The sequence below is a fragment of the Manduca sexta genome, chromosome 22 (assembly GCF_014839805.1).
Source record: "Manduca sexta isolate Smith_Timp_Sample1 chromosome 22, JHU_Msex_v1.0, whole genome shotgun sequence".
NCBI classification, from domain to species: Eukaryota; Metazoa; Arthropoda; class Insecta; order Lepidoptera; family Sphingidae; genus Manduca; species Manduca sexta.
In genome coordinates, this window is record NC_051136.1 from 13,279,281 (window position 1) to 13,351,369 (window position 72,089).

General features: G+C 36.0%; 2 protein-coding genes across 3 annotated transcripts; one reads left to right on the plus strand and one right to left on the minus strand.

The window, feature by feature from the left end:
• Nucleotides 1-12,826: 12,826 nt before the first annotated feature.
• LOC115442013 (fork head domain transcription factor slp1) lies at nt 12,827-23,572 on the plus strand. Its single transcript, XM_030166963.2, has 4 exons — nt 12,827-13,175; nt 18,712-18,940; nt 19,470-19,545; nt 22,220-23,572. Exons 1-4 carry the CDS (start codon nt 12,898-12,900, stop codon nt 22,282-22,284), a joined length of 648 nt encoding a protein of 215 aa, XP_030022823.1. The 5' UTR covers nt 12,827-12,897; the 3' UTR covers nt 22,285-23,572.
• Nucleotides 23,573-28,422: 4,850 nt separating this feature from the next.
• Nucleotides 28,423-30,857, minus strand: LOC115442008 (solute carrier family 22 member 3). 2 transcript variants are annotated; one of them, XM_030166954.2, is made up of 3 exons: nt 30,449-30,857; nt 29,795-30,202; nt 28,423-29,373 (listed from the first exon to the last, which is right to left on the minus strand). In XM_030166954.2, exons 1-3 carry the CDS (start codon nt 30,799-30,801, stop codon nt 28,653-28,655), a joined length of 1,482 nt encoding a protein of 493 aa, XP_030022814.2. In that variant the 5' UTR covers nt 30,802-30,857; the 3' UTR covers nt 28,423-28,652. The 2 variants fall into 2 exon arrangements, with proteins under 2 accessions (XP_030022814.2, XP_037297120.1); XM_037441223.1 differs by having other exon boundaries at nt 29,254-29,341.
• Between the last annotated feature and the right edge of the window lie 41,232 nt (nt 30,858-72,089).

Consider the following 72,089-nt stretch of genomic DNA (forward strand, 5'->3'; position numbering starts at 1 on the left):
CTTTTCTAAAGTTAAGTTAGGTCTTTTTAATTAATCGCTTGCTTTATCGGTGAAGGAAAACTTCGTCAGAAAACCTGCATCTCTGGGAAATTGTCTATAAGAATTTTGAGGGTATGTGAAGTCTCTCAATCCGCACAAGGCCAGCGTGGTAGACTAATGCCAAATCCCTCTCATTAGTGGAGGAGGCCCGTGCCCAGCAGTGGAACAGTATATAATACAGGGCTGACATTATAATCCCGTGTTTAGTGTTGCGATAATTGTACTTGGTGCGACACACCAGGGGCTATTGTTTCGATATAAGTTAACAACGACGCCAAAGGCCTTATTGTCTATGACATTGTAAACTTATAACATGGCCGACATGGATTACATAGAAATGAACTAAAATTTTGATTAATGAGAGGCAAGCGCGGCGTTGGACGTCCACCTACAATGTGGAAAGATGATCTGATAAGGTCGCGTAACTTGCTGGATCTAGGTCGCACTTTACTCGTAAATCTTATTTTTTTATTGCTTTAAATGACGAGACGAGTTTGCCGTTCGCCCGATGGTAAGCTATACGACCGCCCATTTTATCAACCTATGTTGTAATAAGATTTAATTTAAATGATCAAATTGTAAAAGAATATTATATAAAATTAAATCGAAATAATAATTTAACATCATCTGATGTATTGGAAGACATTGTATTATTCTTTTTTTTTAGCTTATATAACATGAATTTCCTCGCGTATTTACATAAGTCCCAAATACATGACCCAACATCAGCTCCATCTATTATATTTAAAAGTATTATTAAAAAAAATACATGATTTACCTCGGGAGGACACTACCAGGATAAAAAGAAGCCTATGTGATAATCCGGGACATGGTTTTCCTCTATGACAAATTTCATCAAAATATGTTCAGTTGTTTCTGCCTTTATTTTAAACATGCTTTAAGGCTGTGTATATTCACTTCCAACAGGCCGGCATAATTGTGTCGACTGCCATGTCGTGCACTTTTATAATATTTGTAAAAGTAAAGTATAAAATACATAAATATAAAAATGTATGTGTGAATAGCGTAAAAGCATAGTAATCGAGAATAAAATTGTCGTTGAGTAACACACCATGGGCCTATTACGTTCTAGAATACTCTAAAGGGTTCGCGCCTCGCAGGACCGAATTTAGGGTAGAAATGTCCTGTTGATAGACAGTTATTTTGAACCCTAAAACTAATGTTTGGTATGCTATAACTTTTTTAATAAAAACTTATGGGGTTAAAAAAATCCTAACGCCGGAACTAATAAAGGTAGATAAATATATTATTATGGGTTTTATACAATTCACTTTTCTTTGCTGAAGTTAAGATAACGGATCGAAAAAAATTTGGTGAGCATAAAAAAGATATTTCTAAAATTAAAAATGCTCCTAAATCCAGGCCCTTTTGTATCGTCGCGGGGCCCATGAGCCGAATTCGCTTACTCCGCTCATGGCCCTGTGGATGCCCAACAGGCCTATATAATTATCCAGTGCCAGGTCAGGGATTCCGATCAGTGCTGTCCAATCTCGGAATACCAATTCGAATAGTATGTTTATTCCCTCTGCGGTGATTTGTACTGACCGACCAAGTTAGCTTTAGGTTCAAAGGATCTGGTTTACAGAGAACAAGTTTCTAATTTCTATGAAATGTTTGCTAATCAAACATTAAATAACAGTTTGAGCTGTCTGAGTTGGAAACAGTTTCCTACCTTCTTATGAAAAAAAATTATAACCAAACGCACATGATACGTTTAAACGCAATGGGGTTGATAAAAGTGCAACCAGGGCACCTAGTTTTTGCTTAGTGTTTTCCATCCCATGGTGTGATAGGGGCGAGCCTATCGCCTATCGCGCACAAATTTCAGATCACAGTAGTTAGCAGAAAACCCCAATATCATTTTTCCCGACCGGGAATTCGAACCTAGGCCTAGAGCGGTACCACACCCTGCTCACATATACTTAATAAATAGTTATCTTAAAAGAAAAAGATAAATGAAATATCACTACGGATGCAATCAAGGAAATACATCAAGTCTCACCGATGACTTTATCATTTGATAAGTAAGTTTATTGTTATCTGTTAAAATGCGTTTTGATGGAATGCCGAGTTATCAACTGCGTTTATTTGCAGTAGAAATAAGTAGGCATAGAAGTCGGTGAGAGTCTTTGAAGTCTCTCGGAGCCGCGTGATCTTATCATAATGTTATGGTTTTACGCAATAGTAATATTGATATGAGAGTCCAACTCCCGTATTCACAAACAATATTATGAGGTCGCACAGTGCACCTGAACACATAGTTTCGGCAACTTTATAGATTTATTTGGCTTTGTTCAGCTTTGTTTTTTTGACAGCTAACTGGCGTAAAATTGTATATTATATATAAATTTATTTATCCAAAACGGTGACTGAGTTTTTCCATCTTAAAAAATTACTCAGTCGCAGCTTGGAGTCAGGAAATTGGCGGTGTGATACCCCCGTGCCTCGGAAAGCGCCTGATTTCTCTCCGGTCATGTCGGATTGCCGTCTCACCGAACTATGAGAGTGAAGGAACAGAGAGTGCACCTGTGTACAGCGCACACACTTTTGCACTATAATATATATCCTGCGTGGCTGATCTCCGTTGAGATTGGCCGCCGTGGTCGAAATTCGGCTAGGAGGAGGTTAAATTTATTTATATAGTTTGTAATTTATTTTTCTTTTTCTCTTATTTAAGTTAAGTCCACAAAACTGGTTATAAACTAAAAACTGTTTAGTTCTTACTTAATTTAACTTGTTATTTAGTTATAGTTGTGTATACTTGTAATGGGCATATATATAAGCCACTAATGATTACAAGTGTTTACTAATAAAAGTCGCAGAAGGTCGCTGGGTGCAGGCCGCTTCCAAATTCCAATAGGTCAATCTGGAAATCTGGAATTGCACGCGGGCGTATACAAAAAATTTCGCCACAAAATAGACATACTTAAATAATACAAACATCCTTTAGAAACGCATCCTTTTTGAAAGTCGGTTAATAACTCAGAATTGTACCGAATATCGTCGTGACGCTGCATTCAGTTTACTTAATTATAGACAAGAACAAATTATGGACCTTAGGAACCACTTAAATTCCAATAACTATTTGCGGGATTATTCTGAAACTTGAATTCCTTTATATTACCGGCAGAACTATTCCGACTCTCTATTTACTTACTACCCGGCATACTTGAGCTGTAAATCGAGAGGTTCTGAATGCGATTACCAGATAGAGCAATAAAGTTTATTAGTTATTTAAATGATTTTATTGTAATTTGTTCCCAAGATATGCTTTCATCACTGTCACAGAACGCATATATGCTCGGAAAAATAAGGATGAACTCTAGTTGATCTTATATCTAACGTATAAATCCCATTAAATAGTGACAAAAATTAACAACCAATAGCAATTATTAAAAGAAATAATCACTACTGGACACCACTACACAGTGCACACATAAGATATTTTAGTGACTGGTGCAGGGTGATGAATTTCAAAAAAAATCGAGGAAATACCCAAATCCACATTGTTAATAACTTGACATACACGCACCTTTACAGCGGTTTCAATAATCGATCCCGATCTCAATTTTCAATCTGATTCCGAGAATGAACCTATCATAACTCATTTGTAAGCATGTCAAAATATCTTTGTTCTGATTGGTAAATTTATGAGATAAACCAAAATACTATGAGGATCGTTTATTTAAAATGGGGGTTAGTACATATAACCATGATCGTCTACAAAGCTAAGTTAGAAGTCAACGTTCAAAATTCCAACTCGATACGAATGAACACTCGAAACTTCTGAAATGCAGAATAAGGCATTCTCACCTTGTGGTTTGGCTAGTCCGACCCTCGTCAGGCACCTATCAATATTGAGGAACTAGCAAATATTAACTTGAAACATGCCGTACACCTGAAGTGTTGAGGATTTTGACCGGGTTAAGCTAACTTATTTATGACTTACTAAACGACATGTCTGTCATTGTATAGGTTTTTTGGCGTACTATGTTATATTTTTTTTATATAGAAAATTTATTCAACTAATTATGTGAGGAGGCAAGGAGTATCGTTTTATGTGATTAGTTATGAAAGGCAAGGAGCATCATCTTATAGGGGGGGCAAGTTTGCTGGTAGGATATATTTTATATCCGACCGGATAACGACTACAGTACACAAGGTGTTAAAACCCACTATAGTGGGTTACGTCACTGTGACGCGTTGCGGGATCAGCCTGTGTATATCCTATTCCAACAGGGCTCTTATTCTGTATGATAGTGTAAATGTGTGTGGAATGGTATTCTGTAAGCCAAATTTCTATAGTCCTAAACATGACACGTTGTGTTACGTGCTTGTTACACACTGTCAAAATAACGTGCGGGATAGAGAATAAGGCCCCAGGACGGTATTATTGTGTCGACTGCCGAGGGGTAATCATCTCTCGTCAGTCGACATTCTATTGGACCCCACTCCACTTACCATCAGGTGCAGTGAAGTCATAATGTCGTTCCCGTATAAAAAAAGGAAAGATTGTCCAGCAGTAAGCAGCAAATTAAAACTCGAAAACCCACCGTAATTGCGATAGTGTAGCAAGAGGGTATGATACGAAGTTAGCAGTTATAGACGAAGTGAAGTTTGTTGAGTTTAACAATTTAATATCTCTGGTGACTAGCGTAGTTGATGAAACTGCAGTTTACAATGTCATTTTGAAAAAGCGTTAGTAAATGAAACCACATTCACGTGGTAGACGTGCTAACATTATGTCAAAAATCATCTATGAATAAGGAATATTTTAACCGAATATCCCAGTTTTAATAATAATAATAATAATATCAGCCCTGTATTATATACTTGCCCACTGCTGAGCACTGGCCTCCTCTACTTCTGAGAGGGATTAGGCCTTAGTCCACCACGCTGGCCTAGTGCGGATTGGTAGACTTCACACACCTTCGAAATTCCTATAGTGAACTTCTCAGATGTGCAGGTTTCCTCACGATGTTTTCCTTCACCGTTAAAGCGAACGACAAATTCACAAAGAATACACACATGATTTTAGAAAAGTCAGAGGTGTGTGCCCTTGGGATTTGAACCTGCGGACATTCGTCTCAGCAGTCCGTTCCACACCCAACTAGGCTATCGCCGCTTTCGCTTTCCCAGTTTTACCTAAATCCTAATTTTTATAATTTTGTGGTTTAGTATGAGTATGGCGAGTGCGAGAGTATATTTCTAACTGAAAGTATTATGTTGCAAATGCGATGAATTCTGTAAGAGTAGCAAAAAATGTATTGAAATTTATTTTGTTCTAAAAACACGTTTTTTATTTCATATCTAGGGAACAAATAACTATCATCATCATCATCATCTACAACCTATAGAATCCTACTGCTGAGTATAGGCCTCTCTCATACCGTGGCAATTTTTTAGTTTCCGAGCCAATCGCATCCAGATTCGACCCGCGATCCTTACAATGTCGTCGACCCATCTTGCCGCTGGACAACCTACTCTGCACTTGCCTTGTCTTATCACCAATCAGATAGCGCCTTACTCCACCTGTCATCACTTCATCTAACTACAAGTTACCTTTACTCCTCATAAACAAAAAATTTATCCGAGCAAGATTCCTCATTGGGTGTACAAATTGCCGTCGTAACTATGGTACCTATATATATTTATATATCAATAGCAAAGCAAAGCGACAATGGGTTATTCCGCTCAATATCAATTGAATTTGTGCCTGATATAAAGATAGGCTCGCCTATTTCACGTCCTTTATTTTTTTCTTTTTATATAATATACTGATACACACGTTTTATAAAATCAATCATTATTTTTTTACTGATGTCAAGTGTATAAAATAAAAGTCAAGTGTATAAAAAAAGATACATTTAAAAATTTTATAATCAGCCAATCACAACAAATTTTATTGCATTGGAAAATGTTATAATTCTATTTTGTATTGATTAAAACTATTTAAAAAGTCCATATTTATTTAAACAGTCAATATAAATAACTGATGTAATAAATCTTAAAGAATTATCTGCTTAATCTTTCTTTACTTCAATTAAAGAGAAAAGGAATCCACAACTTAGTTAAACTAAATAAAATATTAATAATGTTTAAACGGTATTCCAATGTAATTCATATTTAAACGCAACCTAACACAAGTGCATTATGAAAGCCGCATGTCTATTTCTGTAGATGGAATACTGGGGGATCTAAGATCCGAAGGATTAGTGCATTCGAGCGAGCACTACGTACCGATGTCTAGCACACGCGCTCAGGATGTTTCGGAATAATCTAGCACTAAATGCATCCGAATTTCTAAGCTGATTTTGTAATATTTGTTTAGTAGCACTACTGAACTACTAACTAGATTATTGTAGGCAAATGTAATGTCTATTTCTGACGCCAGGCGCTGTTGTGGTCCTGTTTGTAGCCATCGACCTGTTGTATTAAATATTTCCACTTACTATCATTCCGATTTCTGGAATAATGCCCAGTAGATTTATATTCCCTTCCATGCAAACTAATATCGGTAACTGCATTAGTAGCGTAGTTGTATTATAGTATGACTGCAGTGCTGAGGTACCCATCGGCTTCGATTCCCGGGCTAAAGTGATATTTGTTTTTTCTGTCACACTTTCACAATCTAAAATAAGTGCCCGATATAATGACAGGCTTGCCGGCTATCACGTCATGAGACGTAATACGCACGAAGGAAAATCGGTGTACCAGATGTGCTTCAGCCTACCTCTTCAGGTATTAAGGAGTCTGTGTGCAAACTAACAAAACTGCCGAAATATTGGTGAGATTCTTATCCCATCACATGTCACAACTTTTCCCTTTTCAGCAGAGAAACATTTCTGCTTACGTAAAAAGAGAATAGCCACAACATAACATATTATGTAACTGAATTTGTACAATAAGAGAATAGAAAACTAAATTACAAAGCGGTATTACGCGAACACTTACTCTTAGCGCTGTGTAAATGGAAATCTGACTGAAGCCTGCGAGGATATTATGTTTGCAGCGACTACTCGCACTAATGAACTAGATATCTTCTGCGATTGCATTCAAATACCTCAATTTTGAAGTGATGACTATATTATAAGGAATAGCAATTGTATTAAATTGATTTTAGCTTTATTTTTGCATGCCATCTGGCAGAATGTACGGGAATATATTAATTATATTATCTTACTATATTTTGTAGCTACTTTCAAATCATATAAAATATAATGTTTATGAAATAAATTGTCTCACACCCGTATACAAACATGGGTACACAAACAATATTATGAGGACTCCGTCGTTCCAACACATAGTGCTAGATTTTCATAATTTCCTTCGTCCTAGTTCATCTTTTAACAGATAATTAAAATAAAGATGTATCTCAATATTAACTAATCACAGCGCCCTTATACCTACGCACAGCGAAAGCTTAGCTAAATATTTGTGTAAATTAAATTATTATAATCATTGCTACGCTTTTATAGCAGGTTTTTCGGGGTAGACAGCAGCTTGGCTGCCCCCTAAATTTTCCGATGTAAATTGGCGACGGTGACCACATACCACCAATTAAGTTTTTATCATGTCTATCTTTATAGGTTATTAAATCGACAAACTAGCAAACGGGCCACTTAATATTTAGTAACTTCTAAACCTACTATACCAGAGGAATCGTGGATGCGCTACCGACCTTAAATTAATACTTAGAAAGGGTTTTTGAGCCTGCAGACTAAGGGATAGTGTAGTTTTCTATCAACTCATTTTCCCTATATTAATGTATTTATTCCTTGGGACTTTACAAGTACGATTTAATATCATCTTTTCATAGAAACATTGCTTTCCAGTTCTATGTCTGTTTCACCCACGTTCTACTAAACTTTAATAAATTCCTCCTATCTGGTAATCTGTAATTCTTACTTTTTTCGGCCTCCATTCCGCGGTCACCGTCCATCTTTTCTTTGAATTGTTAGTACCTTAGACCAGCAATTTGCTACCGTTAATAACATAGCCGCTATAATCGCAGTCGCGTTGTTCGTAATAAGCCAGTGGTCAATTGAATTATGTTGCACTTCAGCGCGTTCCTGGTATTCGCTTTGTGAATGCGGACGGAGATTCATCATAATTATAAATGGACAGCACGACTCCGATGGAACTTGCTTGCTAATGATCGTTGGCCACTTGTGCTTCAAGATGTTTCCTAACTTATAGATTAATGAGGGTAATTCGAATTTAAGATTTTGTATTCGAAAAAACGTTTTTTATTAAATTTTATTGAATTGGATCGTAAAATGCACCCTATATTTATTGAAGATTATAAATAATTTTAAAACTGTAGGTATAAATGTTGACGAGACCGCAGTATGAGAATTGATTGCATAGATGCATCTTAAGAACTCAATAGAGAAATAAATGATATAGGAATATTAGAAGTTACGTAAAATCAAGCCGTGTTAGACTAATGTGGCTCACGAAAATCCAAAACTTTCTATCGTAGCCTCCAACACAATAGAATGCAGGGCTGTCCCTACCGTCAGTCATTGATATCAGTCGTTCAATACGATTATTCTTATTTATAGGTGTAAGGAACTGTAACCCGACGCGAACTCAGGCCACTCGCGATTAATTCTGCTTACTTAGTATCTGTTCCTAATGGATTCGTGCAGTCTAAAGCCACTTGACGACACTCAAGCGAACTCGTCTTGTGCCGCGTTTGTGTTGAGTTACTGGGAGGGCGAGTTGGAGTTGATATTTTACGGGTTTTGACACAGTAGAGTAGAATGGGTTGTATATGTTTACTTCGCGTTTTGATGCAACAGTGGCTTAATTGGTTGATAGTTACAATATGATTTTTAAGCAGTGAAATGTAGGAACACAGAAGAGTAACTATAATTTGTTATATTACTTTGACCAACAAGAGAGCTATCAATTTTAATAATGTTGCCGGTCTGCCTAATCTGAATGCGGTCTAAGTGAAGTGGCCAGCAAAAGCCAAAGTCGCAGTGATCCCTATATTTATGTCAGCCTATGACAGGTTTGCCTTGCCACGCAAACTTCATGTGTTTAATGAATGCAAGATAGTGAATTTACTGAATACTGGTAGATTATTTGCATCCGACTGGATAGCTACCACAGTACCCAAGGTGTAAAACCCGTAATAGTGATCCATGTAATTATGTCGCGCCTCGGGATCAGCCGATGTCGAAGACGACTGACGATGGCAATCCACACTATCTAGACGTCATTCCTATGAGGTTACTGCTGCTAACACCGTGCCCATGTAAAAAAAGAACTATTAATCAAAACAAAATTCTTTCATATGTCGATCATTCCTCTGATTCGTTTCTTTCCAGTTCCACTATTATAACTCGAAACTAAGATCGGCAGTGGCAATAGGAGAGTTAATCTTACACAAAGCTCAGCGAGTCTCAGGAAAACTAAGTCTGGAATGGCTTTGCTTTATGATTGCTTCATATTACCCGATTTAGATTTATTACTATTTTTCCATAAGGAAATATACTAGGAATGGTATCAATTTGAGGACAATAAGTTGGTCCATTTGTTAAACCTACCTACCGCCAGCCTGTATTATATGCCCACTGCTGAACATGGGCTTCCTCAACTATAGAGAAAAAAAAAATATAAAGCTTTTGTCCTCCACCCTAGCCTAGTGTGGGTTGACAGACTTCACATACGTTGGAAATACTTACTATACGTTACTAATGGATTTCTAAGGTACATAGATTTGTTAACGATGTTTTCCTTCAGCGTTACTCCGAAGAATAAGTGACAAACAATACACACTTTAAAAGATTACGTATGTTGAATGAGAAGAATATTGTATTGTGTCGTGGTTGCCTGACTTCTACGAATTAGTGATAGGACTCTCAAAAACGTTTTGTTCTAAATAAAAATCCGTTTATTTCGTTATTGTCTATTATTATCTCCTTTTTTTACAGTTACTTTTTTTACATTTAACCTATGTTTTTTTTAATAAAATAATGCATATGAAAATATTAAAAAAATAATTCCCCTCTGATGGTGAAGTTCAAGACCCAAGCCACCGACCGTTAGGCAATCAAAGAGGAATTTCCTCACAATGCACGCTGTCTCCAGCAATACTGTCTTCTGTATCTGGCGTTTGTCCCAACGACCAATAAGGAGCTTCTGAAGACTTAAATCTATTACTATTAAACATAGCTACAATGTAAAATTATAAAGGAAAAGGAGGCGGCTCAGTTCATGCTGACCGAGACAGTAGTTTCGAGCAGCGCTGGTTTTAAACTTCTCCTTACTTACTGAGGTGTTATGTGGAACGTTTATAGAGCTAGCCTACCATGCGACAAGTAATTTTCTTTGGTAAAGTAAGAAAAATTATAAATTTTAATTGTAATCAATCATAAAAATATATCTCTGATGCCTAAAAGAATTTACATATTGTTATGATTGAAAAAACATTACAGTTCTGTTAATGTTTTTGAGTATTAGCATTATTTATAAACCTTTCAAGCGTGTTTTAGAAGCATAGACGTCATCAGGTATGGATACAAAAATTAAATATTAAACGAGGCATCCGTGCCGGCATCGGCCGCCAAATGGCAAATAATTTGCAACGCGCAATAATTGCTACCGGATACGAGTCGCGGCATCAATTAAATTAAAACTCTTTTAGAACTTAATCGAATTGCTTCGATTCAATGCATCGAATTAAAATCGAATGCCGTTAACTGACTCTGTTTATCGTTTAAATCGATATGGCTTTGGAGGTGTTGGTGTATTTCACAGATGTAAAATGACCGTGTATATTTTCTTTAATTGTTGATGTTTTGATGGCGTACATTAAGCATACATGCTTGATATATAGGCGATTTTTATTAAATTTGCAGCGAAATACTTACAGGAAATACAGCCATAGTTCCTTGATTCCGTAATCGCGTTTCGAGGTTGGCCAGACAGGCAGCAGCCAAACCATAATTCTGCCACTTTTGAGGGATACAACGAGTTTGGTAAGTCGATTATTTTGAAATGGCAATATTATTTATCAGTTTCTTTCATGGTGTTGAGGTTTTTGATGCACGGCAATAAAAAAGCTAAAAATATAAGCTCACGTCTTCCATCCACAAATTTTAGAGAGACAAAGAACTCAGTGAATTTACAATACACCGACCTTTTATGTCCATCCTATGTGTGATAAAATTCTTGCTTATTGATATCGAGCACAATTTCGGGAAATCAACATTCAAACGAAAATTTACAAAATGATTTATGTTTGCGTAAATGTTAGACATTAAAAAAAAACAATTTATCCGGATTTTATTGCGGTTTTTTATATTATATTCTTCTGGCGTTTCGAAGACTTCGCATGGTCACGGAGGGGACGGCGATAAAATCCTGAAAAATAGTTTTATTTCAATATCTTACAAATTTCGATTGATCAATTCAAGATATTGCCACTACACCAATGTTATATATTGCCGTACACAAAAATGGTAAAACTACACAACATATTCACATAAAAATCAATCTGGATCAATTTATTAGCGTGCGTACCGTCCGCGATGGTAAATTGCATACGTAATTGAATTTAAAATATGCACGCGTTGGCACCAGTTACTTGCGGCCGAAAATATCAATCATCGAATGAGCGATGAATTTTGGGTATAAATCCCTGGTATTAACTTTACGTGGCGTTTACACACACATACACGGTTTATATCCTTGAAGCGGTAAGCAGAGTTGTTACTAGTGCTATGTTCTTGTCCGTGTGTGTATCATGCGTCCCATGATGTGATCCACGAGGTTTCTATTACCTGATCACAAATTCCGGGCAGAGCCTTATTTTTTCATTGATTTGAATGACGAGATGAGCTTGCCATTCGCCTGATGGTAAGCGATACGACCGCCCATAAATAGTAGAAACACCATCCAACACCTTGAATTACAATGCATTGTTTGGTATTCCAATATGCTCACCATCCCGAGACATGAGATGTTAAGTCTTATTATGTCCAGTAGTCACACTGGCTACAATGTCTTTCAAACCGGAACACAACAATGACTCCACACCAGTGTTCCGAACTTGACGGATTCTTAAATATGAGAGACCTACCACCAGTAAACCCTAATATCACTAAGCCCGAACGGGGATTCGAACCCCGGACCTCAGCCCCGTAATCGTACTCGTACCGCGTACACATTACATCTACGCCAACGAGGCAGTCCACTCCCTATTTTATCATAGTTAAGGTTACAGACCAACTCATATCCGTAGTATTGTAATGCTCTTTGCGAACTCACCATAACACGAGGTCTGTTCGAATGCCTATAAAATAATTTGCTAGCCATGATCATAGTATTATAATTAATTTTGGATACCTATGTGAATGCAACCTGTTCCTAAAGTGAATTGGGACTCCTAATCAGCTTGCCTGATACAAAATTGCGTGGGTAATATAAAATATGAATAAAATAACTATGAAACATAATATTTTTTTTACAAATATTTAAATCTGCTCGTGGTAATAAGTATATTGTAAAATTTTGAAATTTTATTTAAATTGATTGGCATGATTAGTGATAGTTTAAAAATATAAACGCAAAAACATTAACACGGAACAATTGTATCTGTAATACAATATACAAAATTAAAATAACACGTTTACCCGATAATAAACACTTAAATCACATAAAAAAGGTTAAATAACAATATCACCTTATTAAAAAATCACAAAGCGCAAACTCTTTGGTGCGCCCCATCGGAGATAGCGCGGACTGGCACAACGAAGCCACGAGCGTTCCAAATTCAAAACCGTTCAGTACGGCCGCGGCACGCCACGCTGCTCTGTCACCATGTCAGCCAAAAACAACGACAGGACAAGATGGAGAAGGAAAAAGTCCCCCAAGAAAATAGAAGAGGACAATGACTGCGCAAGCCTTGCGTGGCTCCTGAACTTCAGGCTGGATGAGATTGTGAACGTCAAAGTTCCTGATGATGAAGTCGAGGAGCCGAAGGAGGTTCCTGAGGTGTCGGTGTCGAAGAAACCGCCTTACACCTACCCAGAGCTCATCGAGAGGGCGTTGAGAGAAAAGGGAGAGTTGACCGTGTCGGCCATATACCAATGGATCTCGTGAGTTATTTTCTTTTATATACGCAATATAAAAAAAATATAATTTTTATTCATACTTAATTTTTTAGGTTATAGTTTTTTTAAACTCGATATCTAGTAGGCTCTGCACCGTGCGCTGCCATCCATAATAATATAAGCACAACAATTATAGTTTTTGGTTCGTTTTTCCAGCAACTAAACAAATCAATAAATCGACATAGTTTTTTTCAAGGACTGAAGAAAATACGATCTCATTAAGTAAATATTACAACGGGATAGCTTCATACGGATGAAGCCAGTGTAAATCATACTTAATTTTACTTTTCGACAGACATTCGTATCCGGCGCCACGCTGGTAATAATACAGTATTTAAAAATTACTTTAATATATTTTTAGCCATTCCAGTATCAGTGTACGATTTTCAAAATTTATTTAGGATAACAAACAGCTGCGCAAAAAAATTAATTATCGTATCAACATATGTACAGGCCATAACTTTACCCATAGTATTTCATTTAATTACATTTTAAAATATGCTATAACAAAATTAAAATTATTTTATCACATAAGGGCATACATGATTATCGCTATGTAAGCGGATCATGCCTCAGTAATTAACATACATAACATATTATGTCTGTACCTCAAAGGAGCAGACATAGACTCTTCTAGATCACACACTTTGTTCAAGATCACACCGTAACAGGCGCGAACCTATATTCATGTCAAGTTCCAATCTCGATTCAATAAAAGACCTTATGTTATTTCCTAGTCTACTACCAAACCAATGATACAATAGTATCTTCAACAATAGCGAGACGATTAATCAAATAGTTGCTTAAAAAACGTGGAAATAATGGATGTCACGTCGAATTATGACAACAAAGTGTAAGCCTCGTGGCTGTAATGCCGTTTGGACCTGTATCATTGTTCCGCCTAATGACATTTCCATTTGTAATGTGACGAGACATTTTTACGTTATTAGTTGGCGCTTTGTTAAATTATTTGAAGGAAATTCGGTTTAAATTGCTGAGTAGTTAATGGTGGTTATTTTTAATAATAGAACAGCAAGACACTCTCTGATTGAGTTATTGCCACCAGCATGTCCGATAGGCGTTTTTTTATACGTTCATACCAACGTGACCCAACTGCACCTGATGGTAATTGGATTTAGGTCCAATAAAATGCCGACTAACAAGAGATTACCCTCGGCGATCGACACAACTATGCCAGCCTGTTGGAACCGGATAAACACAGGCTGATCCCGGAACGCGACACACATACGTGGGCAACTATAGCGGGTTTTAACACCTTGTATACGGTGGTCGATATCTGGGTAGATGTAAAATATATTCCACCACCAGCACCTTTATATCCTAGCATCAGCGTTTAAGTACTATGTGATGTAATCGTGATTATTAGATATCAACAGACCTGATATCTTAGGTCTTAGGATGATGATCACAGCGTAGTGAAACGTAGTGCAAGACATGCTAATTCTGGTTATTCTACTGTTTACTAATAGTCATGAAACTAATCATCAGAAGAGCGAGTTGTGCGTCTTATCATTCAGTTTTATACAAGATATCTTTTTCATAGAAAAAGTTGGTTAGCTATATCGGGTACAGTAATTTATTCCTCAATTTGGTTCCTAAACATTGGCGATGAGTTTCACGGTTACTTTGTAAAATGTAGGTAGATATTGTAACTTTGACTTTTCGCACGACCAACACCTCACTCCACCTCGTGAACATGAAAGCTGCAGTCTTCAAAACGTCGGGAATAAACTGAATTACAAAAACCACGAAAAAATTCGAAAACTAGTTAGGTATATTTCGATTAGAAGTAAATTTTGAATTTCCATTTAGTTGAGCAGGTATTGACATAACACTCCTCATAACACGAAGGACTAGTGACTCAGATACATGTACTTGTCTATTTATCTAGAGTTACGAGTCAAAAGCGCTCTAGCCTTGATCGCTGTAGCGTGACTTCATGGGGCTTAAGTCGGAACTTGCAATCTCGAGGACTTATTTGTTATTCGCTAACTTTGAGAGATTGATAGCTTGCGTTGAAGTATCATGTTTTTTATTCCATCGAATTCACGTTTTCTGTCTGTAATCTAAACACCATTAAACGTAATTATTTTTTACTCTAAACAGCTGCTCCATTCATTGCTAAAATACTTGGTATTGAAACAAACACTTAATATACTAACCATATCGTTTAATTATTACTTTATCATTCATTGATTCTAATCAATGAATTAATTAATTGTAAATTATTTCAATGAACGCGACAAATTGTCGTTAGAATAAAATCCGCGCTGCACGCGTCGCTTCCCGCGCAAACATTTGTTTTGATAATAATTTAATAACGCTGCACCCTCGGTCACACGGCGATAAACATGATGCTAATATTGGCTTTGTAAATCGATAGTTATTAGTTTGTTTTGTAGTGTGTCTTTCTAATCGTGACATGTCAGGTTATTTTACTACTGTTTGACGAGACGAGTAAAGTCGTTGGTAAACGTCACGATAAGAACAGCAATATCTTATACCACTTGAACTTTAAATTGCAAAGGTATTTTTGCGAGCACGGTAAAGTAACTCCATTTCACATTATGCTAAGTTGTGTAGTCCAGATAGAATGTCGACTTACGAGAAATTATAGCTCTAGCCAGTCGACACAATTATGCCGGCCCGGTCGAGATATACCTACCACTGCATCGTCACCCTGAGGTCTGTCTTAAGGCCGTCTTAAAATAAATCTCAAATTTAAGTATCTCAAGTAGACATTAAATGTATTGAACTATAAAGCAAATCATGCTAAAGCTGTCATTGAAGACCTTGTACCAAGGTCTACCGGCATTGTCACATAAATAAAACCCAGCTGTCAAAACACATTACAAAAAAATTTAGTAAAGATGTCACTTGAGCTGATGTTAATATTTCTTTATTAAATACAGACTATCTTAAGAATCTGACCTTAATATGGCAGCACCTCAGCTGATACCATACTTCAGAGCGAAACTGAGTTGCATATTAATAAGACCCTTAGAATGTCCGGAAATACACTGCATGTAATGTATTTCTCTAATAATAATGTCCCTCAAATTGGAGCATAGCAAGTGCTTGTAGAATTCTGCTTGGCGTCAGAAATAACATTGCTGTGATACTTCCCGAACGAACTGTGCGTACAAGTAATCAAGCATTAGGTTACTCAAGATACGACCCCTATTACATGAGGCGGTCAATCGTGGGAGATTGGTCCCACACCATTAGGGGACGAATAAACTTGGATGATCTAGTTGCACCTCTACAGAGATAAAGATTTATGTAGTGATTGATGATGCAATGTCGTCTGTTTGCTCTGATGGATGGAGATTGGTTGATTGTGTTGTTAAAAATGCGTAATTGATGGAATGCGTTGGTCTTTTGGGATTCCTTTGCGTAGCTTAAGATGTTAAGAAAATGTTTTTCTGAATGAGACTGCAATGTGACTTTTGTGTCAACGTGTTTTTTAATAGATAGTTTATTTGTCCTTTAAAGGTCTAAAAATATAAAAATACGTCTCTAAGGGTTGTCTTAAAAGCCATTTAAGGTTGTAACGTGTCCTGATTCTACTGTCATTGTGATTTATTGCGGATATCGCATGATATCTAATTCTTGTTTACCGGTATATAGTTTAAAGGAAATCCAAGTGTTAAGCCATTTGGCATGAACATCAAATTCCAGAAACACCGAATTCTAAAACGATAACACGATATACTTCACCGAGGCTATAGGCAGGTGCAATATTTTGTCCGCAAATCTCAATTTTGTTTACCTCGTAATATATACCATGACGCAGCGGCGCGGCGCGGCGGTTGGGGCGCTCGTCCCGGCACTGCCCGGTACGGATATCGATTTCGGCGGTGCACGCTTCAGTTACAATACTGTTTATTGATATACTTCTCGCGATAGGACAGTTTTATTAAGGCAAGTGTAGGTTGTGTGGCAAAACTTTTTGTTTGGGTTTATAATATGATTTTAAATGGCTTTATTAAAAATTACGAATCGGGATGGTTTGTATTTATAATCCATTGAACTCTATTGTTTTAGTAAAACATTATGAAATTGACTAACCTTCTTTTCATTTTCTCAAGACTACAACCACTAATGCATTATCCGCAGACACAGTTGCATAAGAAATACATGAAGATATTGTAGTAAATAATAAATTAAATAATACCTTACACAATTTTGTCTCGTCACTGATAAAGGCACTCAACACATAACATCTACACTCAAAGAATCTAATGCACGATCCCCTCACACGAGTTATTAGCCAACTACAACTCATTAACTCCGCGTCCGGTGTAAAACGAGCCATTGCAACCGTCGATTGTTGTTCCATTACACCTGTTTAGGGTGGCCGTTAGGGTTGCCAAGCGTTCGAGAAAACCCATACGCGATCTTTTCGGACAAAAAATTTTTATTCTGCTTCAGATTTTTGGCTAATTTGTTATGTTTATATTCACACGGTTCGATGTCATTGCTGGCTTACCTGTGCAATGAGTACCTATAGCTATTATTCAAAAGAAAGAGAGAAAACAATTTTAAAGTCAATAAGACGTTGTTTAAAATAGTGTGGGTAAGTCAAGGTGATATTGCATTCGTTTCAATTCTAATTTCTTCATGTCAATCATAACGAATCAAAATAAAGGCGTCTACCAGATAGTACAATGTGTGGCAATTTTCCCGTTAATAGCCGATTTCGATAAATAATATCAATCTTAAAATTCGATCCGATTACCAGAATAAACCAATCAATATGTTATTTGTAAGCATGTCAAAAAGACTTTATTCTGATAGGTTCATTGTTGCGACGGATCAAAGAAAGGGTTTTAGATAATTTATTAAAAATTGCAGCAAGTCATGGTACCAATCTAGTTGAAGAAAAATAACACACATTGCAAGAAAGTTTTGCAATAAGGTTTCCGTTCAAATTAATTCGGCTCTGTGATTTAAAATTAAGACGTACCAACCCTGAGCGACGATTTGTTTTGTTTGTTATTGTCCCCGTTTAGTTATCACTTTAACTGTGTTAATATAATGCAAATTGGAGAGCTGTTACGCTGTAACTACAGCAATTACTTAGAGGATCGCATTGATGTCTGGATTTTTAAGTGTTGTATTATCTTCTTAAATGCGATAATAAATTTTGGGCCTGTTGTGTTTACTTTTAGGTCTTATACAATTGTGTGGTCTATTTTCATTATGTAATTAGTTTTAAAGTCTAAATGGGAGATGTTTTTTTTTACAAGAAATGAGTCTAATAGATTCGACTAATTCTACGACAAATTTCGGGCTTTGAGATCTGAAAATCTTATCTGCACACTCCATACAAACATGCATTATAACTTTACCAAGCTATAACTAACTAAATTTTAACGATACATCAATCTACGTTAGACTATGATAGGCAATTCGAAGGTATTTCAAAACTCAACGCATTTATTACCCCTGAAAAGGGAAAAGACATGATTCGACGTATGTTCGTTATATACTGCAGAGACCGCTTCCCCTTCTACAAAGCGAATGACGAGCGCTGGAAGAACTCTGTCCGACACAACCTGTCCATCAACCCTCACTTCCGCAAGGGTGCCAGGGCTCCCCAGGGCGCCGGCCACCTGTGGTCCCTGGCCGCTAATGCCATTGATCTGTTACCACTGAGGAACATCCCCGTCCAGGAGAACGTGGTCGAAATCAACCACGGCACGAAGATCCTCGGGTTTCCTAAAGTGAGTGTTAATTTGTTATATATTAAATTATGTTTCATATTAAGAACAATTATTAATAATAGGTAATTTGCGTAACTACGTTCTCTAATTATATGTACGTATATAAAATTTTTGCATACAATTGAAACGGTGAAACATGTTGCACATTTAACAACATAATTGTTACCTACGCTAATTACCATGTTTTATGCAAAATAAATTGATTTGATTTGATAAAAATGTATCAGTATCTAGCAAAAATCTGTGCATTTTGATTTGAAGTTTTGTAGCGTTAACAGGTTTACTTAAGGGTATTGCCGTCTCTCTTCTTTAGCCCCTTATGGGTTTGTGACGCACCCATGTTTTTTTTGATTCTTTGTATTCCTAGATTGTGGTATCAATTTATTATTTAATCATTTGTTACTTTACAAATAAAGAGAATCGATTTATATTTTTAGACACAATAAGGAATCAATTCTGATAAACATACATGTAAGATATTGTAACGACTCTGTCTTCTCAAAATTTATTTTTATATTTCAATTTTTAGGTCATCGTCTTGGATGAGGCGGCCATCGCGGCTGCCAGCATCATACCAGATCAAGACTTGTTCAGCGGTAGTACAAGTGAGTATTTCATTTATTATGCAACGTAACCTTACGTAATGTGTCCCACTGCTTAGTGGAAGGAATAAACAAAATGGTATTTATTACACAGACAGACTCAGGCATATGAAATATCCAACACCTAGTATCATCTCGTATTTTGGATATTTACTTATAATCGTACTCGTTTACTAGGGATCTTTCTTTTGATTATCATTATCATCATCAACCCATTGAAGTCCATTGCTGACCATAGGCTTCCCCTAAGGTACGCCACAGAGCCCGGTCTGCTGCTTTATGCATCCAGTCGCTGCCGACCTTTTTGTTGCGCCATCTGGCCAGAGGACGTCCCACTCTGCGTTTATATGATTTTCTCTAAATGGGGAGACGAGCATGCCGCTCACCTGATAATAAAAGATACAATCGCCCATAAAGAGTAGCAGCATCGTACAATACTTATAATTGCAAGTACTGTGTGGCACTCCACCACGCTTGTCAACCTGACACAACATGTTAAGCCTCATAATGGCCAGTAATTATTTTTTTTCTTTTATATTCGTATGCTTTTGGTAACATTTTAAGCAGCCCCATCGTAGCCTAAATATTATCTTCTTATCCTAAATGACTAATGTAATAAGATATACCTATAGCGGCTCCAGACAGAGGTTTCAACAAAATATCCTGATAGGCACCAACGTCTAGCCAATTAATATTAAAAACAATATTCAAAGCCTCTCACATAGACTTCGTCCTGACACATTCTACTAATGCCCAGTAATTACGCTGGCTACAATGTCTTTCATACAGGAATAGTGCATGCATACTGCTGCTTGGTGGTAAAAGTAAACATTGTGATGGTAACTACCTACCCGATGATTCCTCGAATCGGAGAGATCTAAACCAGTGAACTATGTATTCATGCTTATTAATATAAAAATTCATATTAAACTACAAGCTAATATAATGCATAGCATTTTGCGAAGTCCGTCATTCATCTTTGATAGACGTGTTGATTTAGCTGTCGTAACTAATTTTATAAACCATTTTTCTTCATGAATAGATTTGATATCGTAGATTTTATATGACCGTGTAATATTTTACGCTGTTATTATAGAAACTTTGTTTTATTCTAAAAATTACTGTTGAGACGTGACCCTATGTATATATATATTACATTTATTCTATAATAAGCATTTTTCATACAGTGACTGACACGATTTAAAAAAAATGGATGATGAAAATAGTTTATTTTAGAAACAGTAGCAAGTGGATAATATTAAATTTAAGTGATCACAATAACTTCACTAGTATTGTGTCGCAATTGTTAGGCTTAAATTGATGAAATGTATTATAATAAATGTACTTATAAACAGTTCAGTTAAAAATAATATATAAAACAGAAATAATAACAGATAATTAAATATATACACATAAATAGAAAAAAAAACTATGAGTAATTGACTGCAGTTAGTACACTTTAATGTATTATTATCTAATTTAAGTGGCTGAAAAATTGGAAATTGAATGCAATATCTACAAGGGTCCTCCTAATGGTTGATTAAAGCTTTTCTAGACCCATGCTAATACATAAATTCTCAAAACAATGACCGTATACACGCGGTAATATAATGAAATTTCTAGATTGTTTGCAATTGCTAATATGCTATCAACATGCCGTCAAGGAAACTAAACGATCACCACATCATTCAATCGCATAAAAAACAAATAAAGAACCTAAAATTCCTTTCGTCAGAATATTTGTTGAGTGGTTTTTTAACTTCATCCACCAATTGAAGAGTTTTAACAAATTCATTACTCCTTTGTGTTTCACAACAATGATGCCGTTTAAGATGCACCGCTAATATGGCGGACGCTTGAATGAACCTCCGCTAAGCTGTTTGTAAAGAAAACTCCGTTTGACCCCTGGCTGTTTAAGTAGTTTCTTCTGTTTAAAAAATTCACTTGATTTTTTGCACTCAGAAAGGGCAAGCAATTTAATTGTTGGATCTTGTTTTCTTTGTAGCAGATCATTCGTTTTTATTGTTATTTACATGTAAAACTATAGCTTAAACTGAATTATTAATTAGAGATACATTCGAATTGTTCGCACTCATACTTCCATATTTCTATAAAACAGTATTGTGTAAAAAACGTAAAAGTCAAAGTTGCGTGGTACTTCGTGTTCTATATCAGCCGGTATACAACCGGTAAGATTAACAAGTTTACATTATCTAAAGAATAGGTAACTACGATTAGCAAGATGAGCGGCGACAGCCTGGTTGAGAGTGGAATGGACTGTCGAGACAAATGTCCGTATGTTTAAAACCCAAGGGCATGCACCTTTGACTTTTCTAAAGTTGTGTGTTTTCTTTGTGAATTCTCGCTTGCTTTAACAGTGAAGGCAAATAGCGCGAGGAAGCCTACACATCTGAGAAGTTATCTATAAGAATTTTGAGGGTATATGAAATCTACCGAACCGTACTACGCCAATGTAGTTGACTAAAACCTAATCCCTTTCTATAGTGGGCCCGTGCCCAGCTGTGGAATAGCACATAATAAAGGGTTGGTTGGTTTTATTTTATATATAAGCAGCCATACTACTCCATTGGTGTAAACGCAGCTATACGGGACTAATGTCTCGCTATTAGATATTAAATACATTAATACATAATTAAACAAAATAATATTGTTGCAGTGTTCCTGAACCCAGTGTCCACAGAACAGGTCGTCAGGGAATGTGGACTCATCACCGTCGACTAGTGCCTATTTAGATGAAGCTGTGATGCAATTGTGGTGTTGGAAATGCCTTGGTTTCTTTAGTTTTACTATCAGGTGATGAATTTATTTGAAATGAATTATAGTGTGTTGGCATGAAAAATATAAAGAATGTGCTCAAAATATAGGGTTCTTGTAAGTCCGTTTCCTCGGTAAGAATTTTGGCACTAATTTGCCTAATTGTTGATTTAATATCCTTAGTTACAATAGACCGTAAAATTATTATACGTAACTAAAAGATTATGCGAGCGAATTGGCTCTCCAATTATTCAAGTGTATGTAAAAAATGGTAGCAATGTTTATTCTTCGAAAATATTTATCTATGTTTTTGTAATCAACGTCTCACGCCACAATTGCATTAACGATAATTAGAATAAACAAATGTTTATTTGCGATATATAAGATAATGAAGGAAAAGATGAAAACCTCAAAGAAAGTGTGGCATCTACCTTCTCATTTCTTACCGCAAGTACTCTAATGAAATAGTTTAGTGTTTCATTGAAATGACTGCGGGTTGTTTATCATGCCGTAAATGATGTAATATTATTTTGGTCTTAATTATACAAAGGTTTGTAAAGCCATGAAAATACGGTATACAATTATTTATATATTATTTACTTTAAATTTTGGTCGCGGCTCGACGCGCGTGGTAAACCTTTTCTTCAAAGTGCCTTAAATATTAGGCAAAATATAACGTTCATTTTCGGGTTTCAAACGGGCCAGCAAAATTGTGTTGACTGGTGAGGGATAATTTCTCGTTGTCGACACTATCTGGGCCCTCCTCCTCTTAGCATCAGGTGTTGTAGGGTCTTTGCTATGTCCGTATAAAAAAATCCAGGACACAGTCTATCTGAATACCGTTTTCTGCGTTTCCTCCATACAAATTGTTACGCGCTGCTATCCTAGCCGATGACATCGGGCGTTTCCGGAAGTATTCGGCTGCGCGGTCTGGCTGGCAGAAGAGAAGATTGACACGCGGCGACTATTCTGATTCTCTCTGGTTGTACGCAGTCAAAAAATGTTTAAATTGTATTCTGTAATTATTTTTGTTAATATAATATTTAATACTAAGAAATAAAAAGAGCGTTTAACAAAACTTCACAAACCGTCGCATCTATTAAGTACGATCGGCAAAGTCATTTCATTTAAACGCTAACTAAGTATGACATTGATAGAAAAATATTATGATAATAATTGTTTGGCGATCTCGTAGTAATGGTAATTAAGGCGATGTATTTAATAGCAATAGTTTTAATAAAATATTTGAAGTGATTATTGTTTTTTTTTACCATACACAGTCCTGTGTGATGAGCAATCTTCAAGCAAAGTTTATTAATCACCAACATAATTATAGATGAAGACTGCATATTATATAGCTATATTTACTCCTATAAACACAACTTGTAGTGCATAACCAGACATTTACAAGCCAGTATACTTTAAGCTGTAAAATTTGTAGTCCTAAAATCGATTTTAAGGCACACAAAATTTGTAAAATTTACAAAAGAAGCAAGATTAATTAATACACCATTTAACATTTATATTTAAATTGAATTGCTGTGGCACTTAAATCTGGGTGTACTAGATACATCTCTGCTTACGACTCCACAAATCATTAACGTACACTCTGGTAAACATAACCAAGCATAGAAATACAAATACAGTTGCTTTCCAACCTGCGACATTGTTCGGGGACACAATGCCGTGACACACGTCAGTGCGCCCCGACCGCACGCGGTTTATGATAATGTTCGCCGCACGCGTTATCCGTGTGTAGCCTTTGTGCTGCAACGAACTTTTGTTTAGAATGCCGAGTGATTTTTAATTTTAAAGTATTGTTATATATTAGTACAGGATCCCTAGTACACTTTGCATCGTTTATTACTATCAAGCTGATTTTTCGTGAGTAGCTTCCTTTTGACTAGACGCCCAAATTTTTCCTTACAGTAATGTTGGTAAATGGTAGCTTAATAGGGGTAGCAAGGATAAATATGTAGATTAGACGAATTTTAAAAATGTATTACTAACCGAAGTTTTCTTTGTTAATTATCGAGATAAGTATCTAAATAACGTGAAAAAATATTTGTCCTACAAAATATAAGGTTTGGTTAGGGAGTCCCCTCTCTCTGACATGTATCATAAACAAGGTCATGAAAAATAATTACTAACCAGCTGATTTTTTTTATTGGTTATCTAACATTTGCATAGTTTACTACCCACATTGTCCTACAAATTAAAAAACTTGGGCGTCTAGTCAAAAGGAAGCTACTCACGAAAAATCAGCTTGATAGTAATAAACGATGAAAAGTGTACCAGGGAACCTGTACAATATGTACAATTTATAGAGTAGCGAAACTCAAGTGGCAGTGGGCAGGACACATAGCTCGTAAAACTGATGGCCGTTGTAGCGGAAAAGTTCTGGAGGGGCGACCACGAACTAGGAGACGCAGCGTAGGCAGGCCCCCCACGAGATGGACCGACGACCTGGTGAGGGTCGCCGGAGTCCGACGGATGAGGGTAGCGCAGAACCGGACCCTATGGCGCTCAATAGAGGAAGCCTATGTCCAGCAGTGGACGATTCCACAACTAAAACTATTCAAAACCCGTGATTAACCCAATTTTTATTTTCGAGACCCGATTATAGCTGTTTTTAGAGCCCAATCAGCACATTCACCACCGAAATGGAGTAAATGTGACCAAAAAAATATAATTCATAGCCATTATTGTTTACCGATTTTCCCATTTTAGTCACGTTTTGTGGAGGGAATTTATTTATTTTTTCGAAGGCTCTGCGCCCCGTATAATTAGTGCGGGTCGTTTCAAACTGAATGTAAACGTTAGTAGACATAAGGACCATTATTGCATGAAAATAAATTTATTAACTATTTTACCAAGGCGTCAGGATTGCCTCACACTAACAGCCGTTTTTAATAAATGATCCCAATCTGAATCTTCAATCCGATTATGATATGAACCAATCAAAATAACTCATTTGTAAGCATATCAAAATACTTTGTTCTGATTGGTCTATTTTTGAATATATCGAATGGGATCGTTTATTCAAAATGGCGGTAAATCTATTAACTAACCGAAATACTCGTCTTTAATTTTGTCTACCTCAGATATAATCTGTATGATCACATAACATACATTAATGCAACAATAGTAATATTTAATTGGCATTAAGCCACAATCTAGGCGATACTAATCACACCGCATATTAATCCGGTATCAAACACCTCAAGTTAAGTACCAGAGATTATCGGTTATGCCGTATTCACTTACCACAATAATAGATAAGTAATTAGCTTGGATCTTGAGCGTCGCCATCAGAAGGTGATTCATTTTTTTATATTTATATGTATTGTTTTTTTTTAATGATATGTATGTTGTTAAAAAAGTTTTTTTAAAAATAAAAGGAATTAAAATCACCATCATCAGCCGCAAGATGTCCACTGCTGACCATGAACCTCCTCCTAAGATTCCCAGATCGACCTATTGGAAGCAGCCTGCATCCGGCGACCTCATGCGACTTTTATAAGGTCATCTGTCCACCTCGTGGGTGGACATCCGACGCTGCGCTTGCCAGTACATGGCCTCCACTCCAGAGCCTTCTTGCCCCGTCCGCCATCAGTTCTGCGAGCTATGCATAAATATAAATCAGTAATAATAATTGTAAATCTATATCGAATTAAAATAATAACATAGATTTGCAGTTAATAATAGAACGCATCGTTTTTATAGAGTTAACAAAGGACTTTACAAATGCGTATCTTCAGTTCATGTAAACATGTCGTGTGCAGCCCTAAGGTTTCAGCTCAAGCGCAGTTCTATGCCGTGTGGGGCTTTGTTATTCAAAATGTTAAATATATCTATTGTTATAGTAACAGGTTATGACAGAAAAGAACTAGGCAGCCAGTGAGCTAGCAGCTTACCGTCTGGTCTTGGAGTTTCAAACTATCAGTTCAGTTTTCGTTTTCAATATTGGAAGACACATGACAAATACATCTGTACATAGACGTTAATTAGCACAAGAATCCAAGCTGCACGTTATCAATTCTATTGCCCAGTACATATCTTCAGGTAAAACCTAGCATGCAGAACAGAAACACACATCACGCATTTATTGCAGAGGCACAGCCAGGGAATCCACTTTTCGGCTAGTGTGTTCCGTCCTATGATATCATAGGGGACGAGCCTAATACCGGGCTGATACTGAGAAGAAAATTCCAAATATCACTTTGCCCGATCCGGGATCGAACCCAGGATCTCAGAGCGCTGCCGTACCGCGCATGCAATACAACTTCGCCACCGAGGCAGTCAATTAAATGTTGTAGCTATATACCACGGACTACATCACATTGGTTGCATATAAGCTCAACTCCATTCTCAAAATGAACATATCTAAGGTCCAACCGTCCTTAATCATCGAATCCTTTGAGACCGCATAAAACCCTCACAAATGTGGGGGGGCGTGGTCAGCATCTGTTATTTCGGGACGGGTCCACCGCTTGATTTAGCGTATCCCGCGTCCCGCTAAATACTCCCGGCCCGGGATTTCGCGGGATTATAACAGTCCCAATTGATTTATAATTGCCTAGTCAGGTTAAGATTTAATTAACATGTTTGGGTTACGTTGTCTTTTTGAGTGGAAGTCAAGTGTTCTGAGTCTTTTGTAGTGATTGAAGATGTAGTAATTTTGGAGACAGTATAGTTTTTCTTACATTACAAAAAGAAGAAACTTCTGAAAGAGATAGAGATTATCTTCACTTCGATGCAATAAAAAGAGACCCTGTTACCAGTTCGAAACAATTCAGAATCATATTATTAGAATTGGAAAACTCACTCAAATGTTCTAATGAGAAACGCACCAGGGACTTGACCATTCACAACCCAAGTACCATGAGAAAATAAGGAGAACTCTCCCAATATCCAGTAAACATCCCAATAATTCAAAACACTGACCTCATATTCTGTTACATTTCCAAACCAATAATGGAAGTTCGGCCATAGTCTCCTAATTTTACGCGCCATAATTATTTTTATGCCTCGTTTAAAAAGTTGGAATTAATGTCATACTTTACCTTACGGCTTGGAGTTTTCGAAGCGTATTGCGGGCAATAGGAACTTTTTTCATTATCCCCGCTACATGGGAGTTATTGAAAGTAACTGTGTCTCTTTGTTTTATTGTAAATTGCTTGTCTGCGGGGTACACCACTGTTTCTATCGCTTTTATACCGCAAGTATTATCGTCATAAAAAGTAAAATTAAATGGGTTTTTTAAAATGTTTTCATGAGGCCAAATCATTTTAAGTTTGTAAGATATCGTCTAGAAAGTAAATGAGAGGGGTAATTTGTCATTTTATTCGCGTCATTAAGAAATTTTGGCTCCATACTGAACAAGTCCGTAGTTCCCTATTACAAGGCGTTATGTTTTTTGCACTAATTTAGTTATATATATCGGGTGTTTCTTAAATCTTAAATAAAAGGATAACTATTATTTATTTTCTTTTAAAATTTTTACCGACATAAAAATTTTTAATCACATTTTTCCGACACATACTAAACATAATATAAACTTGTAATAGTGAGCTAATTAAATGTGTGTCCTAAAGCCTCCAGCACACAGTACTACAAAACACAGCATTATCAGTCAACGTCAAGCTTTCTATTATTTTCTGGTATCTGGTATCTACCAGTCTAAGGGCCAGATGGTCTTGAAACTTCAACTTCTTTCCAGTAGGAAACTAGAGTATTGTAAAACACTTTCTCTCTTGTATTATAGTACGAAGAAAAGTTAAAAAAGAAAACCAGAGGTATACCGAGCATTTACTATTTATGTGGTATAACAATTAAAGATTTTTTTTCGGTTATATATAAAAACAAAAACCAAATTTATTCCATCATGATGACACAATCAAAGGACATTATGCACGATATATAGTGTGGTTCACCGTTCGCCATAATGAACGCATTAGATGCGTTGCCACGAAATTATTTGCTATTGCATGTCGGTTAAGCAATGACTCTTAACTACTCGGAATTATATGACTACGAGCCTATTAAGGTATTTGAAGGAAACTAAGCGTTAATAGTGATTGAATATTTTATATTTAACTAATATAATATATAAAAAGCTATCACATGCTTCGTTACGTACAAAAATATACATTTCATTTATCCAAAAATATCTACACAATTTTTGGATACAAATCTACAAATTAATGTCAGTAAAAATAAAAAAAACTATGCCACGTTGCACAATTTTTAGCATTAAGATAAAATTTTGAAAAATATTCCATCGGCCACAGAAACGTAATATTCATAAAAAATATCAAATGCTTATTCACATGCTATCCATCCTGAGACATTCTCATTACTTCATCACCGGGTCGTACTTTACGTGGTAGCATTTTAGAATCTTCTATCGACGATGGTAGCTCTGTATTTTTAGTCTCAGGTAAAGGATAACACATAACAGCTCCAAGCATAGCCATTACAGCAAATATAGTTCCCGCTGATGTTTCTGGTAAAGCATTTATAATAGGGGCACTAATCTGTCCCAACCTGGACACCACGGACAGGATTCCCAAAACAGAATTCCTTACAGAAGTAGGAAACAATTCTACACTATACAAAAACACTATAATAAACGTCATAAAGAAGAAACAATTACAGATGCAGACTATGACAACCCTGGGCCACGTGGCATCACAACATATTAATACTTCTATCAACATAAACAAACCAGATAAGAAATTTGTTGCTATCAGAAATGTTCGTCGGTTCAGTATTTTTAATAAAAATATAGTAGTTATGGTTCCGGGAAGGAGGAGAGCTCCTGAAATAGCAACGTTGATGTGGATGTCGCCGCTCATTTTACCGATGTATTGGGAGACTCCATAGTAGCCCATGCCGCAGACGAAGTACACCACTGCCATACAGATAAAGTTCGAACTCAATTTTCTGTGTCTAAATATTTGCCAGAACTTCATCTTAGTTCGGGAGTTTTTGGAGCGAGCTGCTTGATATTCTTCTAGCTCTGTTTTAATTGATTCATAAGATTTTCGATTACTAAAAACAACGTTAAGTACTTTTAAAAATTGAAATTACATATTACTATATTCAAGTCTTATTGATTTAAGTGTTGACAGAGTACATAAGTTTTAAGATTTTTCGAGTCTTCAAAGAAAAATTGTTAATTCATTTTAAACTTTTTAAAGATACAGTTTGCACTCTTGCATCTTTTGAAGAACTTAATATTTAAAAAGTTCGTCTAACATACTTTTGCAACTAATAAATATTTATATTTTGTATCGATTCATTCATGGGATTTCAATAATATTATCGATATCCATGAATACCAATTCATTCGTGGGTTGTGATAATATTATCGATATTTATTAATAAATTGATACAAAAAACAGTTCTGCATGATCATTAGTAAAATGAGCGTTCCTAATGAAATATTATGAATTAAATTCTTAAAACTTACAAACGTGATATCTTTTCCATCACCACAGCTGCTTCATCTACCTTCCCGGTATCCATCAACCACTTCGGGGACTCCAACGTCAACCAATAAAGCGCCACACAAAGAAATATCGGTAATGACAATGCTATTTGAAATTCATCACAATGTCTTAGCAAGTACGACACACCAGCTAAGCACATGTGGCTTAGGTTTATCGGGATGTGCAGCAAAGCTGTGACCATCTCCCTGTGTCTGGTTCCACAGTATTCCACACAGAGGACGTAGGAGGTCACTATAGCACCTCCCACGCCAAGACCTTCGATAGTCCGCATAAAGATGAAGGAAACTGCAGTCGGCATGATGCTGACTAGACATCCTGAGATGGCTAAAATAAGACAGCTCATGGAAAACATTGAGAGACGACCGAATCTGAAAAAAAGAAAACGCTACAGAAGCACTTAAATATGAGTTATTCTGTTCTACTAGCAAAACTGACGGCGAGGTCCATGTAGCTCAAAACTCAGGAGAAACATTTTTTTTTATTAAACTTATGAAGTGAACTCAAAATAGACTGAGTATTAACTAAGTATCGCAATTATTCTTAATTTAACGTATCTAATATAAAACACAAGTTATTCCAAAACTATTCAAGTTAATCGTTCGGATAAAACTTACGTATCAGACAAAAATCCAAAAGTCAAGGCTCCGAGCAGCGTCCCAACATACAGCATACTCTGGGAGAAACTGATCAGCCACTGGGTGTCACAAAGTATTCCAAACTTCGTCTGAGTTGTCTCTGTGAAGACGCTTCTATCCCACCAGGGATTATCACAAGGGCACGTGTTCAAAGTACTGTTTTGACCATCGTCATTGCAATAGTAATTCATAGGCGGAGAGAGGAATATCAAGTTCAGAATGTGCCAGAATACAGGCAGTTTACTCGCAAACAGAAGAGTAAAGAAGTAGTAGTGGTAGCGAGAGAGCACACTGAAATGTTTTTCAATGGGATTTTTCAGTTTCAGAGGCATTTTTATGAATGCTTGTTTGTTATCTAGTTGGCTTAGATTCCGTTCCGATTTTGAGATTAATTTAATCAGAAAAAACAGATGTGGTAAAATATGAAATTAATTAATATTAAATAAACAAAGTAATAGTGAAATTATCTGATTCTTAATATAATAGGCTATTATAGGTTTGATAAAAAAACTTGTTTTTTATTTACTTACTTTTATTCTTAAAACGATTATAGGGTTTCGTATTGGAAAATTTTTTGGTGTTGGAGAAATATCGAAATCCCTAAACTTTTTCCGCAACCGGCCCAAGTAAATTTAGTATAACTTGTTATTATTTAGAGTTTATTTGGCTTCTTCGAAAATATCAGCGAGTTGTCGAGTTTTTGCGATATTTAAGTTCCCCAGCAAATGGAAGATATAGAAATGCAAAGTAAAATGTTTTTCGGCAGATTTTTTCTTCATTTTCGACAGCCACTAAGGTTCGTTGAGCCGTTTGAATAGCGACCACCGTACACATGGAAAAAAAGTCATAGCTGCTCGGTACGACGAGCTGCATTCCGTGCTTAGTCTCCTACCAATATTTACTCTTTCATAGAGACCTTATATATTAACTACTCATAAGCATTAACAATCACCATTTTTTGCAGATTACAGCACCACAACGATCCCATGTATGAATGAGGAAACATACCTATAACTTTGACATTAGTAATTATTTATTATCAATGTTCACTTGGTTAGAAAACTGTAAAAATCAATCTTGACATTTGTAAATATAATGCATTTTACATAAAGTGGATTCACTATTTCCAATCTTCATGCATATTACCACAATAACAGGATCCAAAGAGTGTTAGAATATATATAGAAAAATAGGATTTATAAAGTTAATATAACTAAACTAGGAGTAATAATAGATAAAAAAACTAAATTGGAAAGCAAACACGGAAGCATTAATAAAAATGATTAGTATTTCAAGTTACGCAATACTTAAATTTGTATTTTTTTATTTCTAAATGACTCGCTAATTTCATATTTGTTTTCCGCTTATTTATATATGACGAAGTTTTAATTAAGGGTAGTGTCGGATGGTTAAGCCCCCTCTAGTGTTAATATATACCTATACAGATATAGTTGTTTATACAATAATGTTGTTTGTCAGTGTTGCTGGTAATATTGTTGATTACAAACAGATTAAGGAGGAGAGTGAGTACTTAATATAGTTTTAGTATTTAATATTGCCTAGGCTTTCACCGAAAGCGGCGATAGCCTAGTTAGTTGTGAATGAAAACATCGTGAGGAAACCTGCACACCTGAGAAGTTCTATATAGGAATTTCGAAGGTGTGTGGAGTCTATCAAACCGCACTAGGCCAGCGTGGTGGACTATGACCTAATCCCTCTCAGTAGTCGAGGACGCCCGTGCCCAAAAGTGGGACAGTATATAATACAGGGCTGATATTATTATTTAATATTGATTTTCTTCTTACAGCATGCTATGGATATGTTTCCTCTTATCTTAGATATGATAGGATATTTAAGGGGAACTCTACAAATAAAGAACTTATATTAAGTATATAAAATATAATAATAATGTAATTGGCAAGACTAATCGTCAACTGTCGAAAATATTCAATTTATAAAAAAAACATAATTATTGTATTAATCCGGTTACATTTGTTTATTATTGGCTCAGTATTTTATTAATAATAGTAAATATTTTTTAATTCTATCATTGTATCATATAACATAATCTGAATCATAAAAGAAAATATTTCGAAATAAATGTCAATGTCAAAATTATTGTGTATTGAAGACGTATTACTTACTCTATGTTGAAAATATCATGGAATCACGACAACTAATTTCGGAAGAAATATAATATGCGCATGACTAAGATTCTACATCACCCAGCTAGTCGAGCTGAACGTCGTGGGCATCAGCTTGGAAAGTCTTCGAAATGTCAGGATATCGAGGGATTGAGCCAGCGAGACGAGTTGCAGTCGTCACCGCCACCAAGACCTGGTCGACGAAGAGAACGACAAACTCCAGTAGTGTTGTGACCTGTGGGACTGTGTGCATTTCGTATGGTCTCCGCTACCTGTGGAATAGTTCGTCGCTTAAAATGGGTTCAGGAAATGAATGAAAATGTCATGCTGGCCTATTTTGGGACAACAAACCGAGAAACCAAACTCACGGCGTACCGTGCTGAGATGCTTTCTGTTTCAGGCTTTGGAACCTACGGTCAATGTATCATCCCAATAATTGTCGGATCAGATGCGATACATCCAACGCGCAGTATTGAGTTTAAAATATTATGGGAATAAGTATTCAATAAAAAGAGGTACCTAATAATACTTGTTCATACTACTTAATGCTAAATAATTTGAAATTGAAACGTGTGATGTTCATTATTAGGAACTGAAGCAATTTTTATTAAAATAAAAAGAAATATCACTGAGTACAGATATGCTTTAAAAAATATTACACAAACCGAACAACCGGTACGACTGATAATAAACAACTGTTCGCTGCTGACTGACGACTGACTCGGTTTGTCAAACATTCTGTGTTTTTATAGCAAAAGGTATCACAAATACCATCACAATAATATTTTATCCTAAAAATATATTAATCTATCTGTTTATATTTTTATGCTGCTGCCACGGCTTAACATGATGTCTATAAATAAAATAAATAAAATTCTTTATTCATCACGTAGGCGAACATAGTTGCACTTATGATACATGAGAATATTTAATTATTATTTAATTAAATTAGCTTATATAAAATCTAATCGTCTAATCTAATTCTCATGTAAAAAACTCAAACTTTAAACTCATGTTCTTTTACAAATATATATATTGTTTAATACAGGCACGCCAAAGTGACCTCACTGCACCTAATGGCAAATGGAGTGGGGGCCAGTAAAATTTCGACTCACAAGAGATGATTACCCCTCGAAAGTCGACACAATTATGCCGGCATGTTGGAACCAGAAATACGCAGCCTGATCCCGGAACGCGACACAGTTATGGCGGATTTAAACACCTTGTGTACGGTGTTAGCTATCTGACATAATATACTTAAATATCTTATCTTACCTACTTTGCAATACTAGTCGAAATCAGTAATGAAGCAAGTTACCAGTAAATTAGCCTTTATAAAATTGCTATATAAATAAAGAGCTAGATTAAGTATAACATATCGCGGGTGTGAACAAAAATATCGATTGCTCCATAAACGTTCAGGTTAAAGTTTACGCGCGTGACGAAATAGAGATGCTGGATGTGCCATTAAATATTAACAATGGCGACTGTTGCAGCTAAATAACGAAAATAAAATTTTATTTCCAAATAAATTAATACTTTTAACAAAAATATAAAAGATATTTAAAACAATAGTACAATAATCTTTGACCATCAGTTTTGTGAATTACATATTTAAAAAAATACTGATGAAAGCATCCATGCTTGTAGTTAACTATGGTGGTAAAAAAACTACGATTTTCTAATAAATACATGTATAGGCATCAACTTGGTTTAATAGCAGCATGAGCTTCTTTAATAATAAAAATATATTTTATCCTTTGGCTGCGGCTCCACCCACGTGAAAGGTTTTCTGGGATAAATATTTTCCCGGGATAAAAATGGCCTATAGCGCTCAGGAGTAATGAAGCTTTCTATTAGTGAAAGGAAACCAAATCCCTTTTAAAATTAAAGTATTTTTGCGGATTTTATCACGATTTTAATATTTTACTTTTCTCCCGACGTTTCGAAGACTTTGCAGCCTTCATTGTCACGGGGGGGACTGAGGTGTTGGTCATCCGGTTATCATCAACAAATCGGCTTAGTGGTTCCTGATAATAGTGCGTTCAAACAAACTCTTCAACTTTATACATTAGTATGTCAAACAAAAACTCAAAGATCTGCACCTCTCATTTATGAAAATTAGTTTGCCCCTTCCAGTAAAACTAAGCCCGTTTATGGAAGAGGTCCAAGTGACGATAAGTGGGAAGCGAGGGGGCGTCGCATCATTCACTGATTGATACATTTTTAAGTGCGACGGAATCAAGACATTCTGCCTCGCAAGCCGTTCCGAAGCCATTTATAACGTCTGCCTAAATAATATGTTGAGTGATGTATGAAGTGACGAAGCATGGCGTAATGGTATGGGCGGGGTTTTGGAGTTCCATACGCAGAATACCAATTGAAGTTAGTTACGGAACATAGATTGAATTGACTGTTTAACAGGGTTTTTTTCACTGTAATATTATGTCAACTCATTTTGTAATAGGATATATTTTATATCTTTTCTTAAAATCACTTCTTCTATAACCAATCAAACGTTATGTGTGTCGTATTAAATAAAATATTTTCGCTGAATAATTTTAATATATAATATTAATTGGTTTCTTAAAAGAAAGGTCAGCTTAATTTATAAACTCTGGCAATTATCTGTATCTTTATTTTACTTAAATAAAGTATTTGTCATTTTATCCGACGAAAGAAAACAGAGATGGTTCCCAATTCGACACGTATATATTTTTTAAATGTTAGACTACGCATAAGATTTTACAGAGTAGACCAATTTCGATAATTCTATTTTAATGAATAAGGTATACTCAGAAGTTGGTCCAATAAAAATAAAATTGTGAACAAAAATTCTAACTCATAATATTAACAATAAAATGTTTGTGCCGAACACACGCTGTGGGAAACCAACTCACACTTGGCAGTTTTTTGTTTGGCTTGTACACATATGACCTCGGATTTATATCCACTGGACGAAACAAAATCGTTGTGAACTATTTGCATAGTCTTTTATCATTTTTTTGCTATTCGTGATCATTCTGTATAACTAGTAACTACCCATTATGTATTTATATAAGAGATTTCGTTTTATTTTTTTTAATACTGCGAGCATATCGCACCTTTATCGATTTTCGTGTTATTACCAAAAGTCGATGTTGCATTCAATGTTTGTCACTTTTCAAATGTTGTGGACTATAAAGTCAATGTTTTTTTGCACTTGCGTGAATAGGGGACCGACCTGTGTTTGATTTTGTACATTATTCTATATGTAATGGTTAATAATACGAAAAAGAAACCCTCCTGCGAAAACTGCATTAAAATTGGTTAAAAATGAGCCAATAATTCATATTTCAAATATTACTATGTGCCGAACTGGGTGCGAAGTGGGGATATCGCTTCATCTCTTTCTTTCGCACGCGTCGTAATGCCCTATGACGTCACACGTGGGTAATGCGCCTCTTTTCTGTTTCTTATTACTTACCCCTTCTACCGAAATTAAAAGCCTTATAACTTGTTGATTTTTTACCGGATTTAAATAATTCTTTCTGTGTTATAATTTATATAACGTAAATATTTGATAATAATAAAGAACGAAAATGAGTCCGGTCCCTTATTCTAAAGGTGTTACATTAATTTATGCAATGTTTTATTTTCAAAAGTTTCGTTTTCTTTTCCACTGAATTACTATTTTATTATTTATCTGTTTATACTTTCTTTAATTAGTTTAATTATCTATAATGAACGGCAATGAAGACTTGTTACTTGACTAGGTTAAACACTTTAGTTTTCGTCTAAAAGTTTAACATAATATTATAATCTACAGTCTGAAACCTGTATTCGACTGTAACAGCAGGAAGTTTCAGGTTGTGCTCCGGGTATCTAGCAACAAAATAGTATGTCAGGACAGAAAAAAATATGATTAGGTTCTAAAATAAAGTTATAGGTACAAAAATATAAATGTTAGTTTAACTTTGACTGCCTCGGTGGCATAGTTTTATAAAGGTACGATTGAGGTCTCGGGTTCAATCCCCGTGTTGAACAGTAATATTGCTTTTTTCTACTTAGCATTAACCCAGAGTTTGGATTTTTTTTTATTTATGACGATAGATACGCGTTCGATTGTATGCAACGGCATACACAGAGCGGAAACTCGATGCACCAGTTGTGCCTCTGCCTACTCCTTCGGCTATAAAAAGGCGTATGCATGATTGTGTGATCAAGAAAACTAAGCATATAAATTTCTACATAAAATATTTCCGGTAGGCAGATGCGACCTTAATATTGCTTTAGTCCATGGACAATAACTGCTTTCAATCATGGCGAGCTACTAGGTCGTAGTTTGCTTACTCAGGTAATAAAATTAATCCCGAAACACCATACTACAATAGCTATAAATCGCCGGTCTTTGAGCTCTACCACAATAGTTTCCATCAAAAGTATTATGATGGATATTTCATTTCAGTTTTCACTATAACTATCCGCATATGACGTCTCTGATCATATAAAATTCACTTTGAATGCACTGTCATCAGACCTAGCCCGCCGGGTACACTCCACCCGATAAACGAACAAACAAAAATAAATCACTTCGATTAGTTTTAAACATAAAACTTTACGTTAATGATATACCTCATTAACAACTTAAGAAATTAATTATTACGCATTTTGTAAATTAAAGAAAGAACCATAAAATATAATAAAATAATATATAATATCAGCCCTGTATTATACTTGCCCACTGCTGAGCACGGGCCTCCTCTACTACTCCTCTACTACTACTACTAAAATATAATGAAAGATGAAATCAAAAAATATAATGAAAGAACACCTTACGTATTTATTAAACAAGATGTCAATAGACTGTTCAAGACAAAATCTCTTAACTTTTTAAAAGGTTAGGCCAAAACCAAGCAACCTACTACAAAACATCATATTATCTGCCTTTCGCTCGATTAACTTTATAGTTAAGGTTATTTTGTCCACATGACTCAGTTCTATTACCCCCATAATTATAATGGCAATTGAATTTATTTTTCATATTTGTCTGCTTCCTTAGTTATCTATAATAATGTAGTTGAGTCCGCCTATAGGTAGGTGAACAATATCATCGTTGTTTGTACGTTATATATGTGAGCTAACTATTATATCATCTGTTGGTGGATCAAATAAAATGATAATTAAAATAAATACGAAAACCTACATAGTACTGCGCTCTTTATCCTGAAACACAGGAACAGTCATTCATATGGGCGGTACCCACCACCACTAGACATAATACCTACAAACTTCTTACATTTGACTCGCAATAAATCACATAATAGGGCCGGAAATAATCCGTCCCACTGTACATGTTAATACAACATGAGATATACTTTCGGAACGTAGCTTGTTACATGGCTATGTAAACTGTTCAAAAATGTATCGCGCCGTCCAGGCCGCGCTCGCGGAAAGAATGAAACGCCCAGTATGCTTTTAGACATAGAACTATATGTATCAATATATTATTGTATGATTTTTCACGATGACAACGCATTTTTAAAGCAATAACACTGCTAATGAGGCTTCAGAAGAAAAGTAACGTCTGTATAGTTTGATCATGATTGGTTGAGAGACCAACATGTGACTCACACATGATTGCCTCGACCAATTACAATTAAACGGCGAAGACGTTCGTGTAGTGAAAAGAATTTACTACTATCTAACGAGAAGGGAGTGTTTCTCATGCCACATTCAAATAGACTGAAATAGACTGAGAGGACGATGCAGATGCAGAGATTAGAGGTGTTGACTATTCTGTGGACTTGCTAGGTTCTACAGTTATCTTTGTAAAGATATTGCACAGACCATCTTTTATACTTCTTCTTCTTTCTTCAAACAAATAGAAAGTAAAAGAGACGAGATCTTTTCTTATCTTACTATTATTATGTGCAAAAATTTTGAGAACACTTTTGGATGTTTGTTAGCAGCCAACGCAAAAACAACTGAAATTGATTGAAATTTGGTATCCAGACGACCATGACCTGGATTGAAATATATATGGGAAATAATAGGATTTTTTAAATAGTTGTTCCTGAATTTTAACGAATTTTCTTGCAGAAATTTATCTTTACGCAAGCGAAGCTGCAAGCGATTGCTCGAACTCAATAATCTTAAAATATTTACTCTTAAGACCCTTCATATTCTATAAAGCGCTACATACAGTTTCACTCGAGCCAATCTCTAGTGCGATTAACATGTCCCGGCGAGATATAAGGCGGCGTTCACGCTAAGCCGTGGGACGTATCGCGGCGTGTCAGTGATTTATACGCTGTTCACACTGGCAGCTTGATAACGCTACGTGTGCGCGCGGCTTTATTCATGAGCTAGTTTTCGGAGTTGATCAGAAAAGTAGGAAGAACTACAGAAACAATTAAAGGGCATGAGGTGTGGGGACAGTTTTTGTGGATCAAAATGTTCTTTCTAACAGATTTAGTTCAAATGCGGCCAGGACGCGGTCCAAACAGCTAAACCTACACTACAATATTCTTATATAAAAAACCAAAGTTCTTTAAGTACCGAAATTTTTAGAACTAGAAAATCAGTGGCGATTACTTTGCTATGATATGCTTGAATGGAAATAAACTTGAATTAAAAAACACAAGAATTTATATTTCTTTCTCTGTATCTTTACATTCAAATAAAACGTTTTGAACATCAAAGCCGCTACAATTATTTTTTCGTCACCACTTATCAGACCTCTGTAAATATAAAAAGGTACTGATTTATGTATGACGCTTCTTATTTTGCCTGAAAGGACTAAAACTATTGATGATAGCTTCCGCCCGCCGTTCACCCACATGAACATTTATAAACTAAATTAAACTACATTTTTTTTAAGTTTTAATGATTATCATGATTTCTTATGTTTACGCGAATGTTAGACATTAAAATAAAACTATTTTGCGGATTTTATCGCGGTTTTATATTTTGATTTTTTCCCGACGTTTCGGAGACTGCCTTTATGGTCGAGGGGCAACTTGAGTTGTTGGTCATTCAATGTTATTATATCTACTTACATTTTACAATTATACAATTTATTTTTTCAAATTTTTAGCTGTTGCGGGTCTGGTCTACATAGAATGAGCTCACAGTGTCTTGGTCTGACAGACGGTCTTTTGGGTGCCGTTTTAATTAAATATAGAAGTGTAACCCAAGCTTGTGCACGCTTTCAACCATATTCTCTATTGAAAATCGGATGTTTTTCAATTTCAATAGCTTCGAGAATCATTTTAGGCAGCAATTGGTGTTCTTTGGCAAGGATTTGTGGCTTGTATAGACGTAGATAATGAGTATGTTAATCAGGACAAAATAGGCTTCAATAAATTAAAACACTTCAAATCGGCTGTAAATAGAAAACACTAGCGAGGTGCTGGGATTTCCATACAAAGTAGCATATGATCATCGCTTAAGGAACAAGGAAGATCCTGCGCTTCTAGAAGGAGTTGAGCTGGCTAGAGCCATAGCCGGCATATCCCGCACAACGGACAGACCTACTACGGGCTAAGTGCAATAAAAGGAGCCGCTCAACATAATTATCGCTTACAGAAGCAATGATAGATGTAACGGCGGCAGATTATCATATAAAATACCCACGTTTGTTATAAGACAGTAGTGACCCTAACACACCAACACTAATCACCTCTCGAGTAGTTACATCGGCCAAGCGACATTCAAGCCACTAACAATGCCATACAGTAATTCAACTTCTAAATACATGCAGTTTCAAACAGCAGTCCGGAGTGCCGTCAAGCGAGCGGCGCCTATGCGGCCTGTTGTGACGTAAATGGCCTCTTCACGAGCTAAATATAGCCCTGATGATTTATAAGTCATCTATTTATTACTCTGATAGTTTCAGTGTGGCTTTCATTTAAGGAGTATGTCTCTTTTCTCATGATACGGACTTTAGAATAAATCTCGGTGGACCTTGATATATTGCAACGTTAAAGAAAAACTTTTTTTAAGAATTGAGATATTAATGCTATCTTTCTTTAAGTTATTTAAACTTCTACATGAATTTAAAATTATTTTATTTTCATTTAATCTTTAAAGATACATAATACTATACATATCATAAAGTCTAATTGAAATAAAAAAAACACTTTTCAAGGTATGAAGAGGTTTCAAAATATTTTCCGTGTTAGACAAAAGCACCGTCCCCCCCTCCACATCCCTATTTCTTTCCTATAAGATCGGTAAGGTACTCGTTTCCTAAGGTATGATCGGTGCTTTTTTTGGTCTATGCTAAAAAAGGCAGCAACTTGGTTGTGCTACAGACATAGCTAATGTCTACAGTGATGGTGATAATTTACATGTAAACAACTTGTCTTTAACGACGTATAGTATTAATAACAACGATGGCGGGAAAGAGCGCGATATAATAACCAGTATCCATAGAATGTGGCAAAAATACACGACCCGACTCCGTGTCGTTTTATAGGGATTGGTTGAGAAACTAATGTGTTACTGATGCATTGGTCTCTCGGTCAATCAGAAACAACAATTTTAAACGACATCCACTTATTAGTCACGTATCTTCAGGTCATTCTAAGGAGGCAGAGCTCTCTTTACCTGACTTCGTCCTATTCCAATGTGACGTCATCACAGCGCAGTTTTCCAAGCATGTTACAGAAAATATTTATACCCCTCCGTCGTATAATTCTTTCAGGAAAACATTTAACTATTCAATTAATTCAAGAAAATAGACTAATGCAAATATTCGTGCAATTCCGTAGTTTCCGCATGAAATTCGCATGTTGCCGTCAAAACGCCGGCCGCTGGGCTGGACAGACGGACAGCTACTGTTAAGTCTTTGTTACATGTGGATTAAGAGCTTCAAATAAACACGAGAATATGCAATATGTAACCTGAGTCGAGAGATCTGTTCAAGAAGGGTATTTAGTGATCTATTCTCATCACAAATATATATATATTAATAATAATAATATCAGCCTTGCATTATATACTGACCCACTGTTGGGAACGGGCCTCCTCTACCACTGAGAGGGATAAGACCTTAGTCCACCACGCTGGCCTAGTGCGGAGTGGTAGACTTCACACACCCTTGAAAATTCCTATAGAGAATTTCTCAGGGATGCAGGTTTCCTCACAATGTATTTCTTCACCGTTAAAGCAAGCGATAATTCACAAAGAATACATACATAATTTTTTAGAAAAGTCAGAGGTGTGTGCCCTTGGGTTTTGAACCTGCGGACATTCGTCTCGGCAGTCCGTTCCACGACCAACTAGGCTATCGCCGCTTATATCCCGAATATATACAAAACATATTTTTTTTTTTTGTTTATATGACCCTACGTTTGACAGCCTAGCGAGGGCCGGCTTATAGAAATACACTGGACTTATGGGTAAGCGTTTTAGCGCTCGCAACTCTTGAAAAATAAGCGACCATACTGAGGACAATTCACTAACAGGTAACGAACCTCGGCTCAGGATGATCACTGGGAAAGGATAAAACATCAACGATTATGATACAAATTATATAATCTTGTTTTATTAAGGGAATTTCGGCACCCAAGTATTTTGACTGTAGAAAACGAGGTTTGACTAAGAATGCAAAATGAATCATAAAGGTCAATGCGTAATGACCGTTAAGTAAGGTCAAACAAACTGCTAGCACAAGAGTACGCACACGTTAGGAGACTTCAACGATATTTTTTTGAGATTCACTGTCATTTGCATTTATTTTATTATTACATGCAAGCTAGAACTACTGCGTGATTAAATAGATCCTCCGCCTAAAATGCATGCTGAAATATTTGTAAATCAACTTGTAGTACGTATATATTGATGACTTGTATGAATATGGAGAGTAATTGTAGAATTTCGTGAAAATGTCAATACGATTGTTAAATTGCGGAACTAAGTGTCAGAATCTTGATGGGCCTATTTGAATCACAGAGTTTTATCTGAGGTAAAGTGACCTGAATCCGATTAACATATATGGTAAAGCATAATTCGAATAAATTATCAATTAGATAGAAACGTATCTCTTGATTTCCGTCGAATATATTCTATATAACAATAATAGTGCAATTGTAAGCAGCGTTTAGCCGCGTTAGGGAACGATGGCCGTGTTTCTTGTATGAGGCGGTATCAGGCGTTTGTACCGACCGCTGGGTGATACACAATACCCATCTAATTGACGAGAAAACAGATGTTATTTGCTTTTATTTTATTGAAGAACAGAAAAATATTTTTTTTCTATGGACACGGCAAATTATTCCACTACATATTATGATAAGCGGAGTGAGGTAGATACAGTGAGGACAATGACATCTCCATCCCTTAGATATTAGATTGCCCTCATATCATACTTTAAAATTAAATACGGTCGTTGGTAACTTCATCTTGAAAATGGACTTAGGCGCGAATAAAAACAAGCTTGACTGCCTCGTTTTCGTAGTTATATTGCGTACGCGTTATGACTACCATACTGCTGCGCAGGGATCGATCCTTGAATCGGATAAAGCAATATTACACTTGTAGACAAGATCAGTCTGGAATTATGTTATTTAAATGGCAATAGACTCACTCTATATTACGTGAACAAACATAGCTGTTGAAATGCGAATGTGATATATTAGTATCACTCCAGTAAAAGGTGTTGCAGTGTGTAAAAGCTTTATAAAATCTCGCAAAATCGCCAGTCTTCCGTCTCTCGCGGCAGCCGCAGCTCGTATTGAATTGTGTCGGAAGTTGGGGGCACAAAGCTCTTACAGCGCAGACAATGGTGCACCGATCTAGCCATCTTTCCATTACGTATGCGCCGTTAATACTTCCATTTCTACTCGGACGTGCCGCCAAAAAATCCTCTTTGAGTTACGTAGCCTTCGAAAATCGTGACACATTTCGTAGCTGGAGGTAATGAAAGAGGTGTTAACGCGTTTGGTTTTTGCTATAATTTTTTATGTCCTAATATAAAGGTAATTTACACTTAAAGCTGCTTGGATTTTGATGTAATTTGGTACAATGAAAGTGCACATTGGCTTTTGTTTTATTAAAATTGTTTTAAGCGGAATCTATTATTATACTCTTTTGGGTTTAAAATTCATGGCATTTTAATTTCAGAATACCATTCCGATTTTGAACAGCCCGCATTTATACAAGATCCTTTTTCAAGCTGTCAGTTTATCGTGCAACAGGATACTCTGTACTGGGGCCGTAGCCAGGAAACAGAAAAATCATAACGATAAGTTTATCGCTAGTATATGTCATTCTCATACATATTTTTGGTGTTAACAATCGTAAAAAGGCATATACGGCCGTAGGACTACCTTATTTAATAGAAACTATTTTTTTTGTGCCTCTCAGTGCTCTGATCGCATGGAAATCCATTTCTGCAATAAATGTAATTAGGTAATTTACAGTACATGGTCAAACATTATACCTATGTAGAGATTTTTGGGTTTACTTCTAACATCAGCATATCTTTCAATTCTCGAATTTATTTAAGAAACAGACTCGGATACTGAGAAGAAAAACCCAATATCACTTCTCAACCTTGGATTTCAACCTGATACCTGAGAGCGGTGTCGTACCGCACATAAGATGTAACTACGCCACCTAGGCAGGCGATATAAACTATAAATAAATAAAAAATCTTTATCACACTAAAATATTATATATACATATACACGGACACGGCAAAGTGCCACTACACCTGATAGACGATAATAAGTGGTGTGAGGTCCAATAGAATATCGACCGACGAAATATTAACCCTCGGCAGTCGACACAATTATGGCGGCCTGTTAGAACCGAATATACACAGGCTGATCCTGGAACGCGACACACTTACGCGGGCCACTATGGCGGGTTTTAACACCTTGTGCTGTACGGTGGTTGCTATCCGGGCGGATATAAAATATATCCTACCACCAGTAAAAAAGCAAACATTGGTATCTCAAATGATACCAATGTTTGCTCACAAGTTTTTATATTGGAAAACGTCGGATGGCAAATATTGTAACAGATACGAAAGTGTTCTCCGGCGAATTGAACACAAACAAACACGTATCAATATTTTTGTTGTATTAATATTTTATGTTTGCTCTTCGGACTTCTTTCGTATAGTTGCTGTTCTATTTTTACTTGTGAAGTTGAGTTTGTAGTTATATATCCATAATAATATTAATTTTGTTCAGGATTCTGACTAATCATCTTTTTTTTCTTTTACAAATAATAATATAATAGTCAGAGAAACAAAACAGTTAAATTATCTAGACATTTTAATCATTCACTTCAGTTTTTGTAACAATTGAATCAGATTTTTTTATAAACACCAGACTTTTTTATTTATCATTAAAGGACATTGTTGAAAACGGCCCCAGAACCAACAAAGGTGTGACTAGTACCATAATTATTTATGTATTTTTTTATATTATTTGCAAATATGTGTATAAAACGGACAAGCTGCTACATCCAAAATTAATATATAAAAGTATTGTAACAACTTAAAGTCAAAGTTGCCGACATGTTTACAACTAATTGTGTATAGAGATGTACCGGTTTGACAAAACGATAAATCTAATTACCGATAATTAATTATTGAAATATTTTAATATATTCGATTTGTGAGGCGATATGTTCTTTCATTATTATAATAATATTTAATTGAGCAGTGGATGCGTCTCAAATAAATAAGTAGTTAGTTTTAGGACTAAATTGATTATAGATCAAGTCGTCTATGAAAAAAGTTTTTTTTTTTAGTTTTTAATTCATATTGATTTACTTTGTTTATTTAGATTCTATATTAGCGACCCGCCCTGGCTTCGTACAGATAGCAGAGCATAATATATTATACGAATATTTATTTTTCTGTCGTACAAAATATTTATGAATTATACATATACAAAGTAGCGTTCTTCTCTCTCCCCCCATCCGGGGCTTCAAACTCTCTCCATATTAAATTACTATCGGATCCGCCCGTGTGAAAGATTTTCCGGGATAAGGGTCCCGCTAAATATTTTTCCGAATAAAATTAACCCTATGTTGAATAAAATCGATTTTTGTATAAATGATCGATATAATCGATCCAGAATCTAGTCGAGTAGCATCCCTAATTCTTACTTTATTTTTCAATTCAATTTAATGTCACTTACACTTCACTCTTCAGAGACAAATAAACTAGACTCTCACTTTCCATATAATATATTATAATTCTCTGACTCTCACTATATCATTGACGATTCGGCTATTATAAAGACTCTGTGCGATTGATTACGATATCGTCATACACTGGCTGTGATTTCTGGACTTTGTGAACTGATGCAACAATTTACCTGGCATTGATAACGGATACGAAATGGAAATTGCTTTTTGCATTAATCATGGCTCTGCTGGTGGATCCATGATGTTGGAGAACGAGCAGATTCGCCATTGTATACAACAATGGACAGCGCCTTGTTTGGTAAGCACATTTTTCTTTAATCGTACAAGTTTAACTGCCGCCCAACTTCTAGTTCGCTCCTCAGTTCCTGTTCTTGGTAACTGCGTGGAGACAGCGAACACAGTCTGTATACTACACACTTTAGCATGTGGCTATGGTAACTTAAGAGCAAACTAGCAAGTATATTGTTGATTAAAAAATGTGTGTCATATGCTTGAAGGTTTCTTACATTTAATTCGGCTGGAAGATTTGAATACATAAATCTGCTTTCCGTGTGACACAATATTAATATATTGCCATTCTAATTTGAGCATAATGTGTTTGTTTGTTTTTTTTTTCAGGTTGTAGCCCTTGATCTTATATGTACAGCATGTTGGACCACGGCCCAAGAGCCTATACATACTTCAGCTGTAACAATGTTAGTAGAGCTTCTACTAATGTTAGTAGAAGCTGCGTGCTCTGTAATAGAATGTTGGAGCTCCGGACTCGGTGATTGTGATTGGTAAAATGAATTGATAAATAATACCATAACAACAACCCTCCTGCACAATACTCAGATAATATTTTATAAAACAATGTAGGTGATGAGGAAATAAATAATATAAACTAAAAATATGTTTTTATTTGTTTAATTTAAGCCTACATGCCCTAAGAGTCTACCAAAAGTGTGTAAAATATGCCATGCTTCTGATGAAGCGTGAATGCTCAACAGTGCGCCTCTGTCTGTCTCTTCGGGGAATACGTACGACGTACGTATATATAGAAAAATACATAAAATCTGAAGGGTACTCTTAGAGGATGTAAATACTATAACTACATAATTAGGTACCTTTTACTTATAAAAAAATTATATGAATCAAGTCTTAAAATAGCCTGATTTAAGTAAAAATAATCAGATACCTACATAGTGATGAATCTTTAGGGCTTATATATATTAGGTACTTATATCAATAAAAAGCATATTTAAAGCGTAAATGATAGGACTATAAATCTACCTTGAACATTGAAAAGCTTTCAATGTTTACTATCAATTATAACCTCAAAATCTCATCGTTTTTTTGGATTGATGCGATATCCCAGCTTGTCCATTTTATAAATAATATGTCTTGAGAATTTATTAATGATTCTAAATATTACAAACATTTTTCCATTGCTGTTGGTTCCAGGGCGAATTATGTATGGGCACAGAACAATGTCCTTTGCCTGATTATTTGCCAAAATTCATTTAAATATATTACCAGTTTGTCAGACATATCCCTTATAATATAAAAATAAAAGTTTGTTTGAACGCTCTAATCTCGGAAACTAACGAACATAATATTTTAATATTTTTTTTCACTAATAAGAAGCTACATTACTAATTACAACAACATTACTAATAACATTAATAATTGAACTATTTTTCGTTTTTTTTTTTACGGTTTTAGTGTTTTAATTTCTTCCCGACGTTTCGAAGACTTTGCAAACTTCGTGGTCACGGGGGGGACTGTGGTGTTGTCCATCCGCAAAGTCAAAGTTACAATATCTAGCTACATTTTACAATTATACAACTTTTTAAATTTTAGCTGGTGACGATCCGATCTACGCAGAATGAGCTCACAGTGTCATGAAGTCATAGTCAAGTCACATTATACCGTGATAAAATCCAAAAATAGTTTAATTTTAATGTCTAACATTGGCGTAAACATAAAAAAACATTAAGCAACATTACTTTTTCGTGATATACGTTTTATCCTAAGAAAATATTAAGCGGGACTTTTATCCAGGAAAAACCTTTTGACGCAAGCGGAGTCGCGAGCAATCGTTTATAAATTCAATACTAAAGGGTGTGCGCAAGAATATCCTAGAAACAATAGTAAAAGAAGTAACTCAACTTTTTGTAACATGTACAGACAGGATCCAAGCGTTCACGCTAAGCGGTAATTAAACACTTTCTTGTTGTTCATCATAAAAACATTGAATCACGTTGTTTTCATAAAATAATTAACTCATTAATTTAATAACAGCGTACAAAGCTAATTAATTAACGCGATTTTATCCGTTACTTTTTAATTTAAAATGAATCACATAAAACATTAAAACCTCATATTTTGTTCACTAGCTTACGTATAACATTTATGTTGGAATAAAACTATTTAGCGGATTTAACCGCGGTTTTTATATAATTATATTTTATTTCAATATCTAACATTCGTGTAAACATAAGAAATCATTATATATTTCCTGTATTTTATTTTTTTTTCCATTATTTATCTTCTGATTTGTTCCTCATTCAATATGAGTAAAGTTTAGCCTTTAGCAAGTATTTCATTTGTTTTATTTTTATTCCGTACTGGGACAAATTACAAAACAATGAATAAAAAGTTTAATACTAAAAAAAACAATTATTGGTATATTTTTTTTTATATACTATTGCAGTGCAATCACGCAATCTTCTCGTCTCATTATGCAACGGCTATGGTTTTATCAACATATTTGTGGGAAGCGGCATATGTGCGCACTGCGGGTCTTGGAGCGTTTAGAACTACTTCAACTGACATCTTACTTCTTACTATTATAAATGCGAAAGATTATTAAAATGTTTGTTTAAAATAAACGTAGAAAAATTTAAACGGATTCGGATGAAATTTGACACACAGATAGACTATGACCTGGGTTAAAATGTAGATATTTTTTATCCTGGTAAATTGGTCTCATAGGAAATAATGGAATTCATTAAACATAATTTTTAATAGATGTCGCTGATGTCATACATGGCGTTATAACCCGCTGCAGTGTCTTAGGAACTCATAGAGCGGGAAAGACTTTTCATACAGACGAAGCCGCGAACAACACCTAGTATATATATTTTCTCATCAAATTTCATGATTAGTATCATACACACAGAAGTCTGACCTGCGTGCAAATAAAAAATCCCGTAGCAACCCCATGCCAAGGTATTTTGGGAAACAAGCCAGCACACCTAGCGTAACAAGTTACGATCTTATCTAAAAAATCAGCCCTAGCACTTAACCTTGGTAACACTATTTTCTTGAGGATATAATATATTCAGCCTTCAGGACTTACGGTTGTACCATTACCATACCAATCTGTCAAATCCCTTTCACCAAAAAAATACACCATTCCTGTCATGATGACGCAATCAACGCCATAACTGAACCCTCGCACAAACAACTATCATTAGAATGACAGGCCACGTTACACTGGTCATCGTTCAATGCGTTTAATCTCCAAGCAAACTGTAATATAACGAGAGTGCACAATGGCGGATTTCTATCTCGTGGATATTAAGTTTCCGCCGATATGACAATGAAATGTCGGCGCGATGATAGCAAGAAGCTGATGAATGGAAATTAAACTCAGCATATGAACTCGCATTGTGAGGATTCTGAGGGTTTGTTAGCACCCTCTAACAATGTAGAACTTGTTATTGTGTTTACAGTAATTGGTACGCAATTAGATGATACCCAATGCTGGGATAGTGTTGGTAGATTTTGTGGTGACAATGGAACACAGGTTTATCATTATGTTGAGTTGTCGAAGCATTTTTTTAAATTGAATTGGATAGCCCGACATAATTATGTTGATTGGTGAGGAGAGATTTGTCGTCATTCCATTTTGAACGTAATAAATTGAAATATCACCCAACGGATTTCAATTAAATTTGGTACGGAGATAGTTTGAGACCTGCCGAAGAACGTAGGCTACTTCCTATCCCGAGGAATATATATAGCGGGCTTTATCCCGGAAAATACTTCTTCCTCTTCACGCAGGTGAAGCTGCTTGCAATAATTAATATTAGTCATGACAATTTGAATTGAAATTTGAGCCCGGTGGTCGAAAGGGATTTTTTTGAATAAAATCAAATGAACTGACCGCCAATTTTTTTTTCTAAAAGGAAGCTACATTACTTTTAAGTGTTTTATAGTCTTATTTTTATCCCGGGAATATATTTATCTCAGAAAATATTTTCAAGCGGACAGAGCCGCAAACAAAATCTAGTATCAAATAAAAATGGAAACAACCACTGAATTTTTGCAAAACGAAACGTTATACTAACTGAAAACAAACCACACTATACTACGTTTGTATATATATCCGCATCCTGCTCATGTTGCATTTTCTCAACGTACGATGAGTTTTACCTTTTTTTAGAGATCCGCAGCAGAGTAATAAAACAGTTTTGATTAATGATAAGATTCCTCTATTTATTTTGAGTCCATTTTAAACCTTATTTTTACTTATTTTAAATGCCATAGTTTGCTTATTTGTTTGGTAGATAAAGTGATGCTACAATATGATTTCTACATGGGCTTACATGAAAAAAAAAAGACATTTAATTAAAAATAAACATCAAATATAAAAAAATACGTGCAATCAACCACTGAACATTTTATTACATGACTTAAGAATTTAAATGATTTTAGAAACCTGTCAATAAATAAGTGTCCCCAAAGGTTTTAACTTTAAACAGACGTTTACCGCCAGGCCCTCCAATTTTTTTACCGCTATACTGTAATTGAAATAAAATTATAATAATACTTTTTATTATGATGCTCACGTTATTTCGGAGTAAAACTATCATATTCTCCAATATTATAAAATATATTATATATACATGACCCTTTGGAGTAATGTAGCTTCCTATTCGTAAAAAAGATTTCAAATTATTTTCAGCAATACGAACTAAATTTCAATTTCCTGAGATTAGCACATACAAAATCTTTAACTTTATATATTTGTATAAAGTATAGATGAGCAGAGGCAAAAAACATCGGGAAGACCTGGAGCGAATTAAACGCGAAGCTCAAGACCGAGCGGGATGGCGGCGCACTGTGGATGCCCTCTGCCCCACCTAGGGGACATAGGAATATAATGATAATGATAGAGTATAGATACTATAAATATCTCTTTAGTACTCATTATCTGGACGTATACAGAACCTAAAGTAAGGTTCGTGCTTTTTCACACATCCTACATACAGCCTCAGCGGCTTCGTGCCGGAACTGAAGCTCTGTGGTTTATTTATTTTGTTAACAGAAAATTGTTTTGATATTAAATCTATGTGCCGTGTATGTGTAACTGTACAATCGTATAAACTAATGAATATTCGGCACATTGGTTACAGTTAAAATGTTAATGCATAATTATAATTTAATTTGGATTCTGATAAAAACAATTAACTTTTATAATATAAATGAATCCGTTTATTTTCAAATTTTATAATAAATAATCGTATCTTGCAAATTCATAGCAAAATTTTTGCGACGGTCTAGTCATATTATTATTTATTATTTTATAAATGAAAGAGCAGAACTGCATTTTTTAAACCATAAATTGTTGACCGACGTTTTTCAAGTAATATTAAGTATATTGAAACCTCACGTTGCGTATCATTCGTATACTAGCAAAAGTCCAACAAATGCTTTCTCTTGTCAAGTCAATTTATCTATTTTGTTCAGCAACGCATCCACCCACAATTCTAATTCTCGAACGTAATCTATCTATACTGTAAAACTAAAGAGTTTGTTTGTTTGAACGCGCTAATCTCAGCAGCTACTGGTTTAAATTGAAAAATTCTTAGTTTTGTATAGTCCATTTATCGAGGAAAGCTATAGGCTATATAACATCACGCTGTGTCACATAGGAGCGGAAGATCAATACAAAATGTTATAAAAACAGAGAAATTCTATTCGTTGTGCGCTTCCGTTGCATGCGCTGCATAAACTGTTAAAGTTACGCAACAACCATATTAATACATGACGGAATTTTCTCTTAAAAAAATCTCAATAATATATTAAAACTAAGTCTGTCGCATCTCTGTGGCTGTCTGAATCAGTAGTACTGATATACCATTAGGAAACCCGCCACACCTTACCTTCCATTAAAATCAAATGCCCGAATAAAATCGCCGAAAAACAAAACCTCAGACTAGGTGCGAAAACTTTGGCAATATTGAGTCGGGGCGAATTTACGCGCAACAAAAAGCTACAAATCGAAACTAGGCAGCGAGCAAAAGTACGAAACAGTAACTCTTTGCGAGTGTTAAGCCGCGGCGATGTGAAACAATAAAATAACAGGCGACACCCTGACACTTAACGTGGGGCCAGGAGAACCACGGTTGAGTAAGCGAGAGGGATCTGAATTTTATTGTGTACTAACGACCCGCCCCAGCTTCGCACGGGTGCAATGCTGACTATTTAATGGATGTTATTATTATACATATAAACCTTGCTCTTGAATCACTCTATCTATTAAAAATAACCGCATCAAAATCCGTTGCGTAGTTTCAAAGATTTAAGCACACATGGGGACAGAGAAAGCGACTTTGTTTTATACTATGTAGTGATTAGAAATGTCGATTAGTAGATACTGTATGGCTTGAATGAGCCTACTCGACTATATTAGTACTACCGTCTTAGAAAAAACTAACGTGATTTTTTTATCAAGACAATGGATAAAACTATCTTCAGCAAGGATTATGCCCCTGAGAAGCTTAGCGAAACTGTCTTTCTCGAGGTGATTGACCCTGAAATTAATTTTGCAGCTTATATATTAATGAGGAGTGAAATTTCTGGAGGCAGGAGTAGGATATAACTATGAGATATCGATTTACTCGTCTGCCAGTGTATCTTAGATATTTTGACCTTGTTTCATATTCTTAGGGAGAAATTATATTGTGTATGTTTGAGTAGGAGTTTTGGTTAAGACTGAACTAGTGTGTGTAAGAGATTTTTTAAATTAAGAATGAGTAAATGGAATGATTGAATTGCCGATCGTAAAGAGATGTAACATCTCTTATTAATCCGTAAACATATAAATTATATTGAATCAAGGACCAAAAATAATTTTACCGCGCCAGGATTAACAGTTCTCACCAAACTTCTTACTGATAGTGTAATAAACGATGTAGATTAGTATTTAAACGATGACGTTCGGTGCTAATATCAAATGTTAACAATAATAGACCTCAACCTTATTCAAAGCATATTTTAACTTTTTAACACCATAACATAGATATTATAGTGTTACTTATATGTTTATTAATGCAATACCGATGTATGTAATTTAATCTTTCCTTTTTAAATGTCTCACTTTTTTTGTTCCTTTTAAATAAAAAAATATATTGGACTACATACTAAAATTCAGAACATAACACGCACTTTTAAATAAACTGCCATCGTACCCGCGCGTTTTGTAGCTTCGCGAAGGTTGCGTAGGTAATGAAAAAAGTAGTGGAGTTTGGGGCGGCCGGCGGTCCGCAGTAACGCCCATTATGTTGCTATTTCACACTTCTTTCCTTGGCTTTCTCCACGACATACGAGCTTTAAGAATCAACAATAAATATCAATTAAATATTTACTGATTCTTTTGAATTGTTTCAAACGGTCTATGAATGTTAACAACATTCGTAAATAATAGGTATGAAGCTTTTCATTGGAAAAAATAAAATTGTTTTTGGACTGTTAAATTTAGAAATATTTCAATAATAAACACTTTTTTTAACCATAAAATTATTCATCAATTATGGACTCTAACATCAAAGCTCTACGCGTAACAGAGTAAATTAATGTAACACAAAATAAAAACAAACCATTTTTAACATTTAACTTCAACCGTAATAATAAAACTACTGAAAACAAAACATTTAAATACAATCAAATCATTTTTATAGACAGTTAAATCCCAACCATTGTGCAATATTCAGGCATTCATACTTTTTAAATGAACGCCGCATAATTCGCTTCATTTCCAACAGATTTTCCGGAAAAGGTCATGGTTTGAATGGATTAAAATAAGGAAGTTATTTTAAAGAAACGGCACGGAATACTAATAGCCTCCATTGCTAACAAGATTCTTTCAGTAGTCTTCCTTGGCTTTATTGGATAGATTTCCAAGATGCTGATAATAAATCTGGTATTGATTTTTATTTATTCAGACTGTTTTATTATTGACATTATTAGTTTTATAAGTGGAATTTCCGAGACGGAGGTAGTGGGGTTCAATTTTGCGGTTTGAACATTGATTTAGATAATATAAATAAAAACGCATTAGACGAGCATGATAACCGAAAAGTATTACTTCTTGCATTATTAATGTAGTACAATGTTAATAGAGAAAGCCCTTGCCCGAAAATGAAGAATATAGGGTAAAGTAGGGTAATGCCGGTCACTTAAGAAAAATCGTCTTTTAAATAGTGAAAAATCAACCTTTACTGAAGAATTTGATATGTAATATAAACTTAAAGTATGTTTCTAACGTTATCACAATCATTCAGATCAATGTTAATGTAAATTTCTAGTCTCTGTCTGTACCTGCGATGGCGTCGTGTGACGGGTCGGGCACTTTCTTGCAATATGGTTGAGGAGGCCCATGTACAATGCGTCATACTCGTGAACGGGTGTTGGAAATTTAAAATTCCTAAATACCTATTTTATCAGCCTATGAATGCTTTAAACAATCATAAAGAAACAATTTTTTTTTCTCTGTATACTATTGTTTACACCTTAAACTGATTTTGAAAAGAGCAACACCGGAGATTCTTGTCCGTCCTTCTCTGGTGACACTGCTGTCTGATCTGATGTTAGAGATAATATTGACTGAATCTAAATGTATAACATTTAACACGTATAAATAAATAATTTCATTTAATTTCATACATACACACTAAAGTACGTAAATATTCAATTATTGTACAATATTACACTATTATAATATCTAAACCTGACCCAATTATTTCCGGATCGAACGCTGGTCTCGGCATTCAAAGCCCCGGCTACTAGATTCAAAGCCGCTTTATCGCCCGCCACGCCACTGTCCGCTACTACCGGCTGTCAATCAATAGAAAACTGATATATAACATCTATATCAAACTTCAATCAACGCTGCCATTGTTTTGAACAAAACCCCCTCTGTATGAGGGTCATGGTGGCGAGGCATTTAGAGCGATCGGCCACTTGACACAATACTATACTTATACAGGTAATTACAATGTAAATTCGAGTATACGTAATACAGATTTCGTTTTTAATATTTCTATTGTAATTGTAATGTAGGTGTAACTCGCGGCTTTGCCTGCGTGAAAAGCTTTTTTCGCTACAAAAGACCTTGAAATACTGTAGCCGATTACCGATTCATATCGTCACATGACAGACGCCAGTGCCTTTTAAAAAAAATATATAAATTAATCCATTATTCCCTTGGGACAAATTACCGGGATAAAAAATCTATGTGTTAGCCCAAGATATACTCTATCTGTGTTTCAAATTTCATCCAAATCTGTTCAACTGTTTCTACATTTATTTCAACAAACATTTTAATAAACTTTCGCATTTATAATAGTAAGAAGTAAGATGTCAGTTGAAGTATTTCTAAACGCTCCAAGACCCGCAGTGTACACATATGCCGCTTCCCACAAATATGTTGATATAACAATTGCCGCTTCATAATGAAACAAGAAAATTACAGGATCAGCCTGTGTACACCCGGTTCAAACATGGCATAACTGTGTCTACGGGGACGGATAATCATCCCTGATCCCTCAATGCTATTTCTGGACACCACTGCATTTACCATCAGGTGCAGTAGGGTCAGATTTCTGTGCCCGTTAAAAAAAGCAGCCGCGTGACCCAATCAAACCCCAATCTCCCATATCATCCCACTCCTCACGAAGCTATTGCAGAAATTATTTATTCATCTCGCAGTCTCCGGGCCCGTATGTAGCCATGTTCGCTCACGAGGTGAGAGCGGGCGATTTTTTCGCCGCGAAAAAGTTATGGGGACGTTAGACGAAAATAATGCGGAACCATTTCCTGCCAACTGAATATTTTATTTGTTATTTAGACACTAACGGCTTTATCGAATAGAATGATTTGTCGTTGCTTATTGCTTTTTCTGTTTGAGAAAATTGGCGCGATTCGCTTGATATATTGAAGGTACGGTGTTTTGTAATTGTAGTTTGTGCGTTTGTTTGGAAAGTAATTATGGGCCTTATTGATATGTGTTGTAGATATGTATGGAAGGCATATCGGTAAAATTTTAAATATATCATTTCAAGTAACATTTATTTTACAGGTTTAAAGTATGGAAAATATATCGGTTAAGCTCGAAACGAGTTGGTTTAATATCATAGGCGAAGCTGTGATTTAATTATGTTCACATATAAAGTGGAAAAGATTGAGTAGGAAGGGAAAACAAAGATAACACCTAAAAAAATGTTTGAGAATCATAGTCAGTACATTTTAAGACTCCACTCTCCAATTTTACTCTTATAAGTATAAAAATAAAATGATCAAATAAAAAAAAATCCGATCTCCGTCCTTTACAATTCGTTGCCCGTCATTCTATTTCGATTCAACTCAACAGATGATATGACAGAAATAGCTTTCGTTCGAAGAATGAATAATAAAGGTGAGTTTATACATTTATTAATTCCGAGAAAAGCAGGAATACTGCAAATTAATTTACCAAATACAGATTACAAATGTTATGTAAATATGTAAAGTGTCATATAACCTTTACCGGACATGCAAATTTCTATTAACACGAGTAAAAACGCGTTACCACTGCCACCATTTTTTTCCTGTGTTTTATTGTAATATCAGTGATAGAGTCGCTGTATAGTGTTGTGTTCGTGTATGTATGTGAGGCCGGTAGGATCTCGCTTCCACTATTAGGTGTGATTGGAACGATTATCTTAGTTACACCGGTCTTACGGCCCAATATCTTGGGTAAATATAGCATTATCTGAGTGAGCATTGGCCCTAGTCCCTAACAGTATGTACACCCAACACCAGCATACCAAACCCCACGGTGATCTTCAGCACATACGGGGTATTTGTTGTCATCGTATTTGGCGTGCAAATTACTTAGCCGAAGACATTATTTGGTACATACATGTATGTATAATAATAATAATATCAGCCCTATATTATATACTTGCCCACTGCTGAGCACGGGCCTCCTCTAATACTGAGAGGGATTAGGCCTTAGTCCACCACGCTGGCCTAGTGCGGATTGGTAGACTTCACACACCTTTGAAATTCCTATACAAAACTTCTCAGATGTGCAGGTTTCGTCACGATGTTTTCCTTCACCGTTAAAGCGAACGATATATTCACAAAGAATACACACATGATTTTTTAGAAAAGTCAGCGGTGTGTGCCATTGGGATTTGAACCTGCCGACATTCGTCTTAGCAGACCATTCCACACCCAACTAGGCTATCGCCGCATGTATGTATATTATAAGATATTTAATAAAATAGACCTATTAAGAAAAAGTCCAAAACTTAGTAAAATATTATTAAAATTAAAACTAAAGGATATGCTTCTCGATGAAATATGAAGGCCCTAATTTTACATTAAGGCAACATATGAGTTAATTTAGTAAGTTTAATATGTAACTAATCAAGTAATGTGTTTGTAAAGTAAGAATACTACTGAAAACGAACGCGTCTCACCATCAAACTTAAAAGTTTGACGAGTATGTAGCATTTGTATTCTTCTCATAATAAATAAATAAAAAAAAAAAAAAACAAATCCTATTATAGTCATACTTACTTAACACAATGTATGATTTAGGAAATACTATATATTGATTATGTACGAATATCAAATTACAATTTACAAGGCTAGTAGAAGAATATTTGATTCGTCCAGAAAGTGACCACTGTACACAAGGTGTAAAATCCGGCATAGTGGCCCATGCAAGTGTGTCGCGCTCTGAGAGTAGCCTAAGTATATCTAGTATCAACTGCCAGCATTATTGTTGACTGGGGAGGGGTAATCATCTATCAGTTCACAATATATCTGGACCTTATATCACTTACCATCAGAACCAGCGGGGTCACTTCGATTGTACCTGTATTACGAAGTATTTGTAAATTAATTTATTATAATAGTAAAATTACCTTTTGTGACGGATTATAGTAATATTAACTGTTGCATTATGCATTCATAGACCACAAAACCAATAGAAGATAAAATAACAAATGATTTCCCTTTTAGAATATCCATTGCAGTTCAATAATTGATTCTCTAAATTAAATATCAAACAGTGTATTCCTGAAACCATAATTACAGGCCTCAGCCTGTTACAGTTCAGTTTAATAGGTTGTAATATTTATATTTTAAATGTGGTTTTAATTAATTTATCTGATTGTTCATCATTGATCAGTTATGTATTTATATTATCGATTATTCGGTTCGTATCGATTCGGTATTATCGATTTGATTTGTTCTAATAAATAATGAAGGAGTCTTTATTCATGTCGAGGTGACCGAAGACGTCCATAATACTCTGATTTTTTGATTTCAGTCGCGCCTTCGCCCCATGACAGAGTTTACGGGATTAAAGCCCCATTATATATTTTCCCGGGATGAAAAGTAACTTACGTCCTTCCCAAGATCTCAAACTATCTCCATACCAAATTTCATCGAAATCCGTTTAGTAGTTTTTGCGTTTACCGCGTTCTGACAGACAGACGCGGATGGTGCTTTATTTCATTATATATAGGAATACCTATAACGACTCCTCCTTGCTTCTCCGTAGTTGGGTAAAGAGTAACCATATTAACACAGTTATTCCATGAGGGGTCTCGCGACAGTTTTAAATTTTGAAATTTTTTGACCGTTACAAATCCTAATAAGAACATTCAAGAAATTCCAATCAAAATAAAAAAAAACATTACGCAGGATACAGCAAATGCGATTTAAAACAAATAACGGAATGACAAAGTGTTCCCGCGATTTCCTTGAGGACGCAACGCAATCCCGCCCGATGGAATGCAAACTTCTATTTGTTTCCTATAAATATTATAAACAAACTCACGAGCGCTTTGAAATGGAGAGGAAATCCTGTTTCTCGATTGTTCGATTGTGAATTGAAAATTCTCGAGTGTATAGGATTTTATAACATACGAGTTGCTTGTTTGATATTCTTATATACTTCAATGTTAACATCTTATAACTTTCTGTCCGCTAGATTGATTAGGCTTAGGTACTTCTACGAATTCACTTTTATTTTACGGGCACGGGAAAATGAACTTCTGCACCTGATGGTAACTGGAATTGGGTCTAATAGAATGTCAACTGATGAGGCTTGATTACTCCTTGATAGTTGACATAATTATGCCGGCCTGTTGTAACCGAATATACACAGGCTAATCTCGGAACGCGACACACTTACGTGGGCCAGTATGGCACGTTTTAATTGTGTATAATGGTCGCTATCCGAGCGGATATAAAACATATCCTACCATTCAACAAATACACCCTATAGTGTTGATAAAACTGCAGCGTATTACTTCAAAAAATTCAATATAATATGACTCTATCCAAAATTTATGACCTAAAACAATGCCAATGCATTACTACATTCCCAATGCATTCAAAGCGCCGCGCCGTCTATTTCATTGCTCACTGGATCTAATAATATCTGACGCATTACACTCAGCGGAGTGTTCTATTGCACTCTCCATCAAGTTGCGACGGAACCGTGTCGCCGACTTATTCTGGATAATTGGGCTTATCATGTTAAAAAGAATTTATATTTTAGTGGCTGTCTGGGGATCATTTTTGACATAAATTAATGTTGTTTTTTTTTCATCTCTATAGTCCTTTTTATGCTATTATCGCTGATGGTAGGGATATATTTTGTATCCGCCCGGATAGTGAGCGTTCACAGGGTGTTAACATCCGCCACAGTGCCCGCCCACGTGAGTATCCAGCGTGCCGGGATCAGCCTGTATATACGGTCCAAATAGACCGACATATTTGCGTCAATTGGTGATGGGTAACCATCTCTCGTCAATTGACATTTTATTAAGATCCCACTCTGCTTATCATCAGGTGCAGAAAGGTCACTTTGCCCTACCCGTTTAAAAAAATGGTAGATCTAAGTCATAGTAAAGCTTGTTTAAATTCGGAAAATTCTGGAAGTATGTAGTGCAGAAGTACTTGTAATTAAAAATTTTCATTAATACAACGGCATACTATTCAATCCTCACTAACCAGCCAAGAATTTAGGCCTTAAGAAGAAGTAGACGACGCCAGTACCCGGCAATAAAACAGCATACAAGGCTGGAAGCACGCGTTGATAGTTAAGAAAAGCGAAAACCTTCATATGTGAGTAGTATCTTTAACAACATTAGCGAAGACAAGTTTACTGAAGATAAAGATGACACAATAGTTACCGAAAGTAAGTCAAGAATCAGAATAGCAAGCAGGAAGCACGCCTAAAGTGCATTCTCAATGTACCCTTTGTTTGAAGCGACATCGGCGCGCACAACTGTTGCAAGCTCCACACAAAGAAGCTTTTTAGTACTGTCCGGAAGGTTTTGGGTTGCTTTGGCGTTGAATTAAAACCTTTGAGACTGATTAAAAATTCTTCAAAGCTACACATTTCTGAAGGAGTGAAAATGTTCTTTCATTTAATGTAGGCTGGTGTTTAAGTTGGGATTTTAGCTAAGATTTATTTGAAAGAGCAGTCTCTGTTGGATGTCGTTAAATATTTCATTTGAGGATTCGATTTTTAATTGTACTCTCATTGGTATGAGTGTACTTGAAATTAAAATAATTTTCGGTTTCTATCGCGGTTTTTTGTATTTATTTTTATCCCTGGGAGAAATAAAATACAAAAAACCGCGATAGAATTCGAAAATTAGTTTAATTTCAATGTCTAACATTCGCGTAAACATAAGAAATCATTAGAGTACTTGTTAGTGTCTTTGTAATTTTCTGCGGCTATTGGACCGATTCCATAAATGAGTTTTTCTATAAACCCTAAAATTTTATTAATTGATAAAGCAACATAGCTTACTTTATTTTTACATGGTAGTCAAAAATAATCGTAAAGGATTCAATGGATTACAATTTTATTTTATTTTAGGTTTCTTTAATTCAACTTAGCCAAATGTTTTTACCCTCTCTGCCTTACATGCTCTAAAATAACTGTGCAACACACACAGTTATTTTGACCGACGGCTAGAGATATCTATAGTCCATCTTCCCGTGGGAAAGGTAGAATGTTGAGCGACCATCTATAGCTTGTTGTTACGGTTTACCTAAGATGATCGATACATGGCTCGAATAAATAAACTTACATTTATTCCCGGGGGGTAGGCAGAGATATAACTAGGAATGTGGTTAGTTGAGCTCATTGATGGGACAGTCAGATATTTGTTTACAGTAAAGTGTAGTACAAATGTAATATTAATTAAATAAAATTCTAGTTGATTGACAACGTACAACTTAATGCAGTAGTTGTATAAAAGCGAATTTGTACACAAATTACTTTATGAATTAGGCACTAAAAATCATTATAAATACTCATTCTAATTGTGTAAAATCCTAACAAGTACACTGATATATAGTTTTAAATAAAGCATCCACGACTCTTTTAGAATATTTTGAATGTCACATGAATAAGTGATCCGTCCCGTGACCATGAAGGCTGTTGTCTTCGAAATGTCGGGAGAAAATAATAATATAAATAACTGCAATAAAATCCGTAAATAGCTTGTTAAAATGTCTAACATTCGCCTAAACATAAATCAATAACAGCAAGCCTACTAGTGTTTATAATAAAAGTTATCTAGATATGAGGCGACCAGGTTCAAAACCGGCAATCTGACTTTTTAAAAAATGTTGCTAAAAAAAAACATCCTATTTTGTCATTAAAAAACTAATTTATATAGCATCTTTGATAAATAATAGATCTAGTAAACCCTATTTTAGCATAATTTATTCTGCAAGAGTCACAAAATCAGTTTTAATCTTACAGATTACCTTGATATCAATTTTTACAGAATGCTTTTTTTGAAACCAGTCGACTCATATACAAACGGATATTGAGGATCAGCATCACATATCCACACTGCAAACGGTATCAGAGAAGCCAGTGTTCGAATAGACACGACGCATAGTCGCCAAATATTTGTGTTAACAGTTCGGACAGGTGGCTGTTTGCGCGGCAAACACACGGTCATCATGGCCACTGCAGATTGGGACGCGTCAAAATAATCACAAATACTAGATATTTGTGGATAAATGTAGTTATTGTTGCGAGAAATGTGGGGTTCAATTGAATATTTTTAATATTAGGTACACTACAATGTACACATAAAAAAAATATTTCTTATCTACACAGTTATTACTCAACCTTCTTACATCGAAGTATTAGTCGCGTTTTTTTTGTTTTTTCAAAGATGTTTATTGATGATTAAGTCAATAACTGATTAATTATGGTTATTGGCAAGTCTTCGTTGATATCTGATCTGGGTAAGATTAACCTTGAGTATGTTTTTGATAAAGTTATGTCCTCCATAAACTGCCAGAAACAAGCTGCTCTGACTTACTAAATGTGTAGCTGTCCCTAAAGTGACTAGGAAGTAAGAAAGAAAGAGAGACTAAGAACTTTCTAAGGAAATGACTCAAAAGTAATACTTCCTATACGTTTTGCTGGTGGTAGGATATATTTTATATCCGCCCAGATAGCTACTACCGTATACATGGTGTTGAAACCCGCTGTAACGGTACAATTAGTATACATACCGCCATGTCGTCAACATCAGCGGAACTTTGAGAAGACCTATGTGGTATTGACACAACTATAGTGATTTATCGCACAGCAATCACGCAAGATGGCGACAGACAATCCTGAATTACGCTTGCACAATTTGCGCGACGTGCAGCATATATACCACCTCCGAATAGGAACTGTCGGAGGGGCCGCGGCCGGTCAGGCGCAACATCTGCCTGACTGGGAATCTTTCCCTTCCATAGAGGAACGTAACGATCTGTTCCTCTACAGCGGTGTCTACCTTCACGCCGCTAAATCGCCATAATGGTCCACGTAAGCGTGTCGCATTCCGAGATAAGCCTGTGCATATCCGGTTCCAACAGGCCGGCATAATTGCGTCGACCGCCGAGGGGTAATCATTTCTCGCCAGGCGACATTCTACTGGACCCCACTCCACATACCATCAGGTGCAGTAGGGTGAAGGGTCATTTTACCGTGCTCGAATAAAAAAAGGTTTTAGCGCGCAATTATATACCAAAATACACCGTTTACAACTACCTACATGTTTTAGTTAAAGCAGTCATTGATTAACAAACGAGTGCAGGCTTTACCGTCTAGACGTTCGCCAGACACTTTGCACATGTGTACCCGGATTTAAATTTAAACAATATTTTACCAACAAACGTTAATGGTGTGACGTCGCGAATAATAAACCGCACAACGCGCCGCGCCGCCCAAATATGCCGAGTGGTCGATGCAAATGGAAACTGATGCCATGGAAAACATTGCTATGGATATTTCGGAAGTGAATTGTCGGTCATTTTTTTTTTTTGGGGTATCTGACCCCGCAGTCAAAGCCGGGGGAATTTTGTGAATGGATACTGGAATCCCCTGGCTCAGCGACTGCAGGGCCCTAGAGGAAAGAGGGAGGGGATAACCGGGAAGGAAGTGTGGGGGAAGGGTAAGAAACCTTTTAGGATGGAAGGAGGGAAGAAGGCCAGAAAAGGTTCGCGAGTCCTTATAGGTCTCAATGTGAATTGGTAACCATGAGGTATACACACTTAACTGTGTGCCTAGGGCCGCGATAAATGTCCCTTCGTGCATTCAAAAACCGAGCGCACAAGAATTGCCTTGAGGGGGGGGCGGGAATCAATTTGGTGGTTAATTTTATAACTTATTTAAGATACGTAATATAATTTATATATTTTAAATTAATACATTATGAGTTTTGCTAACTTCGGCTTACATTATAGCTATAAGTTATAATATTTTAATTATTGTAAGCGAAGTGTTAAGCCTGCTGGAAAAACTAATAAACAATTAAATAAATAGAGTAAAATAAAATTAATACAACTATTTAATAAGTATGTTCTCACACAATGTGCTACCTTAATAAGCGATTAACGTCCTACATATCCACCTATTCCTTCATTCACTTACTATTCATTTATTGAAGTGCGCTCTTATCGATTCTAGTAACTCCAAATCTCGTATAACTTTTGCACCAGCTAAATTTATAGCAACTTATAACAGGCGTGTTAAAAGTTAAAAACCGTTAACATAATATATGTTGACTGTAATAGTTTCATTCGCAGTTTGATCCTCCATTCGGGTAATCTACATCGGGCGGGAAAAATAAAAAGATTTATGCGATTTTATTTCCATACAGTTCACGGGTTATTTTAATACGATATAAATATTGATTTTGTTGGTGGAAGTAGATTATACTCGGCTTTAGCATTGACTTCAAAAATATACTTTATAAGGTCTTTTACTTCTCACTCACTTTCTCGACAAATTAGAAGTGTTAATTTCGATTTCTTTCTTCTCTAGTTACTTCTGTGGACAATTGGAGAATATCTAAATAGGTTATTTCTCGTTACCCATCTAATTAAATCACAATAACGACACTGTACACATTTGCTGATGATAGGATACGTTTTATATCCGCCCGGATAACGACCACAGTAAACAAGATTTTGAAACCCGCAGTAGTGGGCCACGTAAGTGTGTTGCGCTCCGGGCTCAACCTGTGAAATCTGGTTCCGACAGGCCGGCATAATTGTGTCGTCTGCCGAGGGGTATTCATCTCTCGTCAGTCGACATTCTATTGGACCCACTCCGCTTACCATCAAGTGCAGAAGGGTCACTTTGCCGTGCCCGTGTAGAAAAAAAATCATTATACCGAACTTTATTCGGACAATAAATATTTATGAATAGTAATTTTTTCGATTGTTTTGCATCTATAACTTTTTCCAAACAATTAGCCCTAAAACATTTAGACTACTTTCCACTCCAGGAAGACTCACGCAGGTGGATCACCTTTCATAAATCCGAGTGTCAAATAATTGTAACAAATAGTAAAGCGAAATACAGTACAAACGGCGGTAAACACGGAAAATAGTATGTAAACGCTGCGCCCCGCGCCGTCTTCAATCAAGCGGGTTTACATGGGCGAGTAGGTGGTATACTAGTAGCTTACTCGCTTGTAACTGAACTTGTAGATATATATACATGTTTTTTTATTCTTTAAGAGGTAGGTAAAAGCACAACTAGTCCATTAACTATAATATAACGACCCTGTTATCCATCCGATGATGTGTTAAGACCATAATAGTGTTTACTAAGTTATTATAATTAAGAAACCTAAGTAATGGCTTTGCTTGAATTTTATTAAAGAAATGTTTTCTAGAAATCTCGTAATTTGGAATAAAAAGCAATTTGTGTGCAACATAATTATGAAAACGCAACTGAAAGTACGACAAATTAACGATACCTTACCAAATATCATCTGCATTGTCGAATGTATTATTCTTTATGAGCTGGTAGTGTCTCTTATGCTAAATTATAATTTATCATGTAATAATATTATAATAATATACTATAGTATAACTCTAGTATAGATTCTAATTACATCATCTTTCAACTTTCTACATCTCAGTACAAGAATCTATCTGTATTTATCAATAATGCTTCCATTTGTTTCTTTTAATCTATAAATAATATTTTATTTTGTTGTCTCCCAAATAATGTAAAATAAAATTATAACTAATATTAAAAACTCAATTCTAATTTATAGTGATATGGCTATTTAATGTGATGGCACTATATACACAAACAAATATATGTAAACCTCCAAATAATTCAACTAAATTCCACAAACGCAGCACAAAGTCTCAAAAGTAGAGAACTTATAGGCGAGTGTGTTCGCTTTACGTTCCTTTTAGCCGCGCGGGCCACGCCAAATGAGTTTTGTTACCTGGCGCCGTGGGCTCTGTCTATCTGACGAGGGTGACACTTCACACTGTATCGAGTTAGATCTAGCTAGTTAAACTCGTTAGTGTACCCTGCCTTAGCTGCTTTGTAAAGTATTTCGAGACGACGTGCGACAAGAAAAATAGCAAATTTTTAATTCTGGTCAAAATTAGGCAGGTACCCATTATATGTGCCCTATGGATTGGAAGCAACTTAAAGAATTTTAACACGCTGTACCCTGTCGTAAAATATGACTAAATGGGGCTTAATGGGGGTAGAAGAGTAGGGCTGTTGGATCATCTAATACAATGAGGTAATCTCAAGAAATACAATACGGGTAGTTTGCATCCCGTTGTCCTAGTCGTTAAAAGCGTCTTCCTGAATTCGGGGGCTCCTGTAACCCCCTCCCTTAATATGTGAGACGGGTCGGGAGGCGGCATCGCGCAGATACAGCTCCGCGTAGCTATCTTTGTGCAACAGGATATCCCAGGACTGTGTGATATGCGCCGAAGAACGCCGCCGTGGGTTGTGGTTGTTATGCTGGTGTGTATACAGTGTTAGGTACTCGGCTCAATGCTATAATCCCGAGTGTAGAGATTGAGTCGTAAGACAAGTGAAACTAGGGCTGCCATCCGTCCGGAATTTCCTGGATTTGTTAGGACAACTAGGGTTTGAAGGGCGTCCGGGTGCCGTCTGGCAGGGGTAGTGTACAAGTGTCCGGTGTAACCTTTTTGTTGTCAGGGGAAATACATTTTTTTTATAGATGAGCGATAAATTCAATTAAATCTTAGTTAAAAATTCATTCATAATAACCAACAATCGTCGATAAATAGTCGACGATCGAAGGCCCCATGTGCCCTCGCGCGTTGCAAAAAATATTTTTTCAGAGGTGGCCGGTGAAAAACTCATATTTTGCCCAAATGTCTGGGATTTTTGCCGTATTTATCCGACGTCAGCAATTTAGCTGATGGCAGCCCTAGGTGAAACCTACGTTACAGTTCAACACATCCTTCCAGTGGCGGCAATGATAATGCGATTTTCTCCGCTATAAAAAAATAAAGGTATCCATAGTAGCCAATATAAAAACCAAGTTAACAATTAAAGTCCAACTACACTTATAAATAAATAAAAAGTATCAAACAAGTAAACATTCCTAAGTGAAACTATAGCCTAATATTATGTTTTATGCCGCTGTAATATCAGTGTTGGATCTGTCAATAAATGTCTACCTCGTGGTCAGTTCACACTGCGGCCTATAACAGCCCATGAACATTTCCCCTCTTCTCCAAAATATTCCCTCCCAACTCCTCCGGGCCCCTGTAGTCGCTAAGCCGTGGTATTCCAGTATCCCATTCACAGGTTCTCCCCAGTTGTGAATCCAGGGACGCCTACTCAAAAAAAAAAACCCTTGATAATCTGCACAATTATACCTGGCTGATTACTTCGGGCAATTACTTTGTATTTTTCAATTTACAATGCTTTGAATCTAGTTTATTTACTACTACAAATTGTTAGCATATTGTACTTTCTAAGATTTCATTTTACAATTGACTGACATCCGCCCATCCCTAGATCCCAGACAATTTAGACTAGAACAGAGAAATGCGAGATTTACTTAATTTACAATATGGTTTGGTTTCTCGTAACTGAGCTCATTCCTGTAGATTTTTTAACTTCAATAACTATTGTTTAAGTGTTTACGCAAGAACTGTTTATGTTTCGACTGTGCGTGTTTTGGACAGTTGTCACATTTTCGAAATATTTTCGTTGAAATATCATGAAATATGACCAGCTTGTCACTGTTGAACTTTTATTTTCACGAGGAAATTGCTCTTTCAATCGTTCTAGTGATTGACATTTCTTTTGATTATCATACAAAAAATAATTTTATGGTTTCAAGGAATAAAAAAATCACATTAGTATTTAATTTTCGATTTTTAATATACAATAAAGTGTATCATTCGTTTACTTCAGAACGTTCTAACTCACACCAACATACTCAACGTCGGTACTCATCAGAACTGAAGCTTCAAATACTTGTAACGCAAATATTAAACTAAGTTGCTCATCAAAAGTGAAATATCTGAAGTAAAATAAAACAATGCTACAGTGGGATGATGGAAAAACTTCGCCCACCAAGGCCTGAACTCCACCGCGGAATTGTAAGAATGAACTCTTCATATTTTTATACTAAATGAGATGAACCAGCCGTTTGCCTGGTGGTATTACGATTGCACATAGTAACGTAATGGTACGATAAAGAGGAGCAAGACATTTGATTACAAAGCAACTCCCCCTGACCCTTGATACTGAGACATAAGATTTGAAACCTTATAAATCCTCATGATTACTGGCCAGTGATTACTGAATACATCAATTAAACCCAAAATGTGTGGCGGTACAATCAATGCATACACCACCATCTCGTCAACATCGCCGGAACTGCAAGAAGATCGATGCATTGACACTGTGGTGATAAAAAAATAATAAATATAATAATATCAGCCCTGTATTATATACTTGCCCACTGCTGAGCACGGGCCTCCTCTACTACTGAGAGGGAATTAGGCCTTAGTCCACCACGCTGGCCTAGTGCGGATTGGTAGACTTCATACACCATCGAAATTCCTATAGAGGAAATTCTCAGATGTGCAGGTCTCCTCACGATGTTTTCATTCACCGTTAAAGCGAACGATAAATTCACAAAGAATACACATATGATTTTTTAGAAAAGTCAGAGGTGTGTGCCCTTGGGATTTGAACCTGCGGACATCCGTCTCGGCAGACCGTTCCACACCCAACTAGGCTATCGTCGCTCACTGTGGTGATAACGCATAGCAATCATCGCTAGATGGCGACAGACGATACTGGATTGCGATAGCAGAATTTTCGCGACGCGCAGCGCATCCACCTCCGTATAGGAACCGTTAGAGGGGCCGCTGCCGGTCAGGCGCAACATTTGCCTGACTGGATATCTATCCCTTCCATAGAGAAACGCAAGCATCTCTTCCCCTACAGCGGTATCTACCTTTACGCCACTAAAAAATACATGAGCGTTTACACAATACTGGTTGACGGCTGGTATCCACACACATACGGGAGAGTTAGCTCAGTACTTCCTATCCTTGAAGATACCACCCGCCCAGGACGAGGCGATTCTTATGCGCTCGGTCTACACACCGAATGCACGCCCATAGGAGACATTTGCCAGGGCCACACACAGTTGTATATAGGTTCCTCATAGTTGTAGATTCACGTTGAGGCGTAAAGGCCTTGCGAGCATTTCCCCCCTTTTCTCTCCCGCCCATCTTAAAGGGATTCCCAACCATCCGCCAATTTCCTCCATCTCCTCCGTGCTTCTGCAGTCGCTACGCCAGGGGATTCCAGTACCCCGTTCGTAGGTTTTTATCGGAGTAGACTGTACGGATGCCTACTCTAAAAAATATCAATGTATGACGTGACCACAAGCAGATACTTGATTTAAGAATACACCTTCCATTAGTGGCGAAGGGTTTCGAAATGGAACCCGACAACCGATTTTAGTTACTGCTAATATGCATAAATGCGGTCCGATTAATTATAGAATTAGATTTTACATAAGTTACGAAAGGGAAGACAGGCATCAGGTTATATGGACCCTTTGCCACTGCCCTCCATCGCGAAGGTACAATTGTAGCCTTTATTTCACAGAAAAACATGATTCTAAGGTAAATCGATGGAGTTTCTCTACTAGACACGCCGTATTTAGTATGTTATGAGCCAGGAGCGAGCATCAATCACTCCGCGATAACCGAGTCTCGGATTACCGGTGATGGAGCGGAACGTCTTCACACGTCGCGCGTCTAGACTGCTGATAAGCGCCTGAGGAACCTAATTTATGGGTTTTGTAATTAATTTCGTGTTATGTTGAGGAGAAAAGTTTAGAACATTGGTGTCACTGAATATTTGGTTCACTTCTATAGAGGCGGCTTAAAGCTATAGACAATCTGCGACCCGCTATGCTTCTGCCTACAGCCCCCTGAGATTTCTTATGTATTTATCCTATATTCCATTTTAATCATTTAATTAGGTAATGGATTTACGTTGCGGGCCGTGGAACCATAACTAAGATCTTTGTGGCCCTATAAAAAAATCTTAAGTACAGCTGGTTGAAAGAGTTCAAAATGATGGATTGAAGATGAAGTTGTTAGAAAATGACGGCATAAACTATTTTATATTACTCTCCCTGCTCAAGTACTAAAGAACTTGCCACAAAGCGGAGATGGGGATACAATCACATCGCGTGTTGAATTGAATGACTATGACAATGTATGGAAGACACCAGACAGAAACTGGCAAACGTGCTTGGCGTAATTCAACACGCACGCGTCCGATATGCGGCGTGAATATCATGCCACGAAGTCTGGCAAAGCATTATGTTGTTGAAAATCATTTTTCGAATATGGACATTCATGCATAAGTACTTCAAATATGGAATTGTTAAAACATTGGAAATAAACCATTAAAATGTTTCAGATACAATTTTATTTCGAGTTTACCAAGTATTTCTTTATAACTGACTACACTCGTAGCATTGTCTACCCTCAAAATGCCAGTTGTTTCAATAAAAAATATCGAATCGATACGAGCGCAAATGAAATACAACAATGATTATGAAATACATCATTCCGACAACATTGTAATAATAATTCTAGAAATAATATAAATTGTATACTCTTTAAACAACTATGAATTAGGTATTCTTACCAGAATGGAAGGTTTCCTCGTTGTTTTCGAATTTCTAATATTTATTTTTCAGACACTCAATAAAACATAAACAAATGATTCACAAATAACCTCTCCTAATATTAATAAAATAACAAACAATCCTAAACTTATCATAATAAGGAAACCAAAGGTCCGTTACGATGCAAAAAAATCCCATCACAAAATATGAAATGATCCGTTTTGCCTTCCCTTCTGCGCTCAATACACTTGGAAGTCCGATACCGTGCCCCCGATGTTTTATTCATGTTGAAAGGTCAAGCGAAATGTGTTACCGTATTGAATAAAAAATATACACAATAGGACTGACGGATTGTGAGATTTTTTCTTTAATATTTCTGTGTGATCGAATGGAGATGTTTATTGAAATGATCTGTTTTGCATTAGGTAGGTGTGTTAATCGGTTGTTCTGGTCCATTAACATATTACAACATCACGCTTTTTCAGGGGTAGGTAGAGGTGGTATAGTCATTTCGTCAGCTATGCCAAGTCCCAAGTAATAGGGGACGAACCTATTGACATTTACCGAACATTATATCCCAGAACTTGGGTATATTTGTTTGTAATCTGCAGGAATTCACAGAAGTGGCCCATAGGTGTATTGAAAGCAATTGTTAAAATTAATACCTACTTTTTCTGTATAACATCGCCTTAGTACTATAACTGTTTATTATTTATATATGTATATATAATAAATAAACCTTTCCAGAATCTGGATTGATACTAAGAAAAACCCAATCACTTTACTTGGCCCAAGGATCCTGAGTACAGTAGCCGTACTTTTTTATACATACGGCAAAGTGACCCCACTGCATCTGATGGTAAACGAAATGTGGCTCAGCGAGACAGTACTCCGACGGGAGATGATTATCCCTCGCTAATCAACACAATTATGTCGGCCTGTTTGAAACCAAATGTACACCGTCTATACCTGAAACGCGAAACACGTGGGGCACTATGGGGGACGAATAATACTGCATAAAATTTATTGTCAACTATCAATAGAAGCTATACAAAACGAAAAAAACGCATAGCACTACTATCAGTACAGCTTGAGTGATGAATAAAGCAATTTGGTGTCCGCGACACATTTTCATTCAAAATGAACGCATTCCTACTAGGGCAAATGCCCGAGTGCATTACGCGCTGAACTGTACACCCGTTAACCTCGCGCGGTACGATGGTAACACTTTAAAAACACGAAAAAAGAGATGATTTTGTTTGGCATCAGCTTGGATATCCAGGTGAGGTCTAGAGTGACACTGTGAATACATATTTAAATAAAGCAGGATTTAGATTGGCAATTAGATTACAGTAGTTATCTTTTGCACGATTTTTTACCGTGTAAACAGGCACGGAACGAACTGTTTCTGCAAATATTTAGCAGTAAACAGTAGTAGTAGTAGTAGTAGTTTTCGCAAATCTTTGGCAGGACTTACAGCTGAAGTAATGTACCGAAGATATCCTGAAAACATATATTTTTCACGTCTATTACTTTTAATGACAT

Bases quoted from the DNA above. Each gene is read 5' to 3' on its own strand.
- LOC115442013 (XM_030166963.2), top strand. From the start codon at position 12,898: ATGTCAGCCAAAAACAACGACAGGACAAGATGGAGAAGGAAAAAGTCC. The intron at 18,941-19,469 runs GTGAGTGTTAAT...TTCAATTTTTAG, and splicing joins AGATCCTCGGGTTTCCTAAA to GTCATCGTCTTGGATGAGGC. The intron at 19,546-22,219 runs GTGAGTATTTCA...ATATTGTTGCAG, and splicing joins CTTGTTCAGCGGTAGTACAA to TGTTCCTGAACCCAGTGTCC.
- LOC115442008 (XM_030166954.2), bottom strand. From the start codon at position 30,801: ATGCCTCTGAAACTGAAAAATCCCATTGAAAAACATTTCAGTGTGCTC. The intron at 30,203-30,448 runs GTAAGTTTTATC...TCTTTTTTTCAG, and splicing joins TTTGGATTTTTGTCTGATAC to ATTCGGTCGTCTCTCAATGT. The intron at 29,374-29,794 runs GTAAGTTTTAAG...CGTTGTTTTTAG, and splicing joins ATGGAAAAGATATCACGTTT to TAATCGAAAATCTTATGAAT.